Source organism: Acartia tonsa, chromosome 9 (assembly GCF_053477335.1).
Source record: "Acartia tonsa isolate MP-2025a chromosome 9, ASM5347733v1, whole genome shotgun sequence".
NCBI lineage: Eukaryota > Metazoa > Arthropoda > Copepoda > Calanoida > Acartiidae > Acartia > Acartia tonsa.
The window spans coordinates 45,381,441-45,453,529 of NC_137268.1; the positions used below are offsets into that span (position 1 = coordinate 45,381,441).

At 32.1% G+C, this 72,089-nt stretch overlaps 3 protein-coding genes across 3 annotated transcripts; all 3 read right to left on the reverse strand.

The window, feature by feature from the left end:
• Positions 1–48,043: 48,043 nt before the first annotated feature.
• Positions 48,044–50,277, reverse strand: LOC145327904 (uncharacterized). The gene is made up of 3 exons (XM_080171434.1): positions 49,945–50,277; positions 49,168–49,719; positions 48,044–49,071 (listed from the first exon to the last, which is right to left on the reverse strand). Exons 1-3 carry the CDS (start codon positions 50,114–50,116, stop codon positions 48,449–48,451), a joined length of 1,347 nt encoding a protein of 448 aa, XP_080027560.1. The 5' UTR covers positions 50,117–50,277; the 3' UTR covers positions 48,044–48,448.
• Positions 50,278–50,365: 88 nt separating this feature from the next.
• LOC145327905 (uncharacterized) lies at positions 50,366–51,345 on the reverse strand. Its single transcript, XM_080171435.1, has 3 exons — positions 51,306–51,345; positions 51,098–51,223; positions 50,366–50,885 (listed from the first exon to the last, which is right to left on the reverse strand). Exons 2-3 carry the CDS (start codon positions 51,221–51,223, stop codon positions 50,550–50,552), a joined length of 462 nt encoding a protein of 153 aa, XP_080027561.1. The 5' UTR covers positions 51,306–51,345; the 3' UTR covers positions 50,366–50,549.
• A 1,535-nt stretch (positions 51,346–52,880) lies between these two features.
• Positions 52,881–56,263, reverse strand: LOC145327572 (uncharacterized). Its single transcript, XM_080171112.1, has 5 exons — positions 55,142–56,263; positions 54,333–54,614; positions 53,665–54,232; positions 53,361–53,446; positions 52,881–53,090 (listed from the first exon to the last, which is right to left on the reverse strand). Exons 3-5 carry the CDS (start codon positions 54,020–54,022, stop codon positions 52,881–52,883), a joined length of 654 nt encoding a protein of 217 aa, XP_080027238.1. The 5' UTR covers positions 54,023–54,232; positions 54,333–54,614; positions 55,142–56,263.
• Between the last annotated feature and the right edge of the window lie 15,826 nt (positions 56,264–72,089).

The following is a 72,089-nucleotide window of genomic DNA, read 5'->3' on the forward strand; positions in this document are numbered from 1 at the left end:
TTTTGTGTGATTATTTTTACGATATATACATAAAAATTCAAATGTTTAGTCCATTGTTTGAATGTTTTTAGTGTACCCTAAAAAAGAATATGATTAAAAAATTTGGATATTTTGTTACATGAAAGAAACGTCATACACATTTTTGGGTCTTTTTTGTTGACTTTTATGTTGATTTTTAAATTGATTGTCATGTACTAAATTTTAGTAGCACAGCCATTCAAAATATATAGTCTTTTGGTATGTCCATCTGTAGGTAATATCGGACAGCTTGAGTGTTACATTGGATGTTTATTCATTTTGAAACTTTGTATAACAATAATACATTATGCTATTAACAACTTTATCATTGTTGAAACAATTGAACCATTTTGGGAGGCTATTTTGGCATTTATTATTGGTTATATATCTGAAAAAATATTCGCATAGGATTAGCAACGTTATTGCAAGCGTATCATCTTAATTATTAATTCTTTTAAAGTTAGGTATATTCTTAATGAACATTGGGTTTTTGATTAGAATACTTACGAAGACCAAACTGCATTACCTTTGCACCACTTTTGACGTCATATTCTCCATCCCTTTTTAGGGGTTATCTTTCCCACATCTCCTCTCATCTTCCTCATTTTATGACGTCACAGGAATCAAAAGTGACACAAAAGTGATGCAGTTCGGTCTTCGTCAGAATACTTTATAGAATTATGTTTCTATAATATAAAAACCGTCAATGTATAAAAATCATTAATGTTTATTTGATTTTGATGTATGTCAGACTTCGCTTTTATGTATTTTTATTTGCTTGTTAAAGTATACACATTTAACTTTTCTGTCAGTAAAGACAAATAAACTCACCATGGCGTATTTTCTTTTTTACAGATTTTTGACATTTTCTAAATTAAACATTTTTCAAAAGAAAATATTGAAAACTATTTAGCACTTTTGATCAAGTTAAATCAAAAGGCTTTATTTGACAAAATTTTTTATCTAATTAACTCTAAAATAATTTAGAATTTAGCAGATCTGCTTATAATCTGATTATCGTATTATAGACTTCGTTTTGAGGATATTAAAATAAAAAAATATAAGATTAAAACCAGTTTGCTTGCCCCGAGGGGCCGTAGGCCTAGGCTAACCAAACAATTATTGATTTTACAATTTTTATTTTAATATTCGTGGAAAATTATCTGTAATACGATGATTTTTACATTATACATGATTTTTCAGTATGGCTGATAACTTGTCTAATCCACCAGATACGAATCGGTTTCGAAGCTGTACTTAAAATATATTTACCATGCAATGGTGTTTAAATAATGAAAAAATTGGGAGGAAGGACCTGTTATTACCTCCCCCTCTTGAAAATATACAAAGAGTGCGGATTAAATTCCACATCCTTTGAAAGTGGCCAGGGGAGAATTGACCTCCCCTTACATATACACTCCTTTGATTCAAATAGATTATAGTAATTTCTATTAATGGCTTTGAAACCGATTACAAAAAATCTGGGTATAGTCCCTTTCGTAACATCGCACCTTATGGGGCGATTCTTTGTATTTTTCACAGTAGCTTTTCTCCTATTTCTAGCCCTAACCCTGTGGGGCAATCACCTAACCCAATATAACCTAACCTAACCTAAAATAACTTATAAAAAGCCATTTAAAAAATACGACGAATCGCCCCTTATGGGGCGATGTTACGAAAGGGACTATTCCTAAAAATCGTGTACTGTATTGTATTATTTTCTAAAAATTTTAAAATAAAAAATTTAAAATTTATACCAATTTTGTTAGCCAGGGCCTTATGCTACAAGGGTCTAACAAAACTGGTTAAAATCTTTTAATTTTAAAAATAAATATAAGCGGAAAGCTGTCTAAAATACGATGCAATAAATAAACAACTATTCCTTTTGAGCTTTACACTTCCAGTAACCCAATGGTTATTCAGCTTTAAAAGTTTGGTACAGACATTGTGATAGACAGACAGACCAACTTATGAGACAAATTGTGGTAGCCTCCCCGAAAATAGTTTTAAACCATCCCAGGACCTATAAAGAGCTACCCATTTAAGGAAAACCTCATCGGTTCAGCGGTTAGCGAGATCCCTCGGCACAAACAAACATACAGACAAACATCCTGTTACTTTATTATTAGGATATAATAAATCTGAATACTGACCAAATAAAGGAACCTTGTATAATGTGTAATCCTTTTATTTTTAACAAGGATGACAACAATCAAGAAATGATTTTCAACAAAAAAATATTTTTGAAAAGTGGAGTTACTCTTTCATAATAAAATTGTATGCATGCAGAGGCGTAAATAAAGAGGGGTTCACCTTTTGTTCTTAATATGCTGATTATGTATGGGGTGGACACCTTGGAGGGGGAGTGGTTGTCAGCCCAAAGGACAATAAAACAGCACCCCCCTTTTTATATGTAGTACACCCCCATAAAGCTCACCCTGAAAGCTAATAAAAACCGAAAAAAAACTTACTGCTTTATATATAATTTTTTTATAACAACATACTATTGACAAACACACAAAATAACTGTAGAGCAGCTTTGCTACCGAAAATTTGATATCTATTTTTAAGGCTTAAATTTGGAGTAGGTAGAGCCTATATGTTAGGTAGGTGGGTCGTATAATCCCTATTTATAGCCAATAAATGATTTTATTATATATTGGGATTAGTTTTTTTAGTAGTAGTAGCGAAGCTACTCTATAAGAAACATGTGCTGGTCTGTTGGTCAGTCTAGGAATGTTCTTTTTTTGTCTCCTTTATTATTATATCATCTAACGTTTTCTTTTTTTTTGTCCAGCATTTATCAAAACCAATTTTATATACCTATTGAATTTATTTGTAGTCTTTTGTATTTTTTAAGCTAAAACACCTAGTGCCTGATAAAAAACGACTTCATACAATACAATTTACCACTGCACTGATAGGCTAGTATACATTTATCATTGGTCAATATAAATGTGTACTATATGACGTAATTTTTAATATAGCACTGTAGCACTATAAGCTGCTTCATTATTGCTGCGCTGTAAAAAGTCATTATTGTCCTAGTTATTGAATATATTGGGATTAAGTTTTTAATTCTTATCAAGGAACTTTTATAATAAGCTAGTTATCTTACAAAACTATAAAATGATTTATTCAGACGATTTGTTTTAGATTGAAACCTAAACAAGAATAACAACATTCATAGGCAGAAAAGCATAAAAATGAGTGACAAACAGACAACGTGTGTTATAAATTAAATGTTTCATGGTCACGAAAGAGCAAGGGACTGACAGAAAAGAAAGTTGTTTACAGGTTGCGCTATATCATCAAACTATCATAAATAGCTCCCCTATAGCGTTGCTGACGTATGGCCTGGCAGACGTACATAAATAGTGAAATATAGAGTAGCTTCGCTAAATATTAACAATTGTCAATAATACTGTAGTATCAGACGCATGACTTTTATAAAGGCCAATTGTCTTCAGGCTATATATATTTAACTACAATCTAGGCTAGTTAGTTTAGTAGTAAAGAAGAAACACTTATATTGATATAGTAAAGTTTTTGGACACCTAACCCTTAAAAAGCAATATAGCTACATACATACATAGATTAAACAAGGATAATAACATCCAAAAGCAGATACAAGTGTCTTAGTTTAGGACAATTATGAGCAAATGCAGTACAGTTAATACAAGATTACAACATTTGAGTTAAAATGAAACAAGGATGATAACATATATAGGAAGTAAATATATTCTGAATGCTCTTTTTTAAGGGAATCTACCTCAAAAATTAGCCGTTTATCTTGAATTGCAGCTGAGAGATTCGCGTTTCCCAATTCTGTTTCTGGCAGACGGGCGGATATTTAGAACTATAGCGTAGCTACGCTAATAAAAATGAAAATAATAATGAACTATCAATAAATTGAAAGTAAGCACATGTGTATAGTTGCTACGCATCTATAAATGTATCATGTATGTTTTTAAAGAGATTTTTATCGACACGCCACGTTTTCAAAAGGGTTATACATACATCGTATAACTGACCTAACTTTTTTGGTAGAAGGAAAAAGACTAAAAAATTAATTTTTTTGGACGAATTTTTTGTCATACCAACTAAAGGAAATAGTGTAAATATTATTTATTTAACTTGTCCCTTTCCATTTATTCTTTATTAGTAGCGAAGCTACTCTATAATTCACAATGTCCGTCCGTCCGTCTGTCCGTCTGTCCGTCTGTCCGTCTGTCCGTCTGTCCGTCTGTCCGTCTGTCCGTCTGTCCGTCTGTCCGTCTGTCCGTCTGTCCGTCTGTCCGTCTGTCCGTCCGTCCGTCCGTCCGTCTGTCCGTCCGTCCGTAATTAATGAATTGGGGGAAACGTGATTTTCTCGGCTCATATAAAAGATAGAGAGCTGAAATTTTTTGACAACATTCCCATTATTAAGGAGCACAATTAACTCTTAAACATCAATAGCGGTCGGACTGCTTTTTAGCAGGTTTTAGGCTATTTTTATATTTTCCAAATTTTACCCATATCTTTGGTGTTTATGGTCCGATTTTCAAAATTTTTACAGTTAAAGATATCAAAATAAAATTTCCCGTCATTTTAAGAAAAAAACGATGACGGTCAGACTGCCTTTTTGCAGGTTTTTGGCTATTTTTATATTTTTCACATTTTCCCCCATATCTTTGGTGTTTATGGCCCGATTTTTAAAATTTTTGAGTTAAAGATATCAAAATTAAATTTCCTGTCGTTTGAAGAAAACAACAATGATGGTCAGACTGCCTTTTTGCAGGTTTTTGGCTATTTTTATATTTTTCAGATTTTCCCCCATATCTTTTGTGTTTATGGTCCAATTTTCAAAAAGTTTTCAGTTAAAGATATCAAAATGAAATTTCCTGTCGTTTGAAGAAAACAACAATGATGGTCAGACTGCCTTTTTGCAGGTTTTTGGCTATTTTTATATTTTTCAGATTTTCCCCCATATCTTTGGTGTTTATGGTCCAATTTTCAAAAAGTTTTTAGTTAAAGATATCAAAATTAAATTTCCTGTCGTTTGAAGAAAACAACAATGATGGTCAGACTGCCTTTTTGCAGGTTTTTGGCTATTTTTATATTTTTCAGATTTTCCCCCATATCTTTGGTGTTTATGGTCCAATTTTCAAAAAGTTTTCAGTTAAAGATATTAAAATCAAATTTCTGGCGTTTTAAGAAAAGAAACAATGGCAGCCAAACTGCCTTTTAGCAGGTTTTTTGGCTATTTTTATATGTTTGACATATTTCCCCATATCTTTTTTAAATTCTAAAACTTTTTTGCATTAACAGTTTCAAAATATTTTTCCCATTGATATGTGCATCTAGTATGTAATTTACTTTAACCGTCTTCATCATACAAAATAAAACAAGGTTTCGTGTTTATTTTCTCCAATAAATCTATTCTTGACTTTAATAAATACACTTTAAATCTACTTATACGTATGCCTATCCACAATTTTTTGTGCTTCGCTACTTATGGATGTTGTCATCCTTGTTTATTGTTTGAATCAAGTGAAGTTTACTTTAATCTAATTTGGATCTATACCTTATTTTAATTTTTGAAAATAGTTACTCCTTCCCGGATTTTTTGTGATCTTCGAATTTAAAGACTAGAGATATCCTTTAAAGACAAGTACAGTTAAAACCATAAGTTATTTTGAGGGGGTAATCAACCTTCCAACTTGGATGTTTGTCCATTAAAATCTCAATTCTAGGGAAGCTTGGCATTAAATATTCGGTAAATGTAATGTTTAAAAGACAATTATTTAGTAATATACATTGTACTTTTCAAAAATTATAAACATAATTAACATCTCCTTTACAGATTAACATAAATGGTTGAAAAATTTGTACATTCTAGACAGAAACCTAATGCGACTGGTAACCCTAGAAGCAAGAATAGATGCGCTCCAGAAGTGAGGCTTTTTATCAAAGGGTTGAGTAAATTGATTTTTGGTCAGTCAATATCAACCTTGAATACTTTTTATTAAACTTTTTCAAATAAAAAAGTTCATAGATAAGAGGGAGACGACAATAGAAGATAAAATATTATACCCTGTGTTTACAAGAGTACAAAGACATTATTTTACATGTATTAATAATTTGAAGGAACACAATCCGCCTATAATTAAGGAAATAAATGTCCTAGTCATAAAATCTTTTTCTGCGTTCCTGGTATCTACATGCCTTTTTATTCAAGGTGTAAGAATGGGGCGAAAAAATAGCCTAAAATTACCCAAAGGCTTAAATCTAGAACTAAGAGAGCCTAAAACCATACTGAAACCTTCATAAATCTAAAAAAAGAAATCAATCATTTAGAAATTACTGAAATCTAAACCTTCACACAAAAAAACCTTACTACTTTATTTAACAGGACAATTATTTTCATGTTTATGGAAAGGCGAAGTAGCCATTCATGAGCCATAGCCACTCTTATAAAGCTGGGTGACTTGGAGCCTGAGGAAAGAATCAGCAACTCTAAGCCGCAGAACATTAAACCACACCCCGCCTTAGATACCCTCTACCGCAGTAATAATCTATTCCTTAGCCGCGCTCAGGTAAATACGCGGCTGCCGATCCCTTGGTAATTGAATAAGAAAAGTACCCTATATAAATCAATTTACTAGGGTTGGGCCGGATATCCGGTGTGGCCGGATATCCGGCCGGATATCCGGCCATTTTCAATATCCGGCCGGATATCCGGCTCTATAATTTTTTATACTTTACACCAAAAATCTCTGCTTTTTAAATTTTAAATGGCTATAATTTTCTTATTATTGAAGCTAGAAGTACATTTTTTCTGAACAAGTTTAACTTTATGTAAATTTATATAAGATTTCGGATGAAATTTTTTATTGCCTCTTTAATATCTGGTAATTTGGCCGGTTATCCGGCCAGATATCCGGTAATTTGGCCGGATAACCGGATATCCGGTCGGTTACCGGATATCCGGCATTTGAAATCAGCCGGATATCCGGTATCCGGTATCCGGCCAAAAAAGTATCCGGCCCAACCCTACAATTTACCTCATAATTTTATCTGATTTCCTTATGTTAGCCATAAAATCATAGGAAAGAAAAGGGTTGTAGAATAATTTAACCTCCATTGTCATCTCCCTTCCCGTTGAAATGAGAAATTTAGTTAATTTTAATTATGATAATATGAAATTATTATATCATATGTTAGAATTTGACCACATTATTTAAACTAAAGAAAATTAAAATGTCCATACAAAACCGAATAATAGTTATCTATCGCATCGTAGTATAGACAGCTTTCAGCGGATATTACAAGGAACAATTAAAAGATTAAAACCAGTTTTGGTAGTCCAGAGAGGCAAAAGGAACGGACTAATAAAACTGGTATAAATATTTAATATTCATAGAAAATTGTGTGTAATACGATGCTATAAATGATTTTTTAGCATTGCTGAGGACGGGTTTTTGAATTCAATATGCTGTTTTTTTTTATTGTTGGAAATATTAAGGTTTTGTCACGCAAAAGACCCACTCTAATGACTGGACCGATTATAGGTTATACTTTTTAGAAAGCTTACTCTTTGTATTTTATTAGTTTTGATAATTTTTATGTGTATCAAGATATTTAACTGTAATGTATAAACGTTTTACAAGATTTATATTAAAATTTAAATTTCTACCATATGTAGATTTTTCTTAACTCTATCATTAAATATACACCACTTCATGGATAGGTTAATGAAGGATAAAAGCTTCCTCTAATATTTTTGGTTTATGAAAAGGTAAGTATTTGAAGTGGAGCAGGGGGGTTCCCTCAAATTATTAACGTTTTGGTATGTATTGGTATTTTAATATATTTTTATGATTCTTTTCATATGAAATTAAAGGAATATTTACAAAAAAACATCCCGTTTGTTTTATAGGTTAAAAAAATTAATTGTAATTTTAATAAATTAGGTAGATAATTATTTGTTCATATGGTCAATCAGCCGCTGGCCCGCTAAAAACCAAATTTGCGGCTGCAAATCCATTTGATATTAAAATGGTGAAATTTTGATTTCTTCTATCTTGATCTTAACTGTAATATCAGTTATAATAACAGTTTATTTGATAAACTTTTATAGGATAGGGATATTTTTTGTGAATAAAAATTGTAGAACATAGATTTAAATGCCGATTGAATTATTATTTAGATAAAAATATTGTAATCAGCTTTACATGGATATCAATATGAAAAATTATAACAAATCTGGTTTTAATTTTACGATTATTATTTCAATATTCGTTGAAAATTGTCTGTAATACGATACTATACACGATTTTTCAGTATGGCTGAGAACCGGTATTTTTAGAAGCACAGCTGAACTAACTTGAAAAACAATACTTTCCTCGAATAGTGGCGGACTTTTTAACAAAAACAATCTTTTATTTGATATAAAAAAATTCTAATATTTTTTAAAATGTGATTATTATCTTGCTGAGAAATGGAAATACATTATACATTATAGACTCATGTAGTGTTTGTGTTCATTTGGTTTTACTTTTAACCAATTTTTGAGATTAACTGAATTTTGTTTCCGAAAGTGTGCGTAGCTTCCGCGTCCTATCTCAATATTTGCTACTAGCTAAAAAAGCTTCCAACTTCAAAAAAAATCAAAATTTGAAAAATTAAAACTTTTGAATGTATAATGCATAAATCGTTTATACATTAAATCGCTTTTCCATTTGACCGGAGTCGCTGAAAATAGGGTCTGCAATAATTGGGTTATCTGCTGTACACTTTAAAAACTAGGGCTTGAATAGGAAATTTATTTCAGCTGATCATTTTTGATTATACTAGCGGCTTCGCCCCTAGCCTCTAGGGGCTTTGCCCCAAGAGGTGATCAAAAAGAAATTAAGGTGAAATTTGTAAAAAGGACCAGGGAAATCTTCAGCAAAAAAAAATGGCGTGGGATTTTTTGGTTTTTGGGGGGGTTGGGTGTGTCCCCCCCCCCCTCCAAGAAAATAGCCTAAAACCACCACAGGACCAGTAGGTATATACCCTGAAGAGTAGAATCCAATTGGTTCAGTGGTTACCGAGATCTTAAGCTTCAGACGGACGGACGGACAGACATCATTCTACTTTGTATTATAGACAACTTATAAAGCTTTGAGGAAAACATCCATTCAGATTTTTAATACACTACAAGATTGAAATTAATTAAAATCATTGAAAATATGTCACTGTCCGTCTGCGGATAAAGTAAGATTTCTGTTATCAATTATTACAATTGATAATGGTGTTACATTGCTTCAACGAAAAAATTTCCACATATGTCGTACAAAGTTTCTATACTATAGTAGAATAAAAATTTATACAATTTTAAGGTAAGGACATGTATACTATAATGTAAATTTTGCCACACGAAGGAATTTATTGACATAACTATGATAATAAACCTGGGTATCAGAGTAGCCCTGCTCACCAACTTTTTTTTGTGGAAATGATAAAACACTACGGCGATAACGTTTTAAAAATTGTGATTGGGGGTGCAATAACCTTTAGGTTATCAATGCACTTTGATTGTGTTTGTGAGTGTGTATATGTGTGTGTGTGTGTGTGTGTATGTGTGTGTGTGTTATTGGGTGAGTAATAGGGGTGTGTATTAAATTGGTATGTTTATAATGTAGCTATTATTCCAAATAGCAAATATTGATAAATTTAGGTTCAAAAGAAAACCCTTTCAAAAAATGTATTCAATTTTAACTTAGATATTTTTCATGCTTTCTTTGTTTTCAGGTTATATTAAGCAAGTGTTAATATAGTAAGCCAGGCCTATTCTTTTTTTAATAAAAAAGATGAAGTTTCTCATTAAAAAGATATTTTTATCGCCGTTTTATGGAAACGTCTGTTTCTTGAGAATTTCCTTTAGAAAAATGACATAATAATGAGACCTAAAAGTAACGTTATTAAAGGAGGTGCAGCTTTTATAAAGTTAGGGTTCTATACAGTAATATAAGTCAATAATTTTGAACATCTAATTTAAAATGTTTGTTTTTTTTGTCTTGTTTGTCTGTCATTCTGTCCGTAATGCCAGAGCATACTTGATTAAGATTCTAATATTTCTCTAAAAGATTCCCTTTGCCATTGTGAATCTACTCTATAATCTAATATGTCTGTCCGTCCATTCAGATCGAGATAGAGAAAAGGTTCTTCTGTGGGACAAAATTTTATTGTCTAAGCTTCACTATAAGTTAGGTACATGCCTCTAAAATTACTTTGGCCGATAGGCATCTTTCCTTTACTTTGACAGTCAGTTAGTTTACCTTTTTTAGCTTAATTTCTAGTTAAATATGTTTTGATACTTGTTTTTCTTGCATATTCACTTATTTTGTTGCAGTTATTATATGAGGTGTATGAAATCACTTCTGCATAATATTTTATTTTAGTTTGGACCAACTAATCATGTCTCCCTAAAAGTATGGAATGTTTTTATCCCAATTAATGACAATTTTGGGTACCAGTGTAATTTACAGTCCAATGTCCCAGGGATCTAAAGGGATAAGACAATGGCAGATAAATTAATGTACATCCCCAATGATGATACACAAAATTACCCCTTATGTATATTACAATTTATGGTTGAAACGTTTGAACACCAACCAATCAAAATTTAATAAAAGTACTTAAAATTGCGAGCAAACTATAAAGAAACGTTATTATAAAACTTACTATAAAACTTTGATTGCGCACCGTTATTAAATGTCACTTATAAAATAATTTAGTTGGATTTTAACCAAAATCATTTAAATATCAATTATCTAGCGTAATGGATCTATACCACGTAATAAATTCATATTTTCACAAAATAACTATGATTTCAGCTAACTATCTAACAGTAAAAGTAAAGGTATTAAAAATGTACAATTAATTAGCGGTCTACAAAAAGTGCCCAAACTTTGCATTTTTTAATATTCTGGTTTTTAAAACAGACAAAGACTGTATTGATAGCCGTTTATCAGCCATACAGCTGCCATATAAATTCTAAATTTCTAAAAATATCCCAACATTATATGTTATGGATTTATTCATTATGTTTCAAAAATCCCAAGCCAATAAAGAAAAAAAATATACAGGGTGCGGACATTTTTTAAACGGCCATAGCGTCAAAACTACTTGACCAATCAGGACGTTTGACCCCACTATAGAAAGCTTAGGTAATGAACTTTTAGCACAAAAAATCTTTGGACGAAGATGGACGTGTACACCGAGCTGGCCGCGCATATGTTCAACAAGGCAGATTCCAAATGCGCCGGTGGTTTAATGCGCAAAATCACAAAACGTAGGGTCCGACAGGGAAGGAGTTGGAATCTTGACCCCAAATTTTGTGAGTGTCTTAGGCTCATTGAGACAAACATTTTGTCGTGTTTAAATCCATTTTAGCTCAATCCTAGCCGAAATGAGGTTGATTTTTCAAGATTTTGAGCCTTAAGAAATCACAAACAGTAGGGCCCGACAGAGAAGGAGTTGGAAATTTGACCCAAAATTTTTTGTGTGTCTTAAGCTCATTGAGACACGCATTTTGAGTACTTAAAGTCCACTGTAGCTAAATCCTAGCCCAAATGATTTTGTCAATTTGGCGGTTACTCATGTTCCTAAGGAAATGTGGCCTCCCAGCAGCCCGATCTTAATTCAATTGACTTTTGGGCCTGGGGCTACTTTGAAGCATGCACCAATAGACGTGCCCATACCACAAAGACCTCCCTCATTGCCACAATCAATGAGAACTACGCCAGCTTGGACAGGTACATTTTGACCTGGACCTGCCGGCGGTTGAGGAGGCCGGTAGAGGCGGTGATTGAGGCTGGCGGCGATTTTGTTGAATAATCTACTAGTCATATACCTATTTTGCTTTCCAGTTTTTAAAATTCAATAAAATCTTTAAAATTGACGATTTTATGTTCATTTGTTTAAAAATTAGAATTTGTCCGGATTTATGTGCCGCACCCTGTATATTTATGATTAATTTATGTTAAGGCAAGTTGGATGAATTCTTTTTTGTCTGTAGCGAAGGATCTCCCTAACCTCTGAACCGATACAGTTTTCCTTAATAGTGTATTTTCTTATAGATCCTGGGGAGGTTTATAGCTATTTTTGGGCAAGGTAACCCCCCCCCCCAAAAAAAAAAATCCCTTCCCCAAAAAACTTTTTTTTGCTTTTGGTTTTTGGAACAAAATTAAAGATTTTAAACTCAAATGCCCCTAGAGGCTTCTTGAGGCGTAGCCGCTAGTTCTGTATATAACAGATTAAATGACTCCATTCCTTATCCCTAATAACACTGGTTTTATTGATGTAATTGTAATAGGAAATGGATGTTATATTCTCCATTCTTCTATCTCTTTACCCCTGGTTGTATTGATGTAATTGTAATAGGAAATGGATGTTATATTCTCCATTCTTCTATCCAGGCTTTACCCCTGGTTGTATTGATGTAATTGTAATAGAAAATGGATGTTATATTCTCCATTCTTCTATCTCTTTACCCCTGGTTGTATTGATGTAATTGTAATAGGAAATGGATGACATGTAACATGTTTTGTTAATGACAAAAGAAAACCTATTTTCACCTCCCAACAGCAAAAACAACTTGGAGTTTTAACTTACAAAAAAAGACTGTTTCCACAAGAATTGCAGGGAGTGAGGGGACATTGCTAACTCTATTCAGAATCAGAATATAGCAGGCCTCAGGAACTTGGGCGGCTTCGCCATCAAGGCAGGGACAAACTCATGCTTCGCACTTGTCCACATACCCTTTTGCTGGCTCTATTAATTTACAGCCCTTCTTTCCCCCCTAAAAAATACCAGCTAAGCAAAAACAGAAATTCATAAATTGACTTCAGGGAAAGATTAACTTCCATCAATCATTTCATTACCATTTTGCATTGCCATGCTTTGTTAGAGCTTTCAGTTGAAGGGCGTCCAATTAAATGATTTGTTGTATTTATATTGAAATAAATGGATATGATAAGTATGGGACGAACATACCTTTGATATTAGAGAGTTGTTACGCTACTCAATTATATAAAATTGATATGATTCTGTAGACAAATGATTATTATCAAACCATAGGACAAACAGACCTATGATATTAGAGCGTAGCTACGCTACTAAATAATATCAAATTGATATTATTCTGTAGACAAATGAAATCATCAAACCATAGGACAAACAAACCTATAATATAATTGTGTAGCTACACTATTAAATTATATCAAATTGATATGATTCTGTAGACAAATGATTAAAATAAAACCATGGGACAAACAGACCTTTGATATTAGAGAGTTGTTACGCTACTCAATTATTTTAAAATTGATATTGTTCTGTAGACAAATAATTATTATCAAACCCCATGTTATCGGCCAGTTACAAGTAGCAGAAGTTTTGTGTAGGTGTGCATTTAATTCTGCATTTTATCACATTGGCTTAAAATAGGATAGGTCTATCTGTAAGTAAGTATAGCTCTAATTAATAATTTAGGCATTTTGGAATTGTCCTATAGATTTCAAACTTAAAATTTTAATTCCTGTTACAGTTAGGCACAATTTAAAAAGTGTAGCAAGTCGTTGATTGTTATTAGTGCTGGATCTTTAAATCATTTTAGTGGTGAGCCAGATCGGGGTGAGCCGAATTTCAGCCAATCACAGCGAGGCATTTAATAAAATGCTGTGCTCTCATTGGTGAAAAGTTGGCTCACCTCGATCTGGCTCACCACTAAAATCATTTAAAGATCCAGCTCAGAAGTCATATCATTTTGTTTGGAATAATTATTTAAAGTATGGTAAGATTTAGGCACTAGTATGTTGTCATCCTTGTTAATATGAACATGTTCTTTTGATATGAGAATTAGGTAAATATTAAGCTACTGTAATAATAATGATGATTGTTTGAAAATGTTAGCATTTGCAGAAACCAATGCACACCCAATTTGTGTTATCAAACCCTTGTTATTACAGGCCCAAGAAAAGTTATCAATCCCCCCCTCCAATTTTTTTCAGGGATGTTGATAATTGATACAGAAAAATATTTGACAGCTGTTTTATTCAAAGAAAACTAATTTTAAATCCAATATTAATAGTTATTTCTCGTATCGTATTATAAACGGCTTTCCGCGGATATAGAATGTACAATTATAAGATTAAAACTAGTTTTTTTTAGCCCCGAGGTGCCGAAGGATGGATGAGAACCGGTTCCTATCCACCGGATTCGAATGAATACGAGAAAAAGGATTATACATTTCTTGTTATGTCTTTGCTATCAATTACAGCATTATGATTGTAGTCTAAAATTCTTCAAAAAAAAGTATACAGAGTACAATTCTAGCAAAGCTATTGTACATTTTACTCACAAGGCTATCTGTCTGTTTGCCAGCTCATCAGTCCTCCGTGGTATACTCAGCTACTATTAAAGATAGACGTATGAGATCTGAAGATATTCTATCAAATGTTTATTAATTTGCTCATCCCTCCTTGTATTTTTACTAAACCCTATTTCTTTTCTATTTGATTTGATTATTTGACATATATGATAACAAGATATTTGTACAAAATTGCAACAAAAAAATAGCTTAAAACCTGTTTAAAGTATAAACTGCCTAAAACCTAAACCAGAACATTGAAGCCTAATTCTTACACCTAATTATGAACAACTATATTTCAATAAGTTACAGTTTTTGCTAAGACAAATAATTGATACATTACAGAAACACCCAACAGATAACCTATCCTGAATCGGTCAATAACATGTTGTGCTATCTGTATAATTAAACTGTTTAAACACCCTTTATTTGATTTAAAGATAGTGGAAGATGGCGATCATAACTATTCTCAGATATCTTCAAACTAGTTTACCCCCTCTCTTCCCCCTCTCTTTTTTTCCTTCCCCTTTCAAACCTATAATTCTGGTGTTCATACAAATGCGCCAATTTTTGTTTTATAAAATTTTTTTGAAAATAACATCTGTTTGGTTTTCCTTTGCAATTAAGCTTTTTTTTAGGTACAGGGAAGGTTTTTAACTATTTTGGGAGAGCGTATCTCCACCCTCCCAATTTAAAATCCCCCACAAAATTTTTTTTCTGAATATTTCTTATTAAAACTCAAATTAAAAAGTAGAAGGGCGGTTGACTTATCCCCCTCCCACCTTAAGAACACTTAGAGGCTTCTTGGGGGCGTTCGTTGCCCCTAGTCTTTCTTAAAATAAGAGCTATGTCTTGCATTTTTTTTCAATTAGGTGTTTGATCACGAATTTCATATGGTAAAAATATTTTTCTTATTTAATTGTTATCCTAAAAAGATAAAAGTTATGCTTGAAAATTGTTTTAATAGCTATTATTATATGTTGCATTTTTATATAAACGTGAGAGTTGTGATCACAATTGGCGTAACATTTGTACTCTTTGGCGTCAATGCGTATTTTCAGATATCCATTACTCGCTATCGATTTAAAGTTTAGCATTACAACATGGTGGAAATTGTTCCACTGGCAAGAAATTTGGGTTTTTTGATAACTCGTTTACCCCATCCCTTATCCTCCTTCCCCACTTTCGATTTCATTACAAAATTCTTCCATCCAATCTTAACAACGCTCCTCAATAATATAGCTCACCAAATTTAAACATGAGCTGACGTTAAAATCGGAAATACATATCATTCATTATGAAAATAATATATCCAAGTGCGTCTGTCGATAAAAACAGAAAGACGCAATCACTCATTTAGCTCTATATTTTAAATTTTAAGTATAAAAATATCGTTTTCGGCTATTCCTTGTCCGATTTAGGCTTTTAATTATATCCTGTCCGAGACAAATTTAGATCCGTTGACTAATCAAAAATCGTTTCAGTTAGAGGTGTACCCAACGTCTCATTTTATTGCTACCCAAAGTCTTATAACTACGTTGCAATTATATAAGAAACCCTAAATTAAGTTTAACAAAAGGAGTATACTAATCATTTAAATCACGCCCCCACCGCGTGGTTTAGTTTGGCACTAGTTTGTTATCAACCTTACAACATTAGGGAGGGGGGGGGGGGGGGTATTATAGAGAATTCGTAACTAAACATATAGGATCTTTCAACAAATAAAGCTAAAAATGCATATACTATAAATGGATAAATCATTTCTTGGATCTTACACCAAATTTTCATGTTCTATATTAAAGTGAAACTTATAGCGAGCTAAAATAACGGCCATCCCCTCTTTACCCTACCCTGTCCCCTCCTGGTGGATTAACGAACTGACCAATTAACGAGTTCCGAATTTTTTTTTTATTTTGATTCGTCATTTTTTACTACCCATGGTAAAAAATGGAAAAATACAGAAAAATAGCTGAGAATCTAGAATTTTATTTAAATTCTACTCAAAAATGCTTGTTTCTAGATTGCTAGATCAATGATTTTGACTGTCCTTTACACCTGGGTTACGAGAAATTTACAAAACAAACCCCCCCCCCCCTTGAACTTTCTAATTTGCCATATTTTACATTCGGGGAAAGATGATATTTCCCATATATATTCATACTACTAAATGGTCGTTTTGAATATGAGCAAAAAATTTAATATCAAAACATATTAAAGTGGATGTTTAGTCTTTTGATTGAAGAAAATGACTTAGTAGGCAAATTGATACATTATAACATATTATCATATTGTTCTCTGATAAAGTAATAATCGCAGCTTGCTAAAATAACGATCCAACATCCAACCCCCTTTACCCCATTTTCTCTTCTTATCTTGATTAATTATGATTACTATGTTAACAACCTAAATTGATGACAATTTTCCCCATAGTATCTAAGTATATTCTATATCCAGCAGTAGGCAGTTTTTTTTCTTCGCTGCTTAAATTTGTTTTGATCTTGTTTTATATAATTTTAGTAAAGTAGCAAACAAAGATGAATTTCAATTTTGATCAAGTTTTTATTAATATTGCTAATTAAGTTTGTTAAAACTCAGGATTAAATAGATAGGTAAATGGAAAAAAATTCAACTATAAATATACAAATTACAATTGTATACTATTCAAATATCCAGAGAAGGAGGGATGAGACAGTGAACTATGAATGATACTGGTCCTCAAAATTTTATACTCATTCTCTCAATAGCAGACTTGAAAAAAAACTTTGGGGAGTTTTATCAAATCTTATCACTATTATTTTTACAGAATATGTAATATTATTCATCCTAGATTTATTGTACATTGTCTTGTCCATAGGATCCCTACAGTTTACAAATTAATATTATCTCTTCCGTTGACATATCCCTGAACCCTTCGTTAAAAAGACGTTATAAAAAAAAACTAGAGAAAAAAGAACATTGTTTTCTTATTTTAGGTTATCTGATTTTTGTTCAGTTTTAGTCGTATTAACAAGAGGAGTTAAAAAATCAAAGTTGTATTGAAAATTTACCTGTCTCATTACAGTTAGGGGTATGTAAATATCGTTTTCATAATACCAATAAGCAGTTGTGTAACTTGAAATTGAAAAATTTATCTGGTATTTATTTTATGATTTTAATTTTACTAAAATCGATACGATACATGATTTTTTAATACGTCTGAAAATCGTCCAAATCCATACTTCAAAAAACATTTCATCCCAATAAGGTTTAAATCTTACAAGCTTAGTAGTTTTTGTTTGTTTGTATATATATTTGTAGCACATTTTAAAGGGTGTATTCGTTAAAATTACAATACCAACCGACCAACTAACACATCTATAGAGTATCTTCGCCCCCAAAACAAACCCTTTTATCTATTTAATAGAATCTTTTTCTCATTAAAACAACCCTTCTCTCTCTCTCTCTTTCAACTTCATTAGGCTACCTTCATTTTTACCAGGGGTAAATACTATAATACAACTTTTAAAAACGAAGCTTTCTATAGTTAGGGTCTATACGTCAGTCCATACGTAAGTAATACGTAACAGACAGCACTTATCGTTAATTCAGGCATATTAGTATTGTCAAACTTTGTATGATGATTCCTGTAACAGTTGAGTAAAATTAAACAAGCCTGATCACTAGCAATCAATCTCTTAAAGTCAATAAGACTAATATTTTGCTTATTAAGTTCTGACACTATACTTAAATACAAGTGTTAATGTTCGTTTGTCCTGATTTTAGAACTTCGCTTTCTGGATGTTGTAATCCTTGCTAAACATTTTATTAAATAAATGGGATGTATAGTTATACTGTGTGTATAGTGACTGTGTGTCTCCATCACAGGGAAGCTTCACTTTTTAAAAGCGAAGCTTTTCTATAATTAGGGTCGGTCCGTCCGTACGTCCGTCCGTCCGAGATAGATAGCTTTTATTCGTTAATTTAGGCATGTTAGAATTGTCCTATCGATTTCAAACTTTGCATGGTGATTCCTGTAGTAGTTAGGTACGATTTAGAAAGCGTAGCAACTCTATAATCATTACCAGAAAGTCCGTACGTTAATTTTAAACATGTCAATTTTTTTACTTTTTTAACAACAAATTTTCATGTGATCCAATCATCCGATTGATCTGTTCTTTGGTATATTAATTCCTGGGACAATAATGTATAATGTTATAGGCGAAGCAACTCTAAAATCAAGTCCTAAAAATGTAAGTAAATTTACTACTATTTTGGTTCAACTCTTATACATTTATATTCTGATTATTCAGTTCTGTCACTATACAAATTTTAATGTCCGTGTGTCCTACTGTTTCAGTGCTTCGCTTTTATGGATGTTGTCATCCTTGTTTAAACAGATTTTTAGGATATGAAATTTTATTATTTGTATTTCCTGAAAAGCAGAACCCAACACTAAAAGACAAAGTGTAGGGTTTTGCAAAATTTCAAGCATGAAACATAATTGTATTCTGCAAGAGGCTTCTATCTATTCATATCAATATCTCTATATATTCGAAATGCAAGGGAGAAGGTCCAAAAATAGCGTAAAACCATCCAGATACTTGTAAGAAGCTTCCTAAAATTCAGCACTCTATAGATTTAGTGGTTAGCAAGATCTTAACAGACAAAAAATCTGTATATTTTAAGATTTTAAGCTAAGATTGTAGAAAAGATATATTTACCCCTGGTTCATTAAACAAAACCCTGTAAGACCCCTTTTTTTGGTTGTAAAATATAGAGCTTCTTTTTAGTTCAGCTAAAAAGATACATTTGCATATGTGTATCTAAACAGAAAAAAATATTTGTATGTATGTCCGATGGTCTGCCTTCCATTGAAACAATCTTACTGAAATGTCTAACGTCTGGACCAAAAGAGTTCTTTTTTTTTATTAAATCATTTTATTTGTTATGGCATGCTTTTAAACTTTTATTAAATCTTCCAATAAAAAAAACTAAATAATTGGAAAAATTCGCTACAAGATGTCCGTCAGTTGCGTGATTTAAATCTTTTTAAAACTTTGTAGAAATAGCCTTGCACCATCTTATTCAGTAGTTAGATAAATCTGAAGATTTGAATCAATATTACATATTAAAATGTTGATGTTAAAAATGATATCAATTCTCCATCACAGTTTAAAGTTCTGTTAATAATCACAAATTAAATTTTTTTTAGAATACCTATGAACATAATATGTTCTTGGTTTTGATATTTATTAAAAATTATTTGATACGTTTGTTGGTCTAACATTCAAAATATGAAGGTTTTTTGATCCAAAACAGATTTTTATTTTTTAAATTTCATGTAAATCAGAAAAATAACTTTCATACATTGAAATTTTTTTTTACTGTTCAAAAAGCAATTCATATTGAAAAGAAATCGTTCAGTAATTAGGCAAAAAAATCTGTTAATAATATTGATTTTTAATTTATGCATAATTTTTTGTTAATGGCGCACCCGTCATTTTTTCCTATTTTTGGACATGGTATATTTTTCAGGAAAAAATTATTTAAAGAATGAAATTAGTTGACGTTAAACCAGAAGAATAGTTATTAATCACATCGTATTATAGACGGCTTTCCGCGGATAATAAAATAAAAAAATATACAATTAAGACTAATTTTTATTTTCATTTCGATATTTGTGGAAATTGTCTTTAATGCGATGCGATTTCTTATTTTTAACTAGTGGTAAATTGAATGGATGCATCGATTATGACTTAGGATGGTTTTATACCATATTTCTAGGGCTCGAAGCCTTTAGAGCAACCACTTGTACATAATAGACCAGGAAGGTTTTTTGATCTCGTAATTAGATTATATTGTCTAATTTGTTTCTTCTTTCCTATATAAGGTGGTTTTAGGCTGTTCCTTATGCAATTTATCATTTATTTCAGAGTACGTTACCATGTTACTTCTTTCTCCCCAATTTTAATTTTTCCTTCTCTTTTGTATATTATTTTACCTTTCCGACTCCCATTATAAATACAAAATATAATAAGTGTGCGTTAAAAACAGTAAAAATGGTTATTTTGTTTTAATAGCTAATTTGAATTGATGTATAGATTACATAAAGTGGCGTGCAGCGATTCAAGGAGGAGTGGGTGGGAAGAAGTTCTTTCTAATATCTTCTTAAAGAGGGGAGTTGACACCCCCTACACAACCCTTCCGCTTGCCACTCAGTGTATGATGTATACACCTTCACATGAACCCGAAAATTGATAAGTCGGTCTCCTCCCACCCAAATCTGATTTATGTTAGGGGGAAATTTTTATTTTTAAGGTCTTAGATATGACACGATTTGGTAGAGAGTTTCAACACCTTCAATTATGAAACCATTAAAAAATTTGTGTAAATTTTCTCTGAAATGTGGGAGCCCCGATTTGATTGACATCTAACGGCTGCAGGGGTCATTTTCAGTCTTTCCCAGATTTTACATTTTTGGTAGCGCTGCTACTCTAATCTTGCACTGTCTGTGCGTCCTTCAGGCCTCTGATTTAGTCTCTAATTATACAAAAAATGTATTTTTTTCTAATTTCTTCAAATCATATATATTTTGTGTTCAATTATTTTTTTTCTCAATTAAATATGGAACTAGGCGAATTTGGTACGTATATCATTTTAAAAAATAAACAAGGATTAGCTACTTTGGGACATTTCCGTACTTGTTATTTATTTTTCGGTAGATTTTTTGATTCACAAACAATGTTTTGTATAAGTTATTATCTAAAACATCATATTTGAATGTATTAACAAGGATGACAACATCCATAACGCAGCACATCATGATATTTAAACTATAAATAATAGACTGACAGATAGAAGGATTAAAAAGCGGATGCTTAATGGCTAAGAGAATTTTCACATAGAATTTCAGAATCTTATGCTATGTTGAAATCATAGAAATCGTATCTTCCCCATAGCTTAAAGGACGGACATACAGACATAAAAGTAAGTTATTGAGTAGATTTTCATTAGTTAGGCAAAGCTTCATAAGAAATTTCATAGGCCTATCTCATATTGCAGCTGAGAAAATAACAAGCCTCCATAGAATCTGACTTATCCTCCTAGTATTATGACGAACGAACAAAATAAGCTAGAGAGTAGTTGCTTCTTACAAGAAAATCATCTATCTATCATCTCTGGTAACCGAGTAAATTATATTTCCATAAAACGTCTATTACTCATATGGTTAGATAGACGGATTTTATAAATTATAGAGTAGAATTTGTTTTTATCAATAACAATGGCAAAAATGAATGAAAAAGAAAAATAGTCGTGTGTAATAAAGGGAACTTAAAATGTCAGTAATTTTACCATTTTTTAAAATGTCAATTATTGTTTGTATGTTTAATACAAAAATAGATCCTGTTAGTCTTTTGTGATGTTATTATATCAACAAAAACTTAATTAATTTAAATTTGCCTTTTAGTCGACGTGAAGTATTTAAATTCTGTCAATACAATGCTCCCATTCTAACATGGATCTGTTTAACCGCTTCCCATTTATTTATGTACATCCTATTACATTAAGTAATAAGATTTTTTTTGTCTGTAGCGAAGGATCTCCCTAATCGCTAAACAGATATGGGTCTCCTTTACAATGAAGCTACTTTTTGTTCATGGAAGGTTTTAACTATTTTTGGGGAGGTTGATTTAACCCTACAGAGAAATCGCCCCTAGAAAGACTCAAATGTTTTTTTACTTTTCTTTTTAAAATTGAAAGTCTCAAAAAGAAATAAGTCCCAGAAAAAAAACAAAGCCTTAAAAGAATTTTAAAAATTATAATACAAAAAGATTTTAGGAATCTAATTATTACTTTATTTTTAAAGAATATTAAAAAAGGTTATAATAAAAATACGGTTGGTTATCTTAGCCGTTATTTAGACTATAAGCAACATTTTTGCACTTCTTTGAACTTAATTATTCCACCTTTATGCAAAATAAGTTTGTTCTCAAAATTTGTAACAAATAATTAACTTGTTGAAAAAAACAAGGAACATTATGTTAAAAAATAGCGAATGAATAAAAAGCTAGCTATAAAACAATAAAACATAATGGTAAGCTGTTACAATTAGATAAATGTACTATAATCTAAAAAAGAAAGGATTTTGTTTATTTGTACGTTAATAAATCGCTAATCACTGTACCATTTGAGTTTTGCATTTATCTTCACACATGTATTGGGATAGTTTTAGGCTCATTTGAAATTTTTAAGCAAAATGGGATAAAAGTATATTTTTCTTACCTTCTATACCCCTTTAAATACAAGGCCCCTTATATGCTAGGGGCGCAGCCACTAGTACTCAGTAACATGCATCTTTACAGTAATCAAAAGTAACCTAAAAAATAAAATTTTAACAGGTACACAATTAGCAAGGTAAATGAGTTAATTTGCTCCCAAAGAAAGTAAGAACAGACAAACGTTATATTTATACCCTACTTGAATTGTAATAGAGTAGCTTCACTTTTATAAGAATTAACGGTTAAATTAAAATTCACAACAACGTTATGATAATTGTTTAATTAAATCCATCCCAAAGCAAGGAATAGGGACAATTATTAAGAGATTTAAATGGAAAATTTAAGAGGTTTGTTTACATATCTTGGATCTACTGCAGTTCACGGTAAAATATTGCTGGTAAGCAATATTTCCAAAAATCTATGAATTTTAAAGGCTGAACGTAGAGATCATGCCCGCACACTGTTTTAAGTGACATAAGAAGGCCTACAAATAATCTGGAATAGCCATAAATCAATAATGCATAATTATCTTGCAGTGCAGAGAAATGCGCGAAATAGACCTATTTTACGCGTTTTTTTTTCAGTGAAGCTTTCCCTGTGCATAATTGGATCTTAGCTATTTCAGATTATTTGTAGGTCTTCTTAAGCCGCTTTAAATGGTGTGTGGGTATGATCTGTACGTTTAGCCGTTTGGCAGCTAGCAGCCTTTAAAATTCATAGATTTTTGGAAATATTGCTTACCAGCTATATTTTACCGTGAACTGCAGTAGGTCCCACATCTTTATTATAGCACCCTAAAATAGCAAGGGAGGGGGGATATCAAGTTAAAAAGTCAAAAGCCTATTAAAGTAAAGGGGAATGTGAAATAATAAGCGTGCTTCGCGCGACAATCTACTAATCAAAATAGATTGTTTTCACCTAGGGGGTTGTATCATACCCCCTGACAATAAAAAAAACACCCCTTTTGTTATTTTTATTATCCAACTTCGACTTGGGTTTATGGGGTTGCATCCCCCTGGCAAAATCCTGAGCACGCTACTAAAATTATTAAAATCTTTTAATTCATGTCCATATTCCAATATCAATGATTCTGCTTTGTTTATGTGAAATTTCATTAATTTTTCTGATAAACAATAATTTTTATTTAAATGGAGACTCTTGGTTTTAATATTTTACGAATAAGAAATTGGATGTTTATATCAAAAATCGTATTATTTCTTTGTTGACAGCGATTTTTTTGACATTTGAATAAAGTAAAAAGTTCCTTATTTTAAGTAAGCTTTAGGTATGTTCATAGATTTATAGGAGTCAGAAATTAGCCCTAAACCACCACAAGACTTAAATCTGAAGATAAATTGGCCCAAAACCATACAAGATCTAGTATAAGCTTCGTTAAAATTGGTAACTCTAACGGTTCTGTGGTTACCGAAACCTAAATGGACAATCAAAAAATATTATCATCCTTGTTATAAAACTTCTGATTAATTTAGGTAGCTCATAACTACTATGTGCAATTATCAAAATTACTATAGGTATCATTAGCAAAATAAATTAAAAGAAAAGTAGGCTTTATTTCTAATCAGAGGAGAAGGGTTTGGTAAAATAAAATTACGGTTATTAATTTTTGTATAGTAACTTACTGTAAATGTTATAAACAAATGAAATCATTATATTTTTCTAAACAGAAAATTATTGGTAATACCAATCAATAAATAATAGATGATAATTTGATTTGTCCTAACTATTTGATAATAGTTATTTCTCGCATCGTATTATAAACGGTTTTCCGCAGATATAGAATGTACAATTATAAGATTAAACCCAGTTTTAATCTTATGATTGTACATTTTTATATTCGTAGAAAGCTGGATATAATACGATGCTAGACATAGTTTTTTCGTATGGATGAGAACCGGTTCCTATCCACCGGATTCGAATGAATACGAGAAAAACAAGGATGACATAACTCAGAAAAAACGGTAGTAAAATATATTCTATTATACAAAGTATTTTTATAACGCTTAATATCTCAATAACTACTGAACTGATTGAGTTCTTTTCTTTAGGGAACCTTTATGTAGGTCCCGGGATGGCTTTAGGCAATTTTGTTTATATATTTCAGACGGTTTAAGGCTATTTTTGCCCCATACATCTTTGAAAACAGTGCCCCTAATATATGCTAGAGGCGCAACTGTTAGTCAATACTAAAAAATTTAAAATAATGAGAAAAATATTATGTTCATTTGTTTAAATATTGCGCAAATTACAATATGCTACGCCTGTAACAATGTATCTTATACTTCAAATGGACATTCAACAATACACAAATCCTAAAGCATGGTTTAAAATTACAACACAAGCTATCTATTACCAATGTAAGGACGAAAAGACGAATTATAGAGTAGCTACAAAGAAATCAAATGAAAGTCATATAAACCTTATTGACAGACGTATTATGACGTTCTTCATTATATATAATTTAAATCCTTCACCTGCGCATTTTTCTCAAAAAAATTTCGCGGATTTTTTCATTTCTAATTTATTTAATATTTTCAAATTTTTAATAACATGCAATTTTTTATCATTTTTAAACACTGAATTAATACTTTATGTAATATTAACCCCTGTATTTACATAAAATTGGTTTCAGTTTAACCCTTTCTCTGCCTCGGGGTATTCTTTTATCATTAAGGACAGGTATAGCCCCCCCCCCCCAGATTACTACCTCTTATTCAAATCTCGTTTGGTGTATAGGAAATAAATTCGGAAAACTTTTTGCCTGAAATATGATGATTTCTGATAGGCGGAAAATGCCAAAAAAAACAGGGATCTCAATGGATAAGATAATGGACGATAATACACATCGTAAATTAAGGTTAACAAAATTACCTTTTCTGTAGATAAACATTGTTAGTAGAAAAGTTTGGACACTGAAGTACAACCCTATCAAGATTGTATTGTCCCCTAAGGTTTTTAAGCCAACGAATAAGAGATCCTTTTATAAAACTCAGGGTATGATTTGTAATCGCACCCTGGGAAATAATAACTTTTTTTATAAGAGTGCCTATCCCCATTCCTGATTTAATCCTCGTATTATTGTTCTCCCCCCCCCCCTCTCCCCTCCTCCACAATTATATTGGTCAACCATAATATTGTAATTTTTTTACAGGGGTTTGGGGATAGGAAAATGGATTACAATAATGAATTAGTGAAAAACTGTGAGGTAAAAAGGAATACAAAGCTTTTTTTTAATTAGAGAGGGAGAGGTATAATGTGTGAAAATGTTAATGCTTTTTAGATAGTGGGGGCTTTAGCTTTGCAAATGTTTCCTTATTGATAACAATGATAGGTACACTACATCGTACACAAAAATAAGATATTTCGTTTCAATAATGATTATGATTTGCTATTTGCAGTAAGACTGAAGGCAGGCATGGCAAGCAAAAAAAAGAAATAGTTGTATCATTCATCGTAATATAGACAGGTTTCCGCAGATATCTCAAGGAAAAATTATGAGATAAAAACTGGGTATAATTTTATGATTTTTATTTCAATTTTTGAAGAAAATATTTTGTAATAATACGAAGCTATACATGTTTTTTTCGGTATTGCTGAGAACTGCTTCTATTCCAGCGGATATTAATTGGTTTCGAAGCCATACTGAAAGAATATTTACCAATCCATTTATCGCTTATTTAGATGTGATTGTATTTGCGTACGTCTATCTATCTATCAATTCTATAGAAAAAAAATATCATAAACCCTTTCTTTATGATTATTGGTTGATGGAAGGGGAGGGGGGGAATTATTAACAACCCCTATTTTTCTGTGGGGAGGGGGCGTATTATTGTAGATTGAACACAACAATATAAATCTCCCCATCTCCTTCTGCAAAACAGTGCCATCATAAAATCTATTGGATGATCTTCTTTTTTTCTTATTGGTAGGACTTATGAAATTTTTAATGTTTACCATACTTGCATTAAATTACTTATCAGTGAGAAAAACGTCTATAAGGTATATTTCATGACTATTGCTTCTTTTTGTCTTAAGAACTATGCCATGGGAAATGATTGTCCTTGTTTATAACTTTGTAACGTCTTCCTCTAAATAGGTAAACAATTTTTTAAAGGCGAAGCATTTCTATAATTAGGGTCCGTTCGTAACGTTTAGCTCTTCTCGTTAATTTAGACATGTTAGAAGTGTACTATCGATTTCAAATTTTGTATGATGTTTCCTATAACAGTTAGGCACGAAGCAGAAACTCTAGCAACTCTATAATCAGAAAGTCAGTACGCCCATTGAAAAAACACTGATTTTTAATATTTTGACAGCATTTTTTGTATGATAAGATTATCTTATACATCTAATTTTTTGGAATAATGATTCTTAGGCCAATAAAATAAAGTATTAAATGCGAGTTTTAATTTTATGGATGTTGTCATCCTTGTTATAGTATACATATGCTACCTATAATTGTTTGTTTTCTTATTGGTTTTGGGTAATTAGTAGGGTAAGACATGGTGATTGGTTGGTTGTTATCAAGTCATTGTACTTTTGCATGGGTTATAGGGATAGATTAATGGCAGATATATTAAATCTTGGATATCATTATAAATAATATATATAAAGAATATTTGTAATTAAATTCATAAAAAAGGATGACAGTTCATCCATAAAAGCGAATCTCTGAAACAGTAGGACATAAGGGCATTAACACTGTATAGTATCAGAACTTAATAATCAGAATATAAATGTATAAGAGTCGAAGCAAAATTGTAAGTGAATTTGTTGAAAAATTGCTTGATGCAGGATTATGTTTAAGGACATACTTACATTTTTAGGACTTGATTATAGAGTTGCTTCGCTTATAATATTGTACTTTGTTGTCTCAGATCAATCGGATAATTTGATCATATAAAATTTGTTGTTAAAAAAGTTAAAAAATCAACATGTTGAAAATAGACTTACGGACATTCTGGGGACGATAATAGAGTTGCTACGCTTTCTAAATTGTATCTAACTACTACAGGAATCACCATGAAAAATTAAAAATCGATAGGACAATTCTAATTATAGAAAAGCTTCGCTTTTAAAAATATCCCCAAAACCACAACAAGAACTTTATTTAGAAATAAAAAGCCTAAAAATAGAGCAAAACACGCATAAAGTTCTTTAGTGAGCTCTTAATTAACAACAGCCAACAAAATTTTACTTCATATTTTAGAATTACAGTTTGTCCTTTTTTGTTTTATTGAGCTTCACTTTTATGGATGTTGTAATCCTTGTTTAAACATTAAGGTTCTCATACTTTGTAGATTATTTTCTATTGATATATCCTTTGATTTTTCAGCCATTTCGAGTCATAAAAGACACATTTTTAAAATTGTAATAAAGGATAAACAAATTAAAAACCCCTACACAAAACTGAACAAGGATGATTAAGGGTGAATCCTAAAATGGTGGGTCCGGCTCTCTGGCATATCTCAATTTTGGCGAACTTAAAATTTTGCAACGCCTTAGTAGAAACAAAATTAATTTATATTTAGAATATATACATTCTGTATTAAAAAGCAATTAAAATTATCAAGAAATTTAATTTTGTATAACAAAAATATCAATTTGATTTTAAAAATTAGCGATGACATCGCAGACAACTTCGTATGAAACTAATATAAAAATTCGAGTTACTTCTAGGATGTCATGACACTTTTTTTTAGTAACGAAGCTACTCTATTTCCAAAATGTCCATCTATACTTAACTTTGTCATAAATGGAGTAGGGGAAAGGTGATTTTCTCAGCTACTATTCAAGATAGACACCTGAAACTTCTTGACACCATTCATATAATCATTTTTGAAAACAATGGCAGTTGTAGGTAGCTTTACCCCTTCCGTTTTTGAGTGGGGAGGAGGGGGACGGGCATTGAACGCTTCCTTTAACCTTTTATATCATCCTCTATTACAGCAAGAAGGTTGTGTGCATATTCCCTGGTTGTTAAAAAATTTCCGACCGTAAGTCGTTACCTTGATAAAACAAACAAATAAACTATTAGGAAACCATTGTTCTAGAGTTCCTCAGATGTTTTCTATCTAATTTTATGTGTGAGAGTCCACATCTCCATCCTTGGGGTTACAGGATGCGAACAAACAAGGCAGGATCATGCAGGTGAAGAACAAAAATATTTTTTTTTACTTAAACAAAGCTTTTTACATTACCAATATATTAAAAGATCCTATAGTAGTCCATATCAATTTAAAATATAGGGTTTAAAGTCATTTTCAGATTTTGGGTATGACCTGCATAAAACTTTAAATGGCTCCTATGAAAGCACTTTTAGACTAAGATAATTTTATTTTTAAACTCCAAGCTTAAACTAACATGTTAACATGACATATTAAAATGTCATAAAAATCTGCCGCTATTTTCCCACCAACCGCTAACTGCAGTGGCAGACAGCTTCCAAGTACACCACTGAAGTTTATATTTTGAGAATTCTAATACAAAATAAACTTTTTTTTTGGAAAAATTGCTCTTCTACCCTCAAAAATAAAGAAAACTACAGCAGCTTAAAATCTTTAAAAAGGGCCTAACAAGGATGACAACATCCATAAGTAGCGTGGCACAAAAATCGTGGATGGGAATACATACAAATAGAATGAAAGAGTAATCTTTAAAATCAAGAAAAGATTCACTGGAAAAAATAAACACAAAACCTTATTTTATTTTCTATAATGATTGACATACCAACGGCCAAAGTAAATTATATGCTGGATTTAATTTAGATATCAATAACTAAAAAAGATTTGGAAATTGGACCATAAACACCAAAGTTATGGTGAAAAATTTGAAAAACACAAATATAGCCTAAAACCTGCTAAAAAGCAGTCCGACCGCTATGAATGTGTTAAAGTTAATTATGCTCGTTAGTGTTGGGAATGTTGACAAAAAGTTTCAGCCTTCTATCTATCATAGGAGCCGAGAAAATCACGTTCCCCCCACTTTGTCTCCAACCGAAATACGGACATTTTGAATTATAGAGTAGCTTCGATACTAAAGTAAAAGGGTAGGAAATACAGAAATTCTTTATAAAACAAACACTCTTTTAGACGGACTAAAAGACATTTTAAATTATAGAGTAAATTGCAAACAAATAAAAGATTCATTTTTCAGCTCAATTTGTTCCTGCAAACATTTTAAAAAAAGCCTTTCTATAATTTTGATCGGTCCCCCCGCCCGTACGTCCGTCCATACGAATTAGAAAGTGTAGCAACTCTACCAAGAAAGTCTGTACGTTCATTTAACCCTTAACGATCGGAGAGGGGGGGGCGTTGAACGCCCCCCCATCCGGTTTTTTCTATCTCATTTTCTGTGTGTGAAAGATAAAGAGCCCATACTGCTTGACTTTTTAAGTGTGGGTATGACACATAACTGAGAGTTGGAATTTTTTGAATATCTCCATCCTGGCGGGCACAGGATGCCAGCAAACCTGGCAGAGTCATCCAGGTAAAGACCAAAAATATTTTTTTAATTAAACAAAGCATTTTATCTTACCAAAATACTAAAATATCCTTTAGTAGTACATCCTCATATTAAATACAGGTGTTCAAGTCAATTTCAGGTTCCAGGTATGATCCTGCAGGTCCTGATCCTCCAGGTCTCCAGAAATCTTTAAAAGGCTCCTGTGGCCGCAATTTTTGACTTAGAGACTTCAAACTTTAAACTTAAGCTTTTCTTACATGTCTACATAATGTATTAAAATTTCATAAAGATCCGCCGCCGTTTTCCCGCCGACCGCCGACTGCGGCGGCTGGCAGCTGCCAAATATAGCTGCTGCCGCTGAAATTTATGTTTTGATATTTCAAATATAAAATTTACATAAAAATAAACATTTTCTGCAAAAAAATTTTCTTCTAGCTTCAAAAATAAAAAAATTACAGCCGTTTAAAATTTTTAAGTAAAAAAGGACCTAAAAACAAAGGTTGTTAAATAAAAGGGTGAATGAAGCAAAAATTGACTTTGACTTACTTAAGGTCGGAAATTCATCATAACACAGGGGACTTGCACAAAAAAAATTAGCCCTCTAGCTCTAATAGGAACTGAGATAATAAGGGGGGGCGTTGAACGCCCCCCCCCCCCCCCCCGACTGATTAAGGTGCGGCAAGGGGCCCGACTGTTAAGGGTTAAAACATGCTGATTTGTAACTTTTTTGACAACATTTTTTGTATGAAATAATAATTAAAATCGACATTTTAGAATTGTCATATCAATTTCGAATTTTTCATAATGATTCCTATGACAGTTAGGCACAATTTAGAACAGTTTTGTACGAATAAGAAAGCGTAGCAACTCTATATTATCTATCAGAAAGTCAGTAACTCCATTAAAAGATGCTGTTTATCCTTTTTATCTGGTTTTTGGAATAATGATTCCTAGGAAAATAAGTTAAAGTATTATAAGCAAGGCATCTCTATAATCAAATCCTAAATATGAAAGTATGTCCTTTTACTGATTCCTATATTTATGCAATTTTACAAAAAATGTATGTACAATTTTGTTTAGACTTGGAAATTAATGTTCGTAATTTATTGTTTGACTGTTCTTCCTTCTGATTTTAGAGCTTTGATTTTATGGATGTTGTCATCCTCGTTTTACTTTAAAGTGAACACATTTTATATTCTGCGAATAAATTGACGCCTAAGCTAAAGTCACCCGTTACTGTTGAAATGAAAGATAATCAGAAATAAAATATGATACATGTATAAAAAATCAATATTTTTTATATTTTTATTCTCAAAACTGTTTAATTAATGGTGGTGAATTAACCACTTTTTGGTACGCCCCCCTTGAAACGCCTCTATTATTCTACATTCAAATTGATAATAGTACACAGTGTTATTAGGTACATTGTTGTATTGATTTTTTAAAAGAAAAAAGAAATTTAATTTTAAAAGATAATTTAATAACAACCGTTCGAGATTATATTAATCAATAATAATTTTTAGATTTTTTCGTTTAATTAAATTCTTTGAAATTTTGGCGATAGTTCTCAGTGAGTAAACATACAAAATGAATGTTGTTATATATTTTTGACTTTAAACAAATGCTTAATTTAGTTAAGACAAATTAGTTGTACCAAATGATTTTTTTAGTAGAAGAACTACTCTATAACTCAAAATTTTAATGTGTTCGTCTGTAAGAATTGGTATTTGAAAAAGCTAAAGATTTTAACTGCTATATAATAAAGATGGCTAAATTTTTATGGAAAAATTATGGTTTCCTCAAAGGGACTAGTTGAGCAAAGAACACCGCAAACACTCTAAATTACAAATAAATTGAAAATAATGAATTCGGAAATTTTTAAAGTGAAGCTTCTCTATAATTATGGTCGATCGGTCAGTCTGTCTGTCCGGCCGTGACGGTTAGCTCTTTTTGTTAATTTAGACATTTTTTCTTATCAATTAAATAATTTTGTATGTTGATTCCTATATAAGTCAAATACGATTTAGGAAGCATAGCATCTGTTAAGTAAATGTTACTAGAATTTCTGTATGTCCATTTCAAACATGTTGATTTTAAATTTTTTTTTGCGATAGTTGGCGATAATTGAAATAATGATTCCTAAGACAACATTGTACAGTGTTTTAGCCGAAGCTTCTCTATAATTAAGTCCTAAAAATGTAAGTATGTCCTTAAACAGTATCCTATATTTAAGCAGTTTTACACTCTACAAATGTTGATGTGCGTTTGACCTACCACTTCAGATCTGCATTTATAGATGTTGTTTATGAATGTTTTCATAAAATCATAATGTTATTATAATTTACTGTATATGCACAAATTTATATCCAATAATATTAACCGTTCCTAACCTCTCTGGAGGGCCTTAACCCTGTCAGGATTATTTAATATTTCCTAAACTAATCTAACTCAATCTAACCTAACCTAACCCCTGGGAAGGGGGGTAAATCCTGGAGGGTTTCTGTTATAACTAACATAACTAAACCTAACCTAACCTAATTTTACTGAGCCAAAGTGAATCTAACCCCTGCGGAGGTTTCAAACCCATTAGGCTACTCAATATTATCTGACCTTACCTAACCTTACCTAAACCCTGCAGGGAGCCCTAATCCCGCGAAGCTACTCTATATTATCTATTCCTATCTAAATAAACCTAACTTAACCTAAACTAACCAATGCAGGGGACCCTAACCCTTTTGGGATACTCAATATTAATTAAACTAGCCTAACCTTACCTAATTGAATCTAAAATAGCCTGACTCCTGGAGGCAGCTCTAACCCTGCAGGGTTACCCAAGATTATCTTACTAAACCTACCCTACCTAACTCTATCCTAACCCCTAACATAACGGGTCTACTCAATATTACCTAACATAACCTAGCCTAGCTTAGCCTAACCTAATCTGACTTAATCTATCATAACCTAACCCCTATGGATGTGCTAACCCTTCAAGGGTACTTAACATTACCTAAACTAACTTAACATAGCCTAACCTAACCTAACCCAACCCATGTGGAGGGCCCTATTTCAGCGGGACAACTCAATATAACCTAACCTAATTTAATTTAACCTTGTTTAACCTAATCTAAACCCTGTGGGAGGCCCTGACCCTATGGGGCTACTCAATTTCATCTAAACTAACCTAACTAAACGTAACTCAATCTCTGGAGGAGGCCCTAACCCTGTGGAGCTACTTAATTTTACCTAAACTAATCCCTGTGGAGGAGAGCCCTTACCTTGTTTAACCTAACCTTACCCGTGCAGGGGGCCCTAACTCAGCGGGGCTACTAAACTTTACCTCACCACTGCACTGTGGAGGGCCTCCAGGGCTTTAATCTGATAATTTTTCATTTTTAATATCCGAGGAAAGCTGTCTATAATACGATGCGTTAAATAATTATTACTCAGCTTTAAAAGAAATCAGATTTCAAGTCTTTAACTTCCCTCATGTCCAATTGTTGAAATTTTGAAAGTTTTTTAAATCTGCCGTTTGAATCATATTGTTTGTTACAGATCTATATTTAAACCTTTAAAGATTTTACTTTTCTATAAACCATTTCAAAATTAATTTATGATATACATTATTTAATATACAACATTCAAATATAATTTTTTTATTTCATAAATAACATTTTCTACTTTTCATCCCTATTGTCCTTAAAGTGTTAACTCAGTATAAACTTTGTACTTTCCCCCCAACTAATTTGTCTAACTACGCCTCCCACAATACAAAACTGTATAAAAGTCGTAAGAAATTAAGACGGAAAAAACTCGAGATATTTGTCATGCACGTAATACGTGGACCCACCATTTTAGGGGTCACCTGATTAAGTCATTGAAGGTATTGAGACAAAATCACCTTTTGTATATTCAGTTCTGACACTCAACAAAAGTTAATGTTCGTCTGTCATATCATTTCAGAGCTTCGCTTTTATGGATGTTGTCATACTTGTTTTTGCAGGAATCACTAGAATATATATTTTTAACCAGTAGTTTATTAAATTTTAAACCCAATCTCTTTCCCTCCTACTGGATAAACAAACTGACCAACAAATGACATGGAAAGTAACATCTTAATTTGAATTTCTCTCTGTAATAATATCCACATTTTATCCATTATTATACAGTTAGTTGTGGTAGGTAATAAAAATAAAACCAACGAGACTAATTGCAGAAAATGTATGCAGTCATAAAAACCCCTACTCAATACTTACACATATGACTTTGATATGTGTTCATTTAAAACAGTTACAATAGATTTTAGCTTGATTGGTCGCTTTATTTTCTTGACAAATGGAAGATTGTTTTGATATTGTTTATTTCTGTTTTTTTTCCAACTATTTTCTGGAACCAAAAATATGTACCTGAAATGAAGAACCAAAATTTGTCCAGTGATTAGCTTGGGTAGTGCGTACGGACAGACACCATTGTATTTAAGATCATGTAAGCCTTATATCGCTGCGCTATTTTCGGATGAAATTGTTCTTTTTTAGCATTTTTAAAGGACCACCAAGCCTTCGTAGACATTTTAATCAGCTCGGCAACAACTTGCAAGAATTTTGGATAAATAGATAAAAAAGATTTAGTTTTTAATTAGCAGTATCAAGATTACAGTTATATTTGTCGAGTACAATTTATATTAAACAATCGGTGTGTCATTACCCTCCGTATACGTCTGCAACTTGTTTCATAGAATAGAGGGACATGAGAAGTATGTCACACCGCCCAAAGAGTGAGAATCCTATCGTAATTTTGTATAGGCTATTGAATTCAGCTAATAGCGTCAAAATATAAGATCAGCCCTACAAAAGAAGAGAAAGCAATTTGCTAACAGACGTAAATGGTCTCTTCCACTTGGGCTGGGTAATTGTCTGGAGGGGCCGAAGACCCGGTCAAGCAAATTTTTCATTGACAATTTTTTGTAATACGAAGCTATACATGGTGTAAGAAACGGTTCTAATCCAGCGTATATTAATCGGTATCAAAGACATATTTTTTCCGTATTCAAAGTCTTTAAAATTGTAACATTATGCGTCTCTGATAGTTTATATTATTTAATAAATGTGCAGGAATGATGGTACACCAAATTTGTCCAGTCTAATTTATTTATTACAAGTTAATTCAATTAATTTTCTCGTCATTGGACCACATACTTAACCAAACACCCCCCCCCCCCCCTCCACTAAAAATTACATTTTTGCATATTCAAGTTTTAATTAAATCCGGGACACTTATCACACTACTGAACTAAGAGAAGCCAAGCTCTCTATTTCTGTCCAAACACCCAACAGTCAACCAACTCTTAGACGTCCCTTGTCTGTAAATCTTAACTGTGCATGGTAACGAGTTTTGGGCCAAGGCACCCCTATTACTCTAACAATAAATGGGTCTTATATTCTTCTAGCTACATATGTGAATATTCCATTAATTGCAACTGATCTGTGTCATTTGGTATTAAAGGAAAAACAGTTTTGTGTCTGTCTATATTTGCACAAGTTTAAGACAGTGCATTAATCGGCTTTGAGAGTCAAGATTTTGCGAATTTATTATGTACATGTTTATTCAGTGATTAGACAACGGACTTTAAAATTAACATATCCCACAATTATGATAAACAAAATTATCTCTTATGCATACTAAAAACATAATGTAATTGCCAGTTTTTTGCTTCAATTTATTCTTTTGAACTATGAGCACTAGCTATTATTAGAAGTAATTGTCTTGTTTCAAAATTTAGTCTCTTTCATCAATTAAGATTTGTCGTTTTAAATTTATAAGACAATTGAACTTGATTTGAAGATTAATATATCTTTTTTGCAAATCTAAAGTATACCCTAATTTAGAGACTTTAGAAATCTTCATTCAAACGGGAAAAAAGTGCAGACGCACAGTCACACACACAATAAAGTAGGACGTTGTATGTTTGTATGTCCGCTAAGTTTGTTGGTCATTCTACAAATTTTAGTTTTTGCCAATGGAAGGTTTTAGGCTATTTCTTATTAATATTTTACCTATGTCATCAATTGAAACTTAAATTACATAACAAAGGGATGTGAAAAGCAATTTTTCTATATTTTTCAATGCGATACTTTTCTATAAGTCGTTAAATTCAGAATCTATATAATAATTTTAAATTTTTCTGTAACAGAATAAATAAAATTAAAGAATGTTTATTTATGTGTTTGCGTGTCTCTATAGATAAAGATCTTACTCCTTAACAATGAAGCTTTCTATAGGTCCATAGATTGTTAATTGGGGGAGTGTGTACCTTAACCCTTCTTTAAAAAACAAGGATGACAACATCCATAAAAGCGAAGCACTGAAACGGTAGGACAAACGGACATTAACACTTGTATAATGTCACAACAAGAGTTGAAGCAAAATTGTAAGTAAATTTGTTGAAAAACTGCTTGAAACAGAATAATGTTTATCAAATAAAATTTTTTGTTAAAAAAGTAAAAAAAAATCAACCTGTTGAAAATGGACGTATGGACATTCTGGTAATGATTATAGAGTTGCTACGCTTTCTAAATCGTACCTAACTACTACAGGAATCAATGTGCAAAGTTTGAAATTGATAGGACAATTCTAACATGCCTAAATTAACGGGAAAAAATATTCGTTACGGACGGACGGACGTACGGACGGACTGGCCCTAATTATAGAAAAGCTTCGCTTTTAAAAATAGAATTAGTAAGTCGACTCACCCTCCCTCTACATTACTTGAAATGCCCCTATTGTCAATATATTTATATTTACTTTAATTTAACATTGTATCTTGAGTCTTGGAGCGAAGCCTCTACATTTAAGGGGCTTGCCTTCTGTTTCGTTTGTTGACTTGTTTTCATACATTTTATTCAAATTTGGGGGTTTTCAGAGATATAAGGAAATATAGTCAATCAATTTTCTATAACAAGTTAGAATCCGATGTTTTTTCATCGAATCTAGAGGCAACTCGAGTTTGGGGAGGATGTATAGTCCCACCTTTTGTTTTTATGATGGGGTTATTTTTTCAGGGGGGTGAATTCTATAGGCTAGCCTACATACATACATCCTACTCTTTTTATACAAAGTTAGGAAACATAAACTTATGTATTATAATATTATAAGCAGCTTTCCATAGATATTAAAATAAAAAATCATAAGATTAAAACCAATTTTACCTAACAAATCTAGTATTAATTTATTATTCATGAAAAATTATCTGCAATGCGATGCTCTACATGATTTTTTAGTATTGCTGAGAACCGGTTATAATCCATTGTATATTTATCGGTTTGGATGCCATACAGGAATAAGGTTCAGCATTTTTGTATCTGTTCATTCCTGGGTTTGTACATTTATACATATGAATAGTGTCATATGAATATTACATTCAAAGCAGCTAAAACATAATTACTGTGATAATAATTTCATTAAGTTAATTTTATAATTTTGAATAAGGGTGTAAGTAATAAGTTTCTACAAAAATAGATAGCAATAAGCTAGCAGACGTCAAGAGACTTCTCCACAATAGGTAGTTGCGTGGATTATACATCTATACTTATACATTTATTATCTGTATGTATGGGAATATGTTTAAATTTGTGAGTGAGAAATTTCAGTATTTTAAATGTCTTAATTATAGAGTAGCTACGCTGATAGTAAAGCTTTTTGTTGTGGTTTTCATAAAACGCCTGTTTGAATTTACATATTATAGTGTTTACTCAGTTAGGTTAGGTTACATATTCATGACTTATTATGTATTCTTCACCTCTCCTTGGAATAGGGGCTTGAAAACTGTGAAATTACCTGCCTTGTGACATTATCAAACTAATGGCTCCACCTCCCTCAAAATAGCATAAAACCTTCCCTGGATCAAAATAAATCTTTGCTGAAACTTGTGCAATACTCTATCTAGTGTTCATGAGATCTTCGCATACATATTTCAGTATGATTAATAAATGTTTAACTTAAGTTTTAAAACTATGATAAAGGTGAACTTAGATTTTGAACAAAATTACATAATCATTACACAAAGAAAGACTTTTTACATTTTTTTGAAATCTGAACATGGATTTTTAATAACTCTCTAAGTGCATTGTGTAATTTGCTAGTTTTCTAGCTTGTGTCCCAAGGAGAAGTGTGCGCATAAGATGATCAAGATATGGTACAATCATCTTATATATATTATTTGGTCTAGTTTAGTGGAAAACCCACAGTTTTAATATCTTTTTTATGTTATGATAGGTTAGGTCAAGGGCTAGGAAATCACCACAGTTACAGAATTACTACTGAATGGGTTGAGCTTGTTGCATGGGCTAGAAACACGTTTTTCAACTATATCAAAAATGTTTTCCCTATTTTGGTCATTATACCGACCGTCTAGAAGCTCACAAAGTAGCGAAGCTGAGTTCCTTTATTGTTATCTATTGTTTTTATTATTTTGGATCGATCTTTTTTTTCTCTTAAAGTTAGTGTTTTGTAAAAAGTTGCGCCTCTTTTTAGCAAAAACAGTCCCCTCTACTTTCAAAAATAATGTTGCACAATCACATGTGAAGTATCAGCAGTATGCATAAATATTTTTATTTGATGCGAATTTTGGTTTAAGATTATTTCTATGATTTTAAATATAATATTGTTGTGTTACTCATGAGCACAATGCTCCTTGTTTAAAAAACTATTTATATTTGTTATACAAATGACTTTTAATTCTTTTGGTGACAAAAAATGCCTAACCGTATATATTCATTCTTTTCGCCACAAATGAAAAATTCTAAAGACAGTTATATTCAAATTTACATATACAAGAATTCATTAGCTGCTTCGCCAGTACCCTTCTGGGTAAAGTGAAATAGCCTAAAACCATCAAAAGTGATTGAGGGGGGGGGGGGTGTTTACTACTTACCTCCCATTAACACCCCTAATATTTTGGGATACATTTTAGATTTACCTCCCCCCATAAATCATCCCAAAAAGTTATTTGGGTTTATTTGGGGGGGAGGGGAGTGTTTTACCCCCGGTGAAAAATTTGTTTTGGTGGGAAAAGTGGGTAAAAAAAATTTCCGCGCGCGCCATTTTACCATCAACCCAAAGCTTTAGTGACATTGTATATAGCCTTGATTTTTTACCATCCCCAAGTTATATAGCAGCTGTGCTTTTAAAATCTTTAAATTTAGATCATGAAATTTTAGTTTTCTTAATTTTCTCAAATAAAACATTTTCTCATAAAATAAAGTTTTTGTTAGTTTTCAACAATAACTCAAAATATAAACAACAAACAAGGATTGATATGTTCATTAGGAGCGCAGCAATAAAAATCAAAAAATTAATAAAGAATAAATGACAATAATAAAAGTTTATCATTTAACAAAATAAGTGCTAGTATATGTGTTTTATGTGTGTGTATTTGTGTTCTCGTAAACCGCTGGACCGAAAGGTCCTTTATCTTCAGGGAAGCCTTCGTTAGAACAGTACTTAATTTATTTAGAAGGGGGGCGGGTTCTTATTATGTTAACCCCCCACCCCTCAAGAAAAAAGCATACAAAAAAAGTGTATGTATAGAAGGGCAGGATCGGACAGACAGACCAACCAATATAGGTGACTTTTGGAGAAGCTTTGCTACACAGCTAATAAAAGTGTTGGTGTTTTGATATTTTGATTGTAATCATTAACTTATACTTGACTTTTATGTTCATACATTACAAACAATTAGGTGATTCTTATGATTTAAGTAGCAAAATGTAGTAGAATAAACCTGGATATTATGACAGGGAAAAAATTGTCGTCAATTTAGATTGCTATTTCCGCTGTCAGTTAGGGGTCAGTTTGTTTATCAAGCAGGAGAGGAGGGGATGTGGTAAAGGGGGTGGGAGATGGTTAATCGTTATATCAGCCCGCTACCAGTTTCACTTTATTAGAGTACATGATAATCTGGCGTTATATCCAAGTAATAATAAATCCATAAGTAGCACGGCTATTCTTTAATTTTGTATTTCCCCCAGTTTGCCCCTAAGTATTATTTTAATACAGTAAATTTCATTTATACTTTTGCCTCTTTTCTTGATGACAAGCTGATGAAGTTTAATTATTTTTTCACTGTTTGGTGTGAGAACTTTTTTTCTTTGACCCTTCCACACCTTGGGGTTACTCATCCACACTTCTATGTGCCAGTTTCATTTTAGTTTCTATGGGGTGCTGACTCAACACCCCCCCTCCAAAAAAAAAATAGAATTAGTTCATTTACATTGGGTGGGGGAGAGGGTTCACTCATCCAAACTTCTATGTGCCAGTTTCATTTTAGTTTCTATGGGGTTGACTCAACGCCCCCCCCCCAAAAAAAAAATATAATTAGTTCATATACTCATCCAAACTTCTATGTGCTAGTTTCATTTGAGTTTCAATGGGGTGTAGACTCAATCTACCCCCCCCCCCCACAAAAAAATATGAGATCTTGCACACTCTTTTTTCTATGTATTAATTTCTTATTTCTGTTTAGTAATGTATTAATAATAGAAAGGATTTTTTAAAAACAATAATGAATATGACTTAATTTAGAAAAGTATATTAATGACTTCTATTTATTTGGAGGGATATTGAATGGTGGGGGGGGGGGTGGATCTTATCAACGCATATAGGATTGTTGTTTGTTTGTAAAATAACTGTCTTGAAAACCAAAATATGGACTCTTGGTCAAATTTGAAAATAACGTGTTTGGTTTTATTCTAGAATAAAGGGACCAACTAATAATGTTACCAACTGAGTCATGTCTAACGCATGATATGAAAAATAAGAAATAAAGAATGCTTTAGCTTGTGAACAGGCAAAAAACTTTCACTGTACAGTTAATATTTTCAGGAAAATATTTATCATCCTTATACTAAAGTAACAGGATGTTTGTGTCTGTGTTTTTTTTATGTTTGTGTGTTTGTTTGTACCGAAGGATCTCGCTAACCGCTGAACCGATTGGCTTCTCCTTAACAAGGTAGCTTCTCATAGGTCCCAGGAAGGTTTATAACTATTTTCTTGGGGGGTGGGACACCCCCAACCCCCCCCCCCAAAAAAAAAATTTATTTTTTTTTCGCCCCCCCCCCCAAATTTATTTTTTTTACTTTTTCTTTTAAAATCTAAAATAAGAAATTGGGTTATCAAATTCGACTCTCCCCTCCTCAAGTGCCCCTAGATGCCTCTAGGCGTAGTTTCTTTTAAAGCATTGAACTTCTTGATGACATAACTTTTGTCTTTTGGTCTGTTTTTAGGTCAAGGAATTTTCCCTTATCATACTTTTAAAGTCTGACAAAGCAGCAGTTAAAACTATTTTTCATATCATTAGATAAAACAATCGTTATATTATTACTTTCATGTATTCTAAAGTGATGCTCGCAGCTGGCTAAGCCATCTCCTCCCCACCAACTGGATGAATGCACTGACAAATAAATGAAGTCAATATTATCAATCTAAATTGATGAAAAATACTTGCATGCCAATATGTCCACCAAGTATATCCTATATTCTTTGATATTACGAAATCAAACACTATACTATATAAAACTTAAAACCTTTAAAACCATCGCCCAAGCAAGATTGCCTATATTTGTGTAGTTGACCTGAAATAACCCCTTGGATTATCAAATAATACATAACATCAAATTATCATCATAATAAAAACAGTTTCTTTTATTAAATCAAATCTGTATTTGAAAGTAAGAGGATGTCTGCCTGTCTGTTTGTCCGTTTGTCTGTCAGGTCTGGTCATTACGGCCTCTCATTGGCTAATTTTTTTTCTTACGTCATAATCAGTCAGACACTATTACTGTGTTCCCAACAGAGCGTTCCAGGTAGTTGTATATATTTATAGATTTATTGGATAAAAATCCTGCCATAAATTAAGTTATATTATGAAAAAAAAAGAGACTGACAATTCTGTTTTAGGTATAATCATTAGCTATTGTTACAAAAAAATTACTTAAGCACTTTCAGGAAAGCTTTAAGTATGGTCTTTTAAATCGCATATTTTAAAGCTATTTTTATAGTTAGAATTCTTCCAAATATTATATTGGCAAGAGTGTAGGATGTAATTGTTTTTATTAGGGAGATAGGGGGGAGGTCTATGTTAACAGGGGTCCTATAGGGGGGCGTGCATAGTGTTAAGTGGGGGCCCTGACCCCGAAACAAATCTAAATTTTGTACGGATATCAAGAGGGTAGAAATTGACTCCCTGCCTCACTTCTCAACATTTATTTATTGTTTTTTTACTAAAAGTCTGAAAAACAAAACATTTTACTTTCAACCAAAGGTAACTTGAACGTAAAAAACACCAATCCTTTTATTTTATCACCTTTGTTTGTGAGTTCTGATTGCAAAGGCATTTCCCCATACTTTTTTCTTAACAGCAGTAGGCACTAGCATCGAGTGATGTGGTCCAAACTCGAACCCAACACCTTGTGAGATAAAAAAAGGTAGACTTATGCAATCTGCCATTAACCACTACCTGTATCATAAAGCTTTCAATTTTCTAACCTTTCTATACAAATTCCATGTTTTCCTACTTCCTATGTGTACTTAATCACTGGCAGAAATAGCAAGGTGGTTGCAACTAGGACAAGAGTGTCCATTTTTACAAGGATTATTGGTTCTTTCACACAAAGTGCTTGTTAAGCACTACACCTCCCCCATTAATTACACCTCAATTTTTTTAATTACTTGAAAATAAGGGAGTTTCTTTTTTCCCGTATGGCTAACCCATTCTAATTCTCTTTTACCTGCGGAGCAATAACCCTGCTGGGCTACCCTAACATGAGAGAAATTAATCTTACTTATAAAAATAAACAAACAAACCATAAACACATCACCTTTACTTAAATTTTCAATTTTAGTTTTAGTGCTATCAATATTGACAAAAAAAACAACAATCTATTGTTTAAAACACTGTGATTGTACTTTTGCTACTTGTAGTAATGGCAGCACCCTTATCTATATGAACATTTAAAAGCTAAAAAACTGAAAATAACCAGCTGAATTTTTTGAAATTAATAAATTTCATGGGGAAAGATTTGTAAAACTTTTTCCTGCACAAATTAATATGTCCAGTTAATTGCGAGATCTTTACGGAAAGACAGACAGACAGCTATACATTTACCTTCTTAAATACGGAATAATAAACTTTATACTAACAGGTATTCGATAGCTTTATGACAAAAAAAAATAAAATAAAAATTTTTGTAGGATATTTCTAATTAACTTTATTTTACTGGATTTTTTAAGTACTAAATTACAAAGGGAAGAATAAGGCAATGAATATATCTTTCATTTCCCAATCTCTGTATGAATGAACTAGTCCATAATTGTAAACATTAAAGTCAAATGTAGTGTTTATTCATTTGTGCAAATTTTTTTCAAAATTTATCTTTAAAGTAATGTTTCATTTCAGTATTAGAACGATTTTTTTCCTCTAACAAAGAACCATTTTTCCGCCAATATTATTACCAGTGTTTCAGATGTTATACATTTCTTTAACAATTAAATCATATCATTTATACTAAAATTATAAAAAAACATTTTCAGGTTTAAAAAAACAGGAGCTCTTTTTGTTTGTATATTATTTGTTAGTTTCTTCAGATTCAGATTTGAATGTGCTCTGCATGGTTAAGGTAATACATGTTTAATTATAGATTTATATTAAAGAAAACTATCTGTCCCAAATGGTGGAGATACTTTTCGTCTGCTAGCAAATTTGTAGGAACTCGGTTGTGTTTACATTTCTGATGCTAATAGCTTATTTCAAACACCCAATTCAAAATATGGAAAGGTTCCCTACCCTGTGGACAGAGTTACATATTCTCATGACCCCTCTATTGTTTTACTTTAAGGTCGTATTAATTCCCGTCGTAGGACTAAAGCTTCCCAAAAGTCTTTATGTACAAAATTTTCAGTTATATTCTTACTGTTAAAATCAATGGTTTATCAGATAATTGGTTGATTTGTATAAACTCCACAAATGTTATGTTGCCCTTTTTTGCAACTATTCAATTTGTAAGGATATACTTTTATGCAGGGATCTTCAAGGATAGTAAAATGGACAATAAATTCATATACATCCCCAATGATAGTAAACAAATATAACTCTTCATTTGATTAAAGTTTAGTCACTGTTAGTTTGGAATCAGCAACCAAAATTCATTGAAAGCCGTGGCGTCCACATCCCTTAAATTCAAGGGGGGGTGATTTTTAACTTTAACTCCCATTTGGCTGTTCTAGGGTGGTGTATCTGGCGGGTGTAGACCCTCATCAAAGGGGTATATCCTCTAAATGAAAGTACCCAAAGTTTAAGAGCCAATGGATTTTAATATTCGGCTACCAGTATAATATACAGACCACTATCCCCTTCCTTCCTGCTCTTATGATAGGACATAAAAAATTGGGACATTCACAAAAAAATTGAATTAGTTATACATAATACGTCTAGCAGTTGCAAGGAGGATGACCCTTATAACGCCTAACATATCAGCGGTAAGCATATTTTTTATGTCTTTATTATGCCACGGTTTTGGGCAGACCTACACCCGTCGCCTCCCCGACAACTAGCAAAAACGGATATGTCCCAATTTAAGTTCTCTGACGGTATATGTATGTTGTTGATTTTTTTCTTTATGTATGTGGGTGTTAAAATACATTTTTAGGACTTCATGTTTGCTTGCAGTACCGCAACTATTTTTGTTAAAGCGAAGCTTGTCATCATCTAGGGACAGTCGGTACGTTGGCTTATGGTTATTAAAATAGGTCTATCAATTTTGACTTAGTTTGGTGATTCCTAGAAAGATTTGACATAATGATATAAGCGCAGCATATCTAGAAATATATTTATTATGTATATAATTTTGTAATAGATTTATACAGATTTTTTTTCATTTCCATGCCTTGATTTTCTTCATTTTGTTATATTCGTTTGTCCTTAGATTTTCTGATCTTCGCCCTATTTGTAAAGTAGTCATACTTGTTTTATTTTCTTTTATATTATCATCTACATATCATATGGCTTTCAAATTAAAATAAATTGCAGCAAAAGTTTATGAAACCGATAAATATCCGCAGGATTAGAACCGTTTCTCAGCCATACTTAAAAATCATGTTTCTCATTATAGACAATTTTCCACAAACAATAAAATCAAATCATAAATTCAATAATAACAGTTTAGTTTAAGTTAGTTGGACCTTCGGCCTCTCGGTGCTAAGTAAACTATAATTCGAACACAGTAATAGTGTCTGACTGATTATGACGTAACAAAAAAAAATTAGCCAATGAGAGGCCGTTATTGACCAATGGTAAAATTTATAGTGGCCTCTCATTGGCTATTTTTTTGTTACGTCATAATCAGTCAGACACTATTACTGTGTTCCTATAATTCACAGGGAAGAAAATTTATTTAATCAAATTGTTATATTTTTAAGATCTTCGCTACTAATGGATGTTGTAAGTACACGAAGGTAAATGACCTCTTAAATCAGCAAAAACTATTCGTTTTGATTTATATTATAAGCCACAAGGAATAAGATTTCCATCTAATGGCCTTTTTTAGAAGCGAAGCTACTTTTGAATTGTGGATTAGCAAGTATGCAATTCTATTAAATGTATATTATAATAAAGTAGGCCTTAAATCCTCAAAAAACGCCGATGTTTACAGATTTTTCATTCTTTGCGTTTGACTTTCAAATCAGTAGGCAATTCACTATGAATAACCCCCCACCCCCCAAAAAAAGTTAAAATTGGTTGGATGAGATTAAATATAGATTGGGTTGTACTAACTTTTTGATTATCTATCTACATAATTAATATTGTTTATCATAATTGGGGTTGTATTAATTCTTCTTCTATTACTCTACTCCTAGGATATTTGCTTCTATATAAACCAATATATAGTTGTGCTACTTGTGAAGATAATTGTCCTTGTTTTTTCTTCTACTTTTGCCAAGTACATAAAGTTTAGAAAGCACTTTGTAAAATCTGCACTTAAATCATTTTCCCCAATGATGTGTCTACTAGATATTTTAAATATTAACTATTCTAAACCCTAAACGTATCGTATTTCGAGTAAATTTGGAAGGGAATTCAGAGATATGAAAATATTGAAATTGGGGAATATTTATATACGTGTGCAAGAATTCTATTTCAAAAATAGGATATTAATTCCCCTCTCACTTCGTTCAAAAATACATCCCTATTTCTATTTTTCTAAATATTCAAATTTCTTAATATTTATATACGAAGTACTTGGTAAATAAATAGAAGATTTTGAAAAATAATAAATTTTTACGTTTTATATTTCTATTTCGAAATAAATCACGCAATCTTAAATTAAGTATGTTCGTTAAACAATTCCGAAATAAAATTTACTAGATATATTAGACTTTTAGGTTCTTTCTATGAAATTAATGTGATGACATAATTTCCTTACTCCAAAAAGTCTACCTGTTAAGAATACGACATTTTAGACGTCTTACTTTTTTCATTGCTTTTTTTACAGGGTAAAATAAAAATTCTTCCTAATATTAAAAAAGGATAATTTTGCATTACGTAAAAAAAGTATATAACGATAATGAAATATATTAAAGTTAACTTATAATAGTTTGTAATTGTATTTGTAACAATATATTTATAGATTCCCTGTTATTTGATATCATCCGTTTCCGGTGTATGCTGTTATATCAGGGATAAATATATACACAAAAATTCCTCCAACAAATTTTTATTATTTACCGTGGTCAAAACATATTAAAAAATCTTATTTTAAAAGATGTAAATATAACGAAATAAATTATATTGAAGTTTCTAATTACCCATGTACATTTCTACCTCGTGCACCTCGTGCACACACACATAGTTCTTCAGTCCTTATTTGAATTTCAGAGTGTATTGACACGTCATACTACGCGTTAGTTAGATACAAAGAAAAGTGAAAAATAATAAAAAATTTAATATTCAATGTGAAAACTTCAAATGGAATTATATTAATACAATAAAATAAAGTGATAAATATTATTTGCATAGTTATAAAAAAAAAGAAGAAAGAAACAAAAAAAATTATTGTAGTCTATTGTTTTGAGTGAATGTCATAAGAGTACATACACGTCAAAATAATAGGCTATGTTTTCTATTTCGGAAGGCAGTACACATAATCATTTACTGTATATTAAGGTAAGGATTTTGTAATAATTTGTAAATATAAAGTGATAAGTCTGTTCGTTATAACTTAATTATTCTTATTTTGCCTTTTGGTAATTTCAATTTTAAACGCACAGATTTTATACTGTGAATAATTCGGCAAGCTCCATACTTTGTTTTTAATTATGTTTATTTTTTATTTTTTTATATCGTTCCAAAATTACAAAGTATCGGGTGTGTTTTATCGATAAGTCTTACCTAAAAATATTGAATCCCTGTGTTCGAAAAGAATTTCCGTGCATTTTTTTACGTCGTTCAGAACGGCTCGGCTCCACATTAGTTAAAAGTGAGTTTTTACAGTAATAATATGATTTAACGGTCTATTTCCTTAAATTAAACTTAAAAACCATATGTTACCAAATATACACACATCCGCAGCCGTATTTCTAGATTCGGCTCCGCGTTTTTTTGCGTTGAAACTCGGTTTTAAATGTACGCTCATATTAAACCTGATTATCAAGCTGTTTATAAACAAATTTACTTACAATTTTGCTTAGACTCTTATATATTCGCATTCTGATAATTCAGTTCTGACATTAATGTCCGTATTTTTTTTACATTTTAACAACAAATTTTTATGTGACCTAATTATCCGATTGGTCTGATTTTTGGTTTACTGATGTTTGAATGTATAATAATATAAGCGAAGCGGCAAGTACGCATTTTTATTTTTTTCCATCACCCTTTAATTGAAATTCAAATTTATTTTTGGATATTTAGTATTTACTTTCATTTGATGTCCAACTTATTTACTCTAGAACCTCGAGCAAGAGACCATCCACGCATAAAGACACAAGACAAGTATGATTTGAGTAATGTTTTTGGCTTCGCTACTTATTGATTATTCATCCTTGTTAAATTAAATAACAATACTGCAAAAAAAATAAATATATCAATAAACAGTTTTTTGGGTTTTATTACAACATTTATTTTATAATGGTAATGATACAGATATTTAAAAAACACAAAATTATTTCATTAAATTATTTGTTTTACTTTACTTCTACTTTATTTCTTTCCAACATAATTAATATGATAAACATATTTACAAAAATTATTTCACTTTTCCAGTTCCTTGGTTGCTGTCTTCTTGGTAACTTTTACCTGCCTATCCCAAAATGCTTGGGACTTCTTGGGGACTAGCTTGTTCATCTTCAAGAACATGATGGCGTGGATGGTTTCTTTCTCTAGGTTATAGCGCCTCGATGAGTAAACTAATTTGAGGTGTGAGAAAATTCTCTCACACCTCGCATTAGAAACAGGTAAGTTGTTGAAGTTGGTCATCAAACTGACAAGTCCAGGTGGATAACATATCTTCTCTGCAACATGTTCATACCTGGCAGTAAGCATCCTGTGGGTTGCGGTCATTGCTCCTTGTTTGTACAGTTTCTGGCGTTCTTCAACATCGAAATCCTTGGACTTAGATTTTTTGACTTTCGCAATTTCCTCCTTTATCTTAGCGACTTCACGTTGGTAACCGTATGTCAAGGCATGCAACTTGGATTCTTCTATGTTATTCCAATCCTTCAGCCCAGCTTTCAGGTGTTTCTTCATGACGTCCAGGGGATCCTTCTGTTTGTCACGTTGTTCTTTCTTTTTCTTCTTGGCTGCTGCTTGAGCCTGAATTTCTTTGAACTCTTGTTGTTTGTTCCAAAACATCTTTTGGATGGGTGTCATCATGCCTGTAATACATAAATATAATTAATAAAAATGATAATTGAATTATTTAACTAATGTTATTATTATTATCTATTTTAATTAATATTGTATATCTTTACCTGTGGGAGGTGCAGTTTCTGGAGATTCGTACTCGTCAGCTTCGGAATCCTCATTGTCGGCATCCGCATTAGCTCTACGCAGGTCGGCCTCTTCATCTGCCTTTTCTTCAGGACTTAGGTTGGCTCTCAGTGAGATTCGGTGTAGCCGTTCACCCAACAACCTACAATTTTTGAGTGCTTGTTGTAAAATTGTTTTTGCTTCATCCTGTGTCACCGTAAAGCTTTGTGTGCCACTCGCAATCATTTCCAAATGACTGCGTGACAGGGGGTGTAGGTAGAGACAGACTTGCCAGCCTGCATTAGTACGGACAATCTTGTTAACTCTCAGGTGAAGGAACTTGAATACACGTCTAGCGAATAAGTTGCCAGGCATACTTGTCCGTAGGGTAAAGAACACCGTATCCAGCATGGTGAACATCTGGACGATTGTGGCCTCATGGGCTTGTGCAGGAATTGTCAGCATGGTATCCACACACTCCAACACTTCCAGGACTTCTCTGAGGGCAAGAACCTGGTCAGGTGTTGGCCACAGATTGTCAAACTTCTTGTTGACTAAAATAAAAATTAAAAATTAAAAATTAATTCTATTGATATATACAGTTCTAATTTTTAATTAAGGGAACGAGAGAAGAAATAATTTATTTAGTTTAAATTTTAATAAACTTCTATTTGTTACCTTTCTCTTTTGTTTAATTAAGGGACAGAGAGAAATTTAAGTTGGTAATTTTGTTAGTTTTAAATTGTTGTTTAAATTATAATTAACTTTTTTGGGTTTACCTTTCTGATCCTGCACGGATTTTTTCACCTTCTGAAGTAGTTGTTTGTTGTCAAACAACTCTAAGAACCGCTTTATCATGTTCATTCTGGAGCTCCATCTCGTCTCCACGTATCTGGTAAGCATACGTTGTCCACTCTCTACCAAAATGCGACGCAGCTTCTTGTTATTCATAATTTTACTGACCAGCTTTGCCAGGTTAATTATGGTTCTGTTGTACCCCTTCCCTTTCTAAAAAAATATAATATTTGTTAATTTTCACGTTTTTGTATAATTTATTATTTAACTTTTTAAGTTACTGTATAAGTTATTTACTTGGTTCTATTAATCATTTAATTAATTTACTTACAACTTTGGCAGCCTGCTTCAACGCCAACTCCACTTGGTGGTTGAGGCAAACACCTCCCACTATAAGTCCACATTTCTGCTCATCACATACCATTGTTTTCTGGATGTTCTCTTCTATTAGTTTCCCGAAATTTGTGATTGCTGAAAAGAAATAATTTAATAAATTAATATAATTTAGTTAAATGCATTTCGTGAAACTACCCCTGTAAATCATTAAATGTAATTCATTGAATTTTTTGGGAATGAATTTAATTTAACTTTACTTACCCTCTCTTTGTTGTGGATCTTTGATGGCGATGGACCTGTAGAAAATCGCACTTGATATGCCGCCATCGCCTTGTCTTGTTCCTGCCAGGGTTTCTTCATCTCCATCCTGACCCTCACCTTCGGCTTCTACAACACCATCCTCAACCTCATCTAAATCTTCTATAAACATATCCAACGGGATTTCATCTTCACTATCAGCCTCAGGTGTGTCTTCCTTATCACTATCATCATCATCATCACTGACTCCCTCATCTTCATCCTCATGGTTCATGAAACTTGTATACTCTGTGGGGGTTTTCCCGTGCTCTTCATTGAGTATCTTGACGGACTAAAGAATGAAAAATAAATTAATGATTTACTTTCTAATGGTATTTTTTTATAATATTAATTCTCGTATTCATTCAAATATTCATCTAAAAAAACTGGTTTTATCTTACAATTGTACATTTTACATCCGTGGAAAGCCATTTAAAATACGATGCGAGAAAAAACTATTAAATAGTTATGATTTTATAATTATAATTTATAATTTTTCATTACCTTTACACAGTTGGCAGCCGAGTCGGATGTGGAGCTGAGAAGTTGATAATGCTCAAGCCCAAACCTTTTCAACAGTTCTTCGAAATATTCGTAGATGCTGCGGCCGGAAGCATCGGGTTTAGGCATCTAAACATAAGTAATTAATCAAATTATCATTTAGGTATTTGTGGTCATTCTAAATTTCTAAGAATTAATTTTAAACTTATACCTGTTCACAGGCGAGCAACAATTCTTTGGGACCGTCTGCATCGGTATAGTTTGCAGTTACTGAAAAATTAGTAATTCTTTTATATTATTCATTCATAATAGTTTACTTTACTTTATTTAATTCAGGTTATGTAGCTGCTGCAGTTGTAATTGCATTAATAAATAATAATAGTTTATTTATTTTATTTAGGTTACCTGCAATGAAGTCGGTGTGGTGAACATTGCCGAAGTCGAAGGAAAGGTGCAAACCTGCGGAAACAAAGATAATATTGATTATAATTATTTGTTATTTAAAATAATTAAATATTAACATTTTTTCCGCAGGTGTGCACCTTTCCTTCGATTTCGGCAATGTACACACCCGCGGAAGTGAAGATAATTTAAATTAATTATTTGTTATTTCTTTCAGATTTTGAAATTATTTAGTAATGTTTTAGTTTATAAATTATAATACTTAATAGTTAATAGTTATTAATACCTTTATTTTCTAAAATCTTCTTGAAGGATTCCATGTAATACTTGTGCTGCCCCTGCAGCCAGTTATGAAGCTGTTTGCTGGTGGGTGCATCCTGCTTCTTGCCTTTCTCAAGTAAACCGACCTGCTTGGCGATGATATGGTCAAAGGCATTGGCATCCTTATCCTTAAAGCGAATTTTTTAAAGTTAGTATGTTTTTCAACCTATTTTTAAAAAATACACTATTCTAACTGACATGAAGATATATTTCGATTTTAGCAATCATTTTCAATTAATTTTGTTTAAAAAAATATAGGTATGAGACATTAGATAACAGCAAATATGATCAAAAATATTAAACATACATTTACCTTAAAGCGAAGGAAACTTTCATTATTAACCAGTTTTCCTGTTATGTGGCGCAGCGCTTCTAGGGCAGTGACGTATATTTTGACTTCATGGATAACTTCAGCATCTGCCTGGGCCTGTTGAAACTTCCTCTGAAAGCTGGCCAGGTTCACTCCCTTCCTATACTCTCGGTAAACATCTCTGTGGTCAATGATCCAGTGACGGGTAAACCTCCTAAACAGGTAAGCAATTAATATTATTTTTTTTAGCAAAGCTACTCTATAATTCACCTTGTCTGTCAGTATATATTTTTAATCAATGTTTATGAATACTTAATACCAGTGTTCTGGAGCCGGGAGCAGCAACATTTTTTGTGGAGCCGGATCCGGAGCCGTATTTTTTGTTAAAAACGGCTCCGGCTCCGGACTAGGTAAAAATGATTTTTTAAAGTAATATTATAATTTGGCAACGGTCTATTTCCATATAATAAACTGAAAAACTATTGTTACTTAACAAATAGACACACATCCTTCTACTTTTATATAGCTTTAATCAAATAAAAGCAAAATATTTTATATTATTTATCTTATTTTATCAAATTCAATAATGGAAAAAAATTGATATATTAATTTTAAGGTAGGAGCCGGAGCTGGAGCCGGAGCCGGGAGCCGTATTTCCAAATACGGCTCCCTGGAGCCGGAGCCGCATCAAAATTATACGGCTCCGGCACGTTGCGTTAATACATCATGTTATTTTATGTCAACTTAATATTATTACCTAAGAAGGTTAGTTTCTTGCAGTATAAATCTCTCTCTTGGTTTTCCCTCTGTGGGGTATTCTTTCACGTGGTATGTGCCATCCCAGGTATGGACGTTACAGTATTTGCACCCCCGCCCCCACGGGGTCTTATTCTGACCCTTTCCAGGGTAGTTGGGGATCATGTAAGCATGATCTTCAAGCACTTTAACCAAGTAGACATAAACCTGAAGTAATTTTAATTTTATTAAACATTTTATTTAATAATCTCACACCTGTAACTCTTTTTTTAGTTGTGTTCCTTTCTTGACTTTCAGTTTTGCTTTCAAAAAGTGTCACTTTTGCCCCCCCCCCCCCCTCTACATTTTATTATTATTTTTAGTATTTATGTTTGTACCTTATCACCATTACTATATGTTATCCTCTTCCCATCAAGAATTGCCCCCCCCCCCCCCCCCTCTACATTTTATTATTATTTTTAGTATTTATGTTTGTACCTTATCACCATTACTATATGTTATCCTCTTCCCATCAAGGCGGTCATAGAGCGAGTGTGTGTCCCCTTGTACTGTACCCACGCAGTCTAGGTAATCAATAGAACAGTTAATTTAATATATAGGTAAAGTAAAACAAACTAGTATTCTAGAAATTTATGTATTTACGGTTGAGATTGTATGGTTATTAATTATAAATATAATATAATGTATTTTATTTAAGTACAGACAAATAGACATCCTGTCAATTAAATTTTTAATGTTACTACCTATGTTATTGATATTAATTATACTAATTTAAGCTTACCTTTGATGAACATATGTTCCGTACTGTCACTGTTCATCTTGGGTTTATTCTTGGATCCTTTTGTACGGCCACCTCTCCCTTTTGGCTTTTCTCCAGCTGGGGATGACTGTGCTGAAGAAGGTGTGTCTCCAGCTGGTGTTGTAGGTGTGGCTGCGGCTTTAGGTGTGGCTGCGGCTTTAGGTGTGGCTGTTGTACTTGTACGGCCACCTCTCCCTTTTGGCTTTTCTCCAGCTGGGGATGACTGTGCTGAAGAAGGTGTGTCTCCAGCTGGTGTTGTAGGTGTGGCTGCGGCTTTAGGTGTGGCTGTTGTACTTGTAGGTGATGGAGACGGCGGCGGCGTTACGTTGAGTGGGCGCATTGGTGATGTATCTGGTGTTGTTTGTGAAGCTGGTTGTGGGCTTTCTGGTTTTGACCTTAAAATAATTAATTAATTAATTAATATTATTTTTCCCTTGCCCTCTGGACAAAATATAAAAATTATTTGGCTACTTGTTTTTTTTACCTCGATTGGGGAGAAGGTTTGGGGGGTGAAGTTGGATTTTCAGGTTCTGGGCTGTCAGGTTTTGACCTCAAAAAAATAGCCTATTATTTTAATTATTAATTAATATTATTTTTCCCTTGCCCTCTGGACAAAATATAAAAATTATTTGGCTACTTGTTTTTTTTACCTCGATTGGGGAGAAGGTTTGGGGGGTGAAGTTGGATTTTCAGGTTCTGGGCTGTCAGGTTTTGACCTTAAAAAAATAGCCTATTATTTTAATTATTAATTAATATTATTTTTCCCTTGCCCTCTGGACAAAATAAAAAAAAATTATTTGGCTACTTGTTTTTTTTACCTCGATTGGGGAGAAGACTCTGTTCTTCTTTTCTTGACCCTTGGAGGTGAACACAACTTTGTTATTATTCGCTTCCGTTGTGGATCAGCTATTTTTGAAGTGACTGGAGTGCAACTGAAATTAAATAAATAAATAAATTTTCAATTTCTCTGGTTCTTTTTAGAACCCACCAAATTTACCAAATTTGGGATTATATTCTAAAAAAAAATGGCCTCTCTTGGTGTGTAGAGCACCGAGAGTTGCTGAACATGGAAGGAATGCGCCCCGGAGGATGGATGGAGGACCCAACCTAACCTGACCAAAAGTAAGTAAGGATATTTTTTTAACATTTACCTACCCTAAGATAAAAAGTTACTGTAAAAATACAAAGGAACCCACTACTTTTCATAATCCCATTTATTATAATTTTATTAGGGGTATGCATTTGAGCTTAATAGTAAATAAAAAGTAAAAATACGACGAAACCCACTAATTTTATAAGGGGTAGTTTCACGAAATGCATTTGAGCTTAATAAATAAAAAGTTACTGTAAAAATCCCATTTCTATACTTTTTTTAGCATGGGTAGATGCACTTCGTGAAACTACCCCTTTTAGTTTTTTTATAACATTATTAAATATAAAATGAAAATATTATTATTACCTAATGTTATCACTGGGGGTTATTTTTTTTGTGGGGGTCCCCAACCCCTCCTTCTCCTCCAACATTACCGACCCTGGAGTGCAACTGAAAATTAAATAAATAAATAACATTTACCTACCCTAAGATAAAAAGTTACTACTTTTCATAATCCCATTTATTATAATTTTATTAGGGGTATGCATTTGAGCTTAATAGTAAATAAAAAGTAAAAATACGACGAAACCCACTAATTTTATAAGGGGTAGTTTCACGAAATGCATTTGAGCTTAATAAATAAACTTCGTGAAACTACCCCTTTTAGTTTTTTTATAACATTATTAAATATAAAATGAAAATATTATTATTACCTAATGTTATCACTGGGGGTTATTTTTTTGGGGGGGGACCCCAAACCCTCCTTTTCCTCCAACATATCAAGGTCAACCTCATCCAAAATATCGGGTATGCTTGCATCGGGGATCGTCTTACGTTCACGCAAACTACGAGTACGCGTAACTGAAGAGTCAGGCATAGCTTGGACAACCTCACTGTCATCATCGTCACCTATAACTTTATTAGAGTCAGGCTCAGCCATTCTCTAACGATGTTGTAACTGAACTAAAACTAAAAAAAAAGATTAATATTAATTATGACTTTATGACTTTAAGCCTAAGGTGGTGAGAATGGCCAGGTTACCGCTTACATTGGATGATTGGGGGAAGAAAAGGGTTAACAACTTAACAGTAACTCCACCCATAATTTTATTTTTTGGAATAGTAAGGGATAAAATAAACACACATAAAAGAAAGTGTGGGGGGGGGGGGGGTATAACTATAATCCGTATCCAATTACTACGAAGTACGAGGGAAATCATGGGATGTGTTGGAAAATATTTATATGACATGTAAGACTAAGAATTCTCCTAATTTCCCCTTGAGGAGGGGGGAGGATTTGATGCTTAATCTGCAGAAGGGGTAATTTAACACTTAATTTACCCTCCGTAAAAGATTAAAGATTAAAAGATTAAAGATTATTTGAAACCTGCCCCACCCCCCTTTTTCAACACTTCTTATTTGAATATAATTATATGTAATCTTTTTTTCTCCACCCATCATAACGTAATGGTTAGGAGGAGGGGGGGGGGGGGGGGAACCAACAAGATTTAATTTGGATTTAATACGATGAAATTTTAGTAAATAAATTAGCCGTTAGAGGCTGGATATTTCAAATTGTTTTTCAATTTATACTTAAGTTTCATCATTCATTGGTAAGAAAAGTTAAAAATTATATTTCAAGTTTTAGAAACCTATTTTTAAGAAAAGTTACATTTGAGATGAATAGAATTAAAAAAGTATTCGGTAATGTAGACAAACAAAATTGCTTCATAGTTACATATTGGAAGTTACATAACATTCAAGGATTACCATTTTTATTGTCAGCTTTGATGTCACTTTATGAAGGCTTTTTGGCCAATTATAGAATAGATTGATGATAATGATATGATGAATATCTGTATCATTTCATATCTTTTAAAAACAAAGTTTTATACCAACGTTTTCTTTTTGGTTTGCTCAACAATTTTGGGGAATTTTGGGACTTGGTTGCTTCATTAAGTTGAGTGTAAAAACGTTTCAACTATTAATTGTTATTTACAACAGGGGTAATTTTGTGCATCATCATTGGGAGTGTACATCAATTTATCGGCCATTATAATATAAGGTTATAATTTATAAAGGTGTCATATATATAAACCTTTCTTAAAAGTTAAAAAAAAAACTCTCTCCCGTCACCCAGCATTAGTGGAAAATTTTTATAAAGGAAAATTTAAATAAATAAAGGGATTATTCATTGTATTTTTTTTTGGGGGGGGGGGGGTTATATTCAAAATCAAGTTCAACCCTTTCTTTTCATATATTCTATGTATAATAAAGGTGTCATATATATATTATGGAAAATTTTTATAAAGGAAAATTTAAATAAATAAAGGGATTATTCTTTGTATTTTTTTTTTGGGGGGGGGGGGTTATATTCAAAATCAAGTTCAACCCTTTCTTTTCATATAGCAACCCTTCTTAAATAGGGGAGGGGGGGGAGACTAGTGTAAAATAAACAGCCCATTGCCCTTCCCTTTATTTTTGGGGGGGGGGGGGACTATAAAGGTGTTAACTGTTACTTACATGTAAAACCCTTTTCCCCCACCCATATATGTTTGGATATTGACCTCTAGGCTCTAAATGCGGATGCCACTTATTTTAAAGGGTATGTAAAGATAAAATTTTTTCATGCTATTAGACTATTAGTATTAACAAATTAAAAATCTTAACATTTTCTAAATAATAAATATCGAAGATTGATTTTACGGCATTAGGTTGGTTTATTCGAAGATTGATTTTACGGCATTAGGTTGGTTTATAAAGATAATTTACATTTTACAAATTTGTAATTTAAAGTTAAATTGTAGGTTGGCGACGAACGAGAGATGGGCCAGCCAACTTCAAGTTACTTGGATACTAAGGGGAGAAGAAACGGCGGCGCAACCGCCGAAAACTGCCGAGAAAAGGCAAAATAAATTTCAGCGGCTTATCGGAAGGTAATGAGGAAATTACATTTTTGCATACAACCCCTTTATTTTAATGGCTTTCTCTACCTTTTGACCGCCTTTCTCTTTGTTTTAATGCGTAATTAGTTTTTATATACGCATAAAATAAACTTATAAAGTTAATTATTTTTTAATATTTGATTTTGCAGTGTTTTTATACGTATATTGTGAACGTTTTGAAATTGAATTGAAATTGAAATTAATTATATCTGCATTTGCATTATGAAAAATAAAATACTAATTATTAAATTATTATTTATTACCTTAATAATTTATTTCAGTATAAATATCCGAACGAATAATGAAATCTAGACCCAGCAGCACGAAACGAAGGAGCCAGCGAATACTTGAACGACGTCAACGACTTGACCCAGGTATAATATATATTGAATTCTATTTATTTTTAGTTATTCCAACTTCCAAGTGTAATATAATGAATAAATAATCTTTATACAAAGGATCTCGCTAACCGATGAACCGATCGGGTTCTCCTTTTTACCTTTTAATTTACCTTTTTAAAAGCGAAGCTTTTCTATAATTATGGTCGGTCCGTCCGATTTAGAAAGCGTAGCAACTCTATAATCATTACATCAGTCCATTTTAAACATGTTGATTTTTCGTCCGAGATAGTTAGCTTTTATTCGTTAATTTTAGGCATGTTAGAATTGTCCTATCGCTTTCAAACTTTGCATGATGTAGTTACGTACGAAGAAAGCGAAGCAACTCTATAATCATTACCAGAATGTCCGTAAATCCCTTTTAAACATGTTGATTTTTCTACTTTTATAACAACAAAATTTTATGTGATCTAATTATCCGTTTGATCTGGTTTTTGGTATATTGATTCCTTGGACAACAAAGAATAATATTATAAGCGAAGCAAGCAACTCTATAATTAAGTCCTAGAAATGTAAGTATAACCATAAACATTATCGGTTATCCTGTATGAAGCAGTTTTCCAATAAATTTACTTACAATTTTGCTTCGACTCTTATACTTTATATTTAAATTATTCACTTCAGACACTATACAAGTGTTAATGTCCGTTTGTCCTACTCTTTAGTTTAATTATATTACTGTAGTAAAGTTTAAACTTTTTTAAAGTTAAACTGTCCGTTTGTATAAACTATAGGACTAAGTTAATAAATGGGACTCCTGCGTTTGTCCACTCCGACGTTTGGGACTTTGAAATAATAAATAAGATTTAATTTATTAAGGTGTGGCAGCTGTTCCTCCTGTTGCTGTTGATGATGGCCATGGACGGGTTGTTCAACCAAGAGGACAAGGTATTATATATAATCATATTTTTATTATTACCTATTCCAAGTCTTATATATCTTGTACATATTAACCTAACCTAACCTGTACAGAAATACTTAAAATTAATATTTTAATTTAACACTCCTGCGTTTGTCCACTCCGACGTTTGGGACTCCTGCGTTTGTCCAGTCCCCTTACTTTGAAATAATAAATAAGATTTAATTCATTAAGGTGTGGCTGCCGTTCCTGTTGAACCCCAGCCTGATGGGAATCGTCGAGGACGCCGTAATGCTCCAAGAGGACAAGGTATTATATATAATTGGGACTCCTGCGTTGAGATATTTTATGATTTTGAAAAATTAACCATTTAAATTAATAGTAAATATCATACAGAATTGCTTACATGATTATTATAAAACAAGGATGAAAACATGCATAAAAGAGAAGCTCCAAAAAAATGCGTCAAAAAATCTAAGCTGGATCTTTAATTAAAATGTATTTTTTTTGGCTCTTTAATTAAAATGTATTTTTTTTGGCTTTTATGGAACTAATTGTAATCTACAGAAGGGAAAATCACTGGGGATGTACATCGATCTATCGACCACCCTCCTGAGAGATTTTAATTTTAATTTTGATTTAATTTATTAAGGTCAACAGGTTATCCAACAGATGCTGATGGGGAACAACAATCATGTCAATGTTCCCCATCAACCACCACAACCGGACCATCCTCAAGAGCCGGACCACCCTCAACAGCAGGACGACCCTCCAGAGCCCCTTCCTGAACAACAGCCACAGCCAGGAGACAACAATGCACCTCCCCCACCCCCGCCACAGCAAGAACGTCAACCTCGGCGTGTTGCACCTATTTTCAATTTGACAATAGGTGCGCACGCCACAGTAAATATCAACAATAATCAATTTCAATTCTATTGATTATTGTTGATATTTACTGTTAATTTATTGTTAATTTTGTAATATTATTTCTATTTTGTGTTGTTATCCCCCCCCCCCCGACTAAATGACTGGATTAGGTTAGGCTAGGTTAGGTTATATGGCTAGGGGGCCGAGCGCCCGCGGTTATTTTTATTGGTGGGGGGGGGGATAAAAATTGTAAAAATCTATTTTGTATTTTCAAATTTTGTATATACTATTTTTGATATATTTATACTTTATTTACTAAATTTGCAGATTTTTTAAAGGGGTAGTTTCACGAAATGCATTTAAACTTAATTTAGTGAACCGCATATTTTATCCTGGTTAAATGGTTAAACTACATTTATATGGCATATATTTGAAAAAATTTCAATTTTCTACCACATAGTTTTTAAAATGTCAAGACTTGAAAATCGTCTTTTTAAATTGCATATATCACAAAAAAGACAATTTTAAGGTCTTGATATTTTAAAAACTACGTGGTAGAAAATTGAATTCATTTCAAATATATGCCATATAAATGTAGTTTACCCATTTAACCAGGATAAAATATGCGGTTCACTAAATTAAGTTCAAATGCATTTCGTGAAACTACCCCTTTTCTTTAGTTTTAATATTTTCATTTAATTTTTTTTTCAATTTCATTGTTTCATTTTCATTTTTTAGTAGCAAATCTACTTTCTAAATGTAAATATGTCTGTCTGTCTGTCTGTTTTTTTTTCGTTTTTCAATTTCATTGTTTCATTTTCATTTTGTATTTCATTCATTTCATTTCATATTCATATTCGTGATAAAAATAAATGTGATAAGAAACTCGAAATAATACACTTTTTTATTCATTCTTATGGTCGGTCCGTCCGATTTAGAAAGCGTAGCAACTCTATAATCATTACCAGAATGTCCGTACGTCCATTTTAAACATGTTGATTTTTCGTCCGAGATAGTTAGCTTTTATTCGTTAACGATGCAAGAAATAGCTATTGATAATTTTAAATACGTGGAACGCTTACCTAACCTACCTAAGTTTTATCAAATAACTATATCAAACGTCTCTCTTCCTTCCTTGGATACAAACGGCTGCGCCCCTAGCATTTAGAGGCTCTATATTCGAACCTACCTACCTACCTACCTAAGTATATCAAATAACTATATCAAACGTCTCTCGAGTCTCTTCCTTGGATACAAACGGCTGCGCCCCTAGCATTTAGAGGCTCTATATTCGAAGGGATATGAAAGGGCAGAAAAATAGCCTAAAACCATCTAAGGACCTATACGAAGCTGTACTGTAAAGGAGAACCATATAGGTTCAGTGGTTAGCGAGATCCTTAGCTACAGACAAACAGAGCTTACTTCTTTATAAGTTTACTAGCGGCTACGCCCCTAGAGGCCTCTAGTGGCACTTTAAATGTTTTTGTTTGTTAAAGTTAATACTATAGCTATTGATAATTTTAAATTTATGTCTTCAATTCAAAGTTAAAATAAGTACACAAATAAAACCATCTAAGGACCTATACGAAGCTGTACTGTAAAGGAGAACCATATAGGTTCAGTGGTTAGCGAGATCCTTAGCTACAGACAAACAGAGCTTACTTCTTCAATTATAATTCAAATTATAGAGCAGCATCGCAATTACAAATTAAATTAAATAAAAATAAGAAAATTATTTTTCATAGTTTTATTATTATTAGCATATATATGTCAAGTTATGTTATTTATGTGGAATCTAACTAAATATTCACAGGAATGCGATCTCAACTCAACGCAACATTCAATCGATAATGATCACTGACTCATCAGAGTCATCACCTTCACCTTCGCTCGCGCCACCTTCGTGTTCCAGAACTTCCAGGATGGCGTCAATATCGTCATCATCGGAAGATGGATTTACATCGCCGGAGATATCGGGATATTCGTCTTCATCTGATGATAGATCTACTGTGCCATCTAAACATATCGCACGGTCATAGACAGCTAACGCCTGGATAACGTCGTCACGGTAACCGTTGCATTTTGCTTCCATTTGCTGCAGAACAAGTTCATTTTGTTCGCGTGTACGCTGAGAAGATGGAAGGGCTTGGTGAAGGAATTGGTATATACCAATTCCTTCACTAAATAGTCTGATCGCCTGCATATTCCGAACACTCTGAAACCCCGACCTGTAAAGCAGGTTAGATATATCTTTAAAAGATCTGTGAAGGACCTGATAATGGGCGTACCATCCAGGCATCAGGTCGGGGTATAAACTTGGTTCTGGATCTGTGCAGGTAAGTGTACGGGGGAAGTAAGGAACCAAGTCATCCATCGCTACCGGCTTGCGCCTGCGCCCAACTCTGACTCTCTGTCCTTGTTCCGCCATAATAACGATAGCAAAAATAAAACAAATGTTCAAAATCAAATGTTGTCACTTCAAAGGTCTGTAAGCAAATGAAATTTCAAGGAATCATTAATTACCCCCTACAAATTTTTCTTTGTTGTTGGTTTCCAAGAAATTATTAAGATTTATAATATTCTAGATATCTTCAAATATAAAGTGTTGGGAATGGGATGTGTGAAATATTTTTAACAAGGATGACAATATCCATTAAAGCAAAACATTAACATAAATGCATTAGTATAATCAAAATTATAAGTAAGTATTCTGTCTATAAGTATAAATTATATAAATACTAACATACTGACGTCTATAACCAACACAAATTATAGAAAAGCTTCGCTAATTCCTAGTATTTTGAATTTTCCATATGTTTTGTTTTGTTTTGTTTCTTGGGGGGGGGGGGAACATTAACATAAATGCATAAGTATAATTATAAAGTAAGTATTCTGTCTATAAATTATATAAAATAGTAATACTAACTGACGTTTATAACCAACACAAATTATAGAAAAGCTTCGCTAATTCCTATTTTCCATATGTTTTGAATTGTTAACTTATTTCTTGGGGAGGGGGGGGGGGGAGGGGTCAATATTTGTATCGTAAGTTGTAATGTAACGGTCAACCTTCAAATAGGGGAGGGGTGAGACTACACTAGTATAATAAATTATAATCTTACCCACTCCCCAAGTTAAAAATTAATCGTGACCCCCCCCCCCCCTCTCATATATATAAACATAGTGAAAATGAAATTATAAGAATCCTTGTTACTCTATAATTAAGGTATGTCCATACGTCCCTCCGTCCGAGTCTTTTTACGGAAATACACTATATTGTTATATATAGAAAAAGATTGTTATAAATGTGTTTTTTATCACGTATTTTACAATTTTTTTGTCCATTTTCACCGCTCATTATGAATATGGGCGGAGTGGTAATGCGCGCCCCCCCCCCCCCCCCCCCCATGTAACCCCCTAAAATTGGGGTTGGTGTTGTATGTAATAAATATTAGGAGGTAATAGGATATCTGTTTAGCTCCCCCCCCCCCCAAAAAAAAAGGGGGAAAAACATAAATATTAGGAGGGGATAGGACAGTTGACAATAATAAATAATAATCAAAAATCAAAATGCTGAACTGATAAGAAATAATTAATAAACAATTTTAAGTTTAGGCAAATTTAGGATTATGTAATTGTAAATTCAATTGTTTAAGTTTTAACGTTTTTCTATTAGCTTAATGCTTCAAAAGACAACCATACATTGTTCCAAATGGTCTATTTATTATTCATAATTTTAGAGCTTCGCTACTTATGTATGTTTTATAATTATTAGGTAGACATGTAAGAATTCTGCTAATTTCCCCTTTGAGGAGGGGGGGAGGATTTGATGCTTAATCTTTCATGTCACACAGTCCACGGATAAAAAACAAATATATAATATCGTAACCAACCTGGTAATGGTATGGTAATAATTGGGGTGGGGGGGGGGGGGAGAAACAAGATTAAATTTGGATTTAATACGATGAAATTATAGTAAATAAATTAGCCGTTAGAGGGTAAATATTTCAAATTGTTCTTAAATTTATACTTTCATCATTCATTGGTGAGAAAAGTTAAAAATTATATTTCAAGTTTTAGAAACCTATTTTTAAGAAAAGTTACATTTGAGACGAATTGATTTCACAAAGTATTCGGTAATGTAGAAAACAAACAAAATTGCTTCAAAGTTACATATTGAAAGTTGGAATATAGATATCTTCTCTATATGCTTTATAACACTTTATGAAGGCTTTTTGGCCAATTATATTATAGATTGATGATAATATCTGTGATAATATCATTTCATATGTTTTAAGTTTTAAAAACATTCTTTCGCAAGGAAGGGAAATTTAAATTTTTTTAAAAAGGGTCAACTAAATAACATGACACGGATATGAAGCAAAATTGTAAGTGAATTAGTTGGAAGACTCTAATTGCAATAAAACCTACTCTTTTTGAATAAAACAAATATACAAAGTTTTTACTTTTTAATTCGTTCGTTCTTTAAGACAGATAGCTATTTCTTTCATAGTTAAACGGCTCCTCGGGGCTAAAAAAACTGGTTTTAATAATCAAACGATTGTACATTTCTGTTCTGTCTATATATCATAGTTATCATTGAAAACCAAAGAATAAAATAATAGGATGTCTGTTAATCTCCACGGATAAAAAACAAATGAAAAAAATTATATTTGATTTGCAATAAAAACTACTCTTTTTCTGTTCTGTCTACTCTATATATGTCATAGTTATCATTGAAAACCAAAAAATAAAATAATAGGATGTCTGTTAATATCTCTCTACCAAGGATCTCAAATTGAAATCTGAATCTTTCTATGTAAAACAAATATACAAAGTTTTTAATTTTTAATTCGTTCGTTCTTTAAGACAGATAGCTATTTCTTTCATAGTTAAACGGCTCCTCGGGGCTAAAAAATCTGGTTTTAATAATTAAGTTAAAATTAAAACTATAGAAACTATTTTTTGAAGCGAAGCTATTTCTGATTTATTTACATAAAAACAGATTTATTTAAATAAAGCGGAAAGCTGTCTATAATATGATGCGATAAATCTCTATCTTTTCTCTTTTTTACCAGAATCATTTTTAAACTTTTAAATTAAATCTAAAAGCTATCCACCAATATAAAAAGTGTATATAATAAGCAGCCGGTTAGTTTAGGCCGTAAATCCAATAATGCGATATAATTATCCGAAGTTCCTAATCCAAACACAAGTATTAACTGATTTTTTTTTGACATGCAACTCTATAATTAAATTAATCGTTACCAGAATCGTTTTGAAAGTGTTAGTGTCTAATAAAATTAAATCTAAAGACTATCCACCAAAAATGAATATAAAAAGTGTATTATTTTGAGTTTCTATCACATTTATTTTTTACAATATCACGCAAAAGTTATTTTTATAATATTTACAATTCAATTTCAATATAGTTATTTAAGTTTCTATTTACAATACATACAAAACAAATAGTTAAATAATTAGTTAATATTAGATGAATATATGATGGCGATGGTGAACAGGTAATAATAGATGGCGATGGATTATTAATATATATACAGATGGCGATGGTGAACAGGTAACTGATTATGACAAGTTGATTGATGATGGTTAATGATAGTGCTGGTGAATGTGAATATTTATCTGGTTCTGTTGGCCAGGATGCTCAGGAACAGGAATAGGGACTCTTACACCATTAATAATATAATTATAATAATTATTATTATTAATGGTGAAAGTATTGTTGACCCTATTCCCCACTCCAGGGGGGCCATCGGCGCCCCTAGGGCCCCTGGGACCTTGAGGACCTTGAGGTCCTTGAGGACCTTGAGGTCCAGGAGCAGGACCAGGAGCAGGACCAGGAGCAGGAGCACCAGGAGCACCAGGAGCAGGAGCACCAGGGGCAGGCTGGTCAACTGGCGGCGGTGGTACTACACCAGCAGGTCCAACTCCAGGAGCATTAAAAACCTGATCACCAATGATGATCAGGTTTTGCCCTATATTTCCCGCCTGCCGTGGTGCACCACGTACATGGGCGCGCTGGACAGGGGCACGCTGGGGCTGGACAGGGGCACGCTGGACACGGGCACGCTGGACACGGGCAGGCTGGACAGCCGGTTCAAGGGCCGCAACCCCCGCACGTACCATACTCCTGGTTACTGAAGGCATTATTAACAGAATCAGATAATATTTAATAATAATTGATGATAAATATGATGGCGATGGTGAACAGGACGATGGCGATGGTGAACAGGACGATGGCGATGGAATATGATGATAAGAATAAGATGATACTGATAGGGATGACTGTGGAAAACTGTATAAGATGACTGGTGTTGTTGACTGGTTGACCTTGGTCTTGAATGCTTCTTATATTTTATTAAACTAAGTTGTATTTGAACAGAACTCAGATATTTATACTAAATCTCCGCCCCCTTTGGCCTTTTCTTCCGGTCATCATACGACGTATTTGCGATGGTTTTAACGTGGTTTTAAGATTTTAAGTACTTTCCGGTCATACACTTAAAGCTTAAATAAGTCTTTACTATATTTTTGATAACTCTTACTCTTAGTAGAAATTATAATTGTACATACATCCTATATCCGTAAAATTGTGTTTAATACTATTTTAATATAATCTTGAAAAAATAATATTTGATTGAAATAGAAATCATTTAAATTTACTATATTTGATAACTCTTACTCTTAGTAGAAATTATAATTGTACATACATCCTATATCCGTAAAATTGTGTTTAATACTATTTTAATATAATCTTGAAAAAATAATATTTGAAATAGAAATCATTTAAATTTATGAGAAAGAAAAATCTGTAAGAAATCGTTTTTACTTTCCGGTCATACACATATTATAAATGCAGGTGTTAAATTAAAACCTTATAAAAAGAGGGGAGAATTTCATTAGATTGGTAGTAATGGTTAGTTAGAAGGAGGGGTGGGGGAGGGAGATAAACAACAAGATTTAATTTCTCACGGAAATACATTTTGATTTTTGTCTGTCTATCTTTTATGTTGCTTCAGAAAATATATATTTATCGCATCGTATTATAGACATATTATAGACATTTTCGTTTTTATTTATGTAAATAAATCAGAAATAGCTTCGCTTCAAAAGTTAGTTTCTATAGTTTTACTTTTAACATATTATAGACATTTTCGTTTTTATTTATGTAAATAAATCAGAAATAGCTTCGCTTCAAAAAATAGTTTCTATAGTACTTTTACTTTTAACATATTATAGACATTTTCCGTGGATTTTAATTTTTAAAATATATCTTTAGTTTTTTTTCACAAAGCCGTAATTTGTCGATATAAGTCGATTTAATTTTTTTATTAAAAAGAAATAGATATCATTCTAGAAATCTACATACAAAGAAATAAAAACTTGACTTAAGTACTCGTTTTTAATATGGTAAATAAAAATATCGTCTGTACTTTCCTAGGAGTTTTATGAAGGCTTTTTGATCAATTATACAAACTAAGTACAAAGATATGATGATAGTAACCAAATTTAGATAATCACTTTAATAATTTTAGTTCTTTCTTTTTGTCTGTCTATCTTTTATTAAATACAAATCGTAAAATTCGGAATAACTATATACGGTTTTTTTGGACTTCAGTTGAAAGAAATCGTTTTTACTTTCCGGTCATACGCTTATAATACGATGTGATAATTTGATAAATATCTATTTTTTGAATTAAATTTATCGCCTGGACAGACATACTTACAAAGCTATGTTCATATATATTTAAGATTTTAGATTAGTTTGTTTCCCTTCAGTATTTTATTTTTTTTGGAGCGAAGCTATTTCATAATTAAGTTTTTAAAAATTTTTATAGACATTTTTCCGTGCATTTTAAATTTGTTTCAATTTTCCCATAATTACTAAAATAAAAGAATAATGTCAGTTTGATAATAAAAGTACTCGTTTTTATGGTAAATAAAATTAACATATCTTCGCGCCTTAATCGCTGTACAATATTTATTTTTGGGGGGGGGGCGGGGAGGAAAAATTTATGTCACCTGATTAAGGAAGGGAAACTGGAAGGGTCAACTTAACTGAACTCACATGAGAAATATGAGATCTTCATACAGAACAATAATTTTCTATAATTAGGGTCAGTTTGTCCGTCGACTATTTGTCGACTATTCTGAACTATTTAAGTGTTTGTGTTATTATCCGTTTGTTATACAGTTTCAGAAATCGTTTTAATCTTACAGAACAATAGCTTTTTTATAATTAGGGCTGGTCAATCTCCGTAAGAAAGCGGATAGCTTTTTTCATTTCTGGTAATGTAGGCATTTGCTTCCTGTATCCGTTTGTCATAAAGTTTCAGTACTAGTTTTTATGGATGTTTTAATCCTTGTTAATATTCCCCAATATACAAGGTATATTGATAAAAGCGTTTTTTTTTGGGGGGGGGGGGAACATTTATGACCGCATAAAGCTAAGGGTCAACTCATGATACAGGAAATATGAGACCTTAGAGAACAAGGACAAATCGTTACAATTTACAAAACTAACTAACTCCAATCCAAATAAAATAAAAATATTTATTTTCATTTTATTTAAGTCAACATAGTTTATTTATTTATTTAGATTATTTATTTCATTAAAGTAAAAAAAGTTATGATTATTGTTTAGTTAGTATGTTAGGTTAAATAATAAATTAGTACATATTACTTGAGTTAGAATGATTAATACATTATTTAATGGTTATTGGTGGTTTATTTTTTAACTTTTCTTTCACTTTATGATATTAGCAAGTTTGATATATGGTTGAGTTGAAATGTAGAAGACAGTAAGCAGGGTGGAGGGTTGGATAATGTAGGGTGTTGGATCTTTGGAAGGTGGATTATTATAGAGTAGATACGCTGAAAGCCTGAAACAAAAAATCTTAAGTCTTAACAGCTATGTGAGGGAGAGGGGGGGGGGTGGTAATTTATCTATCCTTTACAACCCTCTCACATACTCACACGACAATACAAATACACATAATAAATACTAGGATATGACAATGAAAGAAAAATCGAGATTTTTGGAATAAAGAAAGGGGAGAATAAATTATTTAAAAGTCTTATCTATTATACAAATTTTATATCTAAGTTTTCATATTTATTGAATTGTTTACAAGTAAAACTGATATGGTTCTGATATCGCAAAAACCAATCAACCAATATTATTTTTTTATAATTCATTCTAAAAAAATAAAAAAAACTCATCAATATTTAATTTTTAAAGTTTTCATATTTATTGAATTGTTTAAAAGTAAAACTGATATGGTTCTGAGTTCTGATATCGCAAAAACCAATCAACCAATTTTATTTTTTTTATAATTCATTCTATAAAAATAAAAAACTCATCAATATTTAATTTTTAAAAAAAATTGTATAAAAAGTAAAAAAAAACACTGAGAAAATATTAGGTGTAGAGGTTTCGTGTTTTTTCTAGACAGCCATATTGGCTATTTTTCCAAATTTTGACGAAACGAAAAAATTTATTGGAAAATATCAGTAAATATTAACTTTCAGGATCGTATAAATTTAGAAAAGATTTTAATATTTAGGTTTCCTGTCCAAATTCAACCCTTTCCCTAATTGTTATAAACGTCTTTGGACAGTTAGAAAATAGGGGGAATATTAAAGAAATATTGACCCGACAGTTTCAAATTTCCATCGTCTAAGATCTATTGAATAGATTTCTAGTAGACATATGTCTGATTTTCCCATTAAATCTATCCTATTTTGATTGCCCCTTTTTAACCCACCCTCTGGGTTAACAGCTGATGGATAAATAAACCAATAATTTTATTTTTCGATATAATACAGTAGGGGTAATAATATTCACCATTAATGGAAATATACATTAATTGCTAGTCCATTGTCTTATCCCTTAAAATCTCTGTTAACTAAAAGCAAAGCGTTTTTCGTGTCTTTAGTATCACACGGACGAAATTTAATACTAGGGATGGCCTTACGAAGGGATTAAAAAATGAGTATTTTAAGATGTAAACTTAATTTATAGGTATGCACTGTTAGCATACTTGGAAATATATATTATCATTTGATTTATATTCTGATCTAAACTGATATAAAGACTTCCAAGTAACAAGGATCACAACATCCATAAAAAGCTAAGCTAATACGAGAAAAAAATTAAAATTTCTGGACTTAAGATAGCATAAAAAGTGATATAAAAATATTTTTATAAGAAAAATAAGGATATCAGAGCCTGAATTAAATTCTGAACAATTTTTAATTTCGAAGATTTTACAAAAAGTTGTTGGGACATTTTTTACAATTTATAATTTCTTTTTACATTTTTTTATTTTTTTGTCCTAGGCTATTTTGCCTTGTCTTCTAATGACGACAACAGCCAACTAACGTCCAAGTACTTTTTATTGAAAAGCTTTGTTTAAAAAATGAATAGCTATGATTTTATAAATAATTTATAGCAGGTTGATTTAACAAGGACATGCTTTTAAAACACAGCAACTCTATAAAGTGGTAAGATATGTTTGTGTTAATCCATTAAGAACTCGTAAACAGACGTACGTAGTAGTAGTCTAGTAGGTTGAATTTTACTTTATTTGGGACAGGCCTAAGATTAAAATACAGAACTTTTTGTATTCGTTTTTTAAGAGTAGGTATAAGTAATAGGTTAAATTATTTGATGACAGATGATCCAAAACTTAGGACAATACAAATACTAAAGTGTGTGCAAAAAGTGTACATTTTAAAAAATCCAAATTGCTCAGTTTGTGTTAAAAGTAGATAAATAAATGCATATTATTAGAATTGTCATAAGTTCTAGTTTTTGAAAATATAAATACCATTTTTGTGCTATTATTGGTTTGATAAATACGTTGTAAAATGTGAAGAAAGTTAAAATATGCAACTTTCAATTAGATTAAGAAAAGTTTAATTTTGAATATTTTGCTTAGTTTAACTTCAGTGCTACTATGTACACATTATTTTTTTTTGACACTTTAGACACTTGGGTTTACAAAATATTTAACCTGCATTGAACTATCTCTGTATCTTAGTTTGAAGAAGAAGGTATCATGTTCAAAATTTGCTCAGCTTAGTTACATAAAACATGGACATAGACTTGCAAAACAAATTTTAATTGCATATTGTTTCAAATCTTTTTTTGTAACAACCCCCTAAACTGTTATTTTCTTTATTTGGGGTGGGAGAGTCAGTGGTGGGTGGGGGGTATGATATTCTTTTAAAACCTTACCGTAAATAGTCAAAAACCAATCTAGCTTCTCAAAAAATTGTAAGTTAGATACATAAATATAATCATCTAACTACTTATTGGATGGAGCATAGACGTCTAAGGCTGGGGTTAACCCTTAATAGTCGGGCCCCTTGCCGCACCTTAATCAGTCGGGGATGGGGGGGGGGGAGGTGTTCAACGCCCCCCCCCCTATTATCTCATATTATTGTATTTAATATGAGGATGTACTACTAAAGGATATTTTATTATTTTGGTAAAATAAAATGTTTGTTTAAGTCAAAAAAATATTTTTGCTCTGTACCTGGATGACCCTGTTAGGTTTGCTGGCATCCTGTGCCCGCCAGGATGGAGATATTCAAAAAATTCTAACTCTCAGTTATGTGACATACCCACACTTAAAAGTCACGCTGTTTGGGCTCATTATCTTTCACACACAGAAAATGAGATAGAAAAAAATCGTAGGGTGGGGCGTTCAACGTCCACCCCCCCCCCCCCCCGACCGTTTCTTGCTATTGATTTTAAGAATAATAATTTGTATGGCTGACGACTTGTACATTTTGATATTGAACAAATAAATAAGTAAATAAACACCTTCTGTGGATGGTGTTTATACATTTCAGCAAATTTTAGTGTTGATAGATAAAACAAAGGTTGTTGCATATTTAAAAAAAAAACTATATCCACTAATCCAAAAAGATAAGAAATTACAATGGAAATAGAATATACATGGATATTATGACAGGGGAAAAGTTAGTTATTTAGGTTGCTAAAATGGAATTCTATTATTGATCCGTTCGTTAATCCAGAAAGAGGGAAAGAAATGGTTTATCGTTGTTTTGCCCACCTACGAGTTTCACATAATATAAACGATAATCTGGTGTAAGATCCAAATAATATTTAAACATCATATCCATTTTAACAGAACATATTCTTCTTCACACAATTTGGCCACTAAACACTTCTGTCTTACTTATTTGCAATTT

Coding starts and splice junctions, on each gene's coding strand:
- LOC145327904 (XM_080171434.1), bottom strand. CDS start 50,116: ATGAATAACAAGAAGCTGCGTCGCATTTTGGTAGAGAGTGGACAACGT. Junction 49,720..49,944: donor ATCCGTGCAGGATCAGAAAG/GTAAACCCAAAA, acceptor TTTTTATTTTAG/TCAACAAGAAGTTTGACAAT. Junction 49,072..49,167: donor AGAAACTGCACCTCCCACAG/GTAAAGATATAC, acceptor TATGTATTACAG/GCATGATGACACCCATCCAA.
- LOC145327905 (XM_080171435.1), bottom strand. CDS start 51,223: ATGCCTAAACCCGATGCTTCCGGCCGCAGCATCTACGAATATTTCGAA. Junction 50,886..51,097: donor CGGCTGCCAACTGTGTAAAG/GTAATGAAAAAT, acceptor TTCATTCTTTAG/TCCGTCAAGATACTCAATGA.
- LOC145327572 (XM_080171112.1), bottom strand. CDS start 54,022: ATGCGCCCACTCAACGTAACGCCGCCGCCGTCTCCATCACCTACAAGT. Junction 53,447..53,664: donor GGAACATATGTTCATCAAAG/GTAAGCTTAAAT, acceptor TTGATTACCTAG/ACTGCGTGGGTACAGTACAA. Junction 53,091..53,360: donor CATATAGTAATGGTGATAAG/GTACAAACATAA, acceptor AAATTACTTCAG/GTTTATGTCTACTTGGTTAA.